The 71,441-nt window shown below is 41.5% G+C and overlaps 1 protein-coding gene and 2 long non-coding RNA genes across 4 annotated transcripts in view; 1 reads left to right on the plus strand and 2 right to left on the minus strand.

Moving 5' to 3' along the window:
* LOC115009717 (peroxisome proliferator-activated receptor alpha-like) overlaps nucleotides 1-6,244 on the minus strand; it is a 23,356-nt gene extending 17,112 nt beyond the window's left edge. The window contains 1 exon segment of the mRNA XM_029433912.1: nucleotides 6,091-6,244. The gene's annotated coding sequence lies outside the window, so the exon portion shown is untranslated.
* Nucleotides 6,245-11,804: 5,560 nt separating this feature from the next.
* Nucleotides 11,805-49,802, minus strand: LOC115009568 (uncharacterized). 2 transcript variants are annotated; one of them, XR_003832381.1, is made up of 6 exons: nucleotides 49,334-49,802; nucleotides 43,023-43,088; nucleotides 26,482-26,546; nucleotides 19,811-19,895; nucleotides 13,421-13,489; nucleotides 11,805-12,611 (listed from the first exon to the last, which is right to left on the minus strand). It is a non-coding gene; the product is annotated as an uncharacterized LOC115009568 (long non-coding RNA). The 2 variants fall into 2 exon arrangements; XR_003832380.1 differs by lacking the exons at nucleotides 43,023-43,088; nucleotides 49,334-49,802 and having other exon boundaries at nucleotides 26,482-26,810.
* Nucleotides 29,199-36,071, plus strand: LOC115009567 (uncharacterized). The gene is made up of 2 exons (XR_003832379.1): nucleotides 29,199-29,539; nucleotides 33,457-36,071. It is a non-coding gene; the product is annotated as an uncharacterized LOC115009567 (long non-coding RNA).
* Nucleotides 49,803-71,441: the final 21,639 nt, after the last annotated feature.

Genomic DNA, 71,441 nt, shown 5'->3' on the forward strand with positions numbered 1-71,441 from the left:
CGGTGACCACCTGACCTGTGTGTGTGTGTGTGTGTGTGTGTGTGTGTGTGTGTGTGTGTGTGTGTGTGTGTGTGTGTGTGTGTATATGTGTGTGTGTGTGTGTGTGTATATGTGTGTGTGTTTGAGCGAGTTAAAGGTTTCCAAATGCTTACATTTCTTTAGATTCTTCTAAAATATGATTATTTTTGACCAGCTGCCATTATCTCAAAATGTTTTGTGTTTCATGAGGCTACAAAGCATTTTATACTATACATATTACATACATATTGCTTTCCAATTAAAAGTTGAAAACTGAAGGGCAATGAGGTTGCATGCTGAAGCATTGAGCAATACATTTATGGGGCAAAATGTTTTTCAAAGCATATCATTTACAGTAAATCTAATAGGCCATTGACTATAGTCTGTTTTTTTTCTGCTGTGAGTCTGATGTGTCAGCAACAGTGAGGTCATATGGAGAAATGACGAAACTGCTGTGTAACCTTGACCTGCAGTATAGCCACAGCAACTGAACACCCCAGTGTGTTAGGTATATTTACAGCTGAATAAATAGCAGGCTCGACCCTCACTGTTTCCAGCTGCTAAAATCACCAATGGCTGACAACACTGTCCTTAAGCAACACCTCCTTTCAGTGCCAAACGCTGGCTCCTGGGTGCCACTTATTTCCAAATTAGTGATAAAGATCAGGCAGGCCACCATTACAAAACCTCCCTGCAGTACATCCAAACTGTAAATTTCAGAATGGGGAAACAGTTGCAATCTTTTCCAGCTACATTTAACACTTGACATATATATAGGGCTAGGGTAACCAGACAACAAGCGGAACTGGCTAACATTAAACTGGTCCAACAACACTATAAAGTGTCTTTATGAGTCACCTGTATATCCTGTCCAAATGACCTGAAGTTGACCTGTTTTATGATCTATGTCATCATTGCTGTTTCTTGTGTTTAACACATTTAACTGATTTTCCTCCCATTGCATACGCATGTACTGATGGCGGAACTGTACAATATTGCACAAACACATGAGAAAGTTACAGTATTAAGCATTGGATATGCATGTGGATATGGCTCTGTCTATTCTAGAGTGTCATTTTGGTGCTCAGAAGTTTCTAGGCTTGAATACGGAGACAGGCAAGTTTGAATAGTATGTACAAGTGGGCTCAACACATCGGTACAGACAGAAATAAAAATATTACACATGAGCATCCCAATTTACATATCACACAGCTAGTTCCCAAGAGAAGGGAATGTTCAAGGGGGTCTGTACTGTTCTACCAATTGCTCTGTCCGCTGAGGCTCTGCCAAGAAATATATAACATTTGACATTCTGTGGCTTAATATAGGAGGACAGTACATGTGCTACAACATTAAAGGGACTATTTAAATTATTAGCATGATGCTAGATGATGAAGGAATAATAAATCTGATAGTATAGTTTCAGACTGAAATGAGGATTCAATTCAACTTTGCTGGCTCCAATACATTTGGGTTTTGGACTGTTGGGTGGTCAAACCAAGCGATTTAAAGATGTAATCTGGCGATTTGTGATGGCCATTTTTCTCTATTTTCTAAAATGTTACAGAGTAAAGAATTGATCATAAAAATCAGATGAATCAACAATGGAAATAATCACTACCAGCATTTCAACTTTACCAAGTCATCAGAAAGGGGGCAATCTTTAACCTTCTCCCATGCCACCTTTATCTTTGCCCAAGAAACGATCCTTGCGCTGAGGCGTGCTCAAGAACTTTCCAAGTGAGTTTCACCAAATCACCAAATCTGAGATGAGAAGAGCATGATGCTGGAAGCAGTTCTCTCTGCTCAGACAGCTGTGTGTATCTTATTACATTTTCCAGCATGACACTGGAGTCCTGAGTTTCCCCTTTCTGGCTGCCAAACCAGCCTACGTGTTGCCGGGGTGGCATGCAGCACACAGGTCTGGTGACAAAACAACACTAATTTGCTACAGTAGAGGGACCACTGAGCACGACAAAACCTCAAAATGTTATGTTGGCTTCCAACATGCGGCAAGTGAGCAGATACTGCAATCAGCAAATGTTGAAAACAATGTCGGTATTCCAAGGGCTTATTCATTAATATCCTACTTACTCTCCGCCATCACCTCATACAACATGACCAATATACTAAAAATACTTGTGTAAGCTACACAGCTGGCAGCAGAATGGTTATGTTGCTTCTCGTAGCAACCTTATTCCAAAACTTCTTTGCCCTGTCATGCTAAAAAACACTGTTCATTTCCATGGAAGTGTCAAAGACCTCTGTTACATAACAATCAGATGAGGTTAAAACCGATAAAGGCATTTCTGTCTGAGATTATGAGTAGAGCAGAAAGAGAGTGTGCTTCGTCTGTAATATGATTAGAATGGGAGAGTAGATAAGAACAGGGATAGGTTATCGATGAGGATTTCTTTCGGCCGAGGCTCACAAGGATGAGGATCAGACCACATTACTTCAAGTTGACAAGAAAGTAAATACATATTTCAACAATTAGAGGAGCAGGATGTTGAAGAGATGTGACCCTCACATGAGCAGGCCGGAGACACAGGATTGGAAGAGACAAAAAAAGGTTGTAGTGAGAAAGATATTTCTCTAATAGACCAGTCAAATCCTCCTGTCTAACCCCCTTATGATTCAACATACAAATTCAGCTTACATACAGCCTCCCTCCACAGCCAATCTTCTGTCCAGAGCTGCTTACTGTAAGTCTGGCAGGAGGTCCTCAATCCTATTCAACCCAGAGGGACTTTACCTTAAGGAAGGATCAAAGGGGAATAGACCTGGCTCAGATGAAGGTCGAAGCTTGGCGATAGAGGACACAAGTTGCAAAACAAACAGACCATAAGAGTTACGACAATCAGCCACGCTTGGATTGAAAATAGCCCCGTGTAAAAACTGTGTTGCTGTGGGTGTGTTACTACAGGTACCAACAAAGAAGGTGAAATTTGATCCAGGAAGTCCAGTTTAAAATAACAGATTCATGAGTTTGAAGGGATATCAGACGCCAAACCACTGCTCAGCTGGGGGATTTGGAACTCTGGAAAGTCATCACAGTGGGAAACATTTCAACTCGACTGTGAAGTAAACACTAGGATTACACTGTTCCCGATACAAAGTCATCAACTACTATGAGTGTGTGTTTGCATATATTTGATTGATAACTCCTGGATGTTGTTGCATTGCATTACGGCACAGGTTGATCCAACGTCTATTTCTTTTTTTAGGAGCAACCCGATGACCCCCATTGTGCCAATTCAGTGGTGTCAATGACGTGGGTGAGGAGTGAGGAAACGCCACCCGTCAACACCTTTCAGATGTCTGATTGTTTTTTTTCCGCTTTTCCTTAAAGTGCTCCCCCGTTTTTCCCATTGAAATGATCATTGCATCTTGTCTCACCGTGCTGTGTGTACTGGAACGCGTTTCAGTCCGCCTTTGAGTGTAGCCATCTGGAACAGCTATCAACACATTTGCGTTAAGACGTGCTGGGCAAACGCTTGGTAAAACCTGTTGAATCCTATTTCTTTGGGGTTTCTCTGACAGATGAAAAATGCCAGAATCGCCCTTAAACCTTGAAGATCTGATAACAATGCAGTGGTACCATTGATCCTTGCCAGTGAGGTGGAAGAGGCTTCTGTAATTACATGTCCTTAAAACTATTTTTAATGCACACATAACACATGCTGGATATTAGGGTGTAGGGGAGTTACTTGTCTTACACATGCTCTTAAAGCGATGCCCAATGCTAACATTTTTCCAGGGACTTCTAAAATAGGTCAGTGGAACTTCATTCTTGTTGCTAAACATACTTATTATACATCTCTTTGTGGACCCACAACAAAGACAAATGATGAAATCTTAAGACTTGTGCACTTGAGGACAGAACCCGAAAGTCCGGTTTGAGGAGTTGAGAGGGGAAAACTCTAAGCTTGTTTCTGCATCTAAAGGTCTATCTATCACTCCAGGCTGTCAATGCAACCCGGCACAAACTGATTACAGGTCTCAGGTTCCTGGAGACAAAACCAACAGAGTGCAGGAGCACATTTGGACAGAAACTAACTACGGAAAAAAAACAATGGGAGGGAAATTTCCCTTAAGGCTGACTCAAAGGGGCACAATTTCTTGTTTGAGCACGGGCAGATGGTTTGCTGCTGAAGACAATTTGCATGCATTGTGCATGAGGGATAAGGGTATCTTAAATGCATTGTGTCCTTCTGATTGCAATAGTGAAGTTTGAGGATGAATTGCAAACACTGAAAGTCCACACCTTTAGAAAAGAGTCTGATTGTCCTGATGCGGTAACCCCACCCGCCTGGCGGTTATTTGCCATTACTATTTGATCAAAGATTGGTATGAAGATTTTGATATTATCTCTCGGACATTTTTTAGCCGGTGAAGTGATTTATTCTTCAGTCTAAAGGGCGACGAATACTCAACGTTTTCAATTTGCTTTACTGGATCAACACAAATAACAAACACTGTCACTCTGAGGTTGCGTCAAACATGACGTGATTAATAATGGATTTTTAACCACGCTCTCCAGAATGATAAGGTGGTTCTGAGTGAAGACCTTTGATCCCAAGGTAAATGCCACATCAATATGGAGACTGGCTCCAAGGGTTAGCAAATACAAGGCGGGGGGGCTGCAGAATGGAGCATCTGTCTTCAGATCACCTCCAAAGTCTCACTTTTAGGATGTCAGCAAAGAGCTAAAGCAAAAAAAATGATTCTCTTCTAACCATGCGCATTTAAAAAACATAAACAAACCTTCAACATCATTCAGGAGTCACTGTGGTATACAGTCCGTCCCAATGTCATCTTACAATCAAACAAAGTTAGATTTCGGTGCACAGTCAAAGGGTTTTAAGTTTAGAAACCCTTATGGAAACATTTGAGCCCATTGTTGGCGTTTTAACCTAAAACATAAGCAAGGCACAGGTACAAGAGTAAACAAGAGAACTGTGTAGAGCTCTGAACTTAACTCAGCAGTAATCACACAGTCAACAACTACAGATTCATTTTCGATTTGAATTGATGAATAATTATGCTACTGAGTTCTTGTGACTATGTTCTGTTAGCTATGAATGTTCACACAAGGAGACGAGTCACTGAGACGGAAAGAGAGAGAGAGAGAGAGAGAGAGAGAGAGAAAGAGAGAGAAAGATGTTTCAGGGTTATTTTAGCAATTACTTTACAGCACCTGCAGCTACATATTAACCTCTACTTCACCCATTCGTTCATTTGACACTTCACAGTAAAGCGTTTGTGCTGCAAAAGCCGGTCATAAGCTATCATATAAATCTATGATTTCAAGGTAATATATCAAGCCCGTCCTGGAAGTCTGGTTCAAATCCAGCCGGGGACATGTTGCATGACATCCCTGTCTGTCTGTCATTGCCTGTCTCCTGTCTCCTGTTCTTAATATGTAATACCACATTTTAAAGTAGAAAACAGGTCCCAAACTCCATATCTAATACGAAGCTCCTTGACAAACTTTGGAAACAATATTTACACTTAAGAAGCCATATGCAGGTGTTACGCAGGTGCTTCTAGCAATTAGAGCACCATGTTTGCATTGCTTCAGGCCAGGGTCAAATCTTGACATCCACTGTGCTTAATTTATTACACAGAATTGACCTTTTGACATTAATGTCTCTCAAACATGCTGACCAGAGGCCTCCATGATAAACACGCCACATGTTCTTCATAACTGCATAGAGTAACAAGGTGCACCAACAAGCCAGTAAATAGCCTTTGTGTTGAGTGCGTGGCTTACTAATGAATAGAGATGTTGCCTATAAATGAGCAAGCACCACTTTTGCTGCGCAGGCGTGAAAACTGAAATCTTGGAAACCTGCCTCTCTACAATAACAATAGTCCTACAATCACAGGAAGAATGTATCAATGTAATCCAGTTTCCTGTAAACAATTGTGTGCGGGGTTTAAGCTGCAAACTGGAAAACATGCGCTGCAAACATCTCTTTGCATGCAACTAAAGTCCCTTACAGATAGTCTCTCTGCTGCTGCAGGCTGGTGCAATTCTTGAATAAAATGCCAAATGAAGACATCTACCTTACAATAGACAGCCCAATCCGAAACCGACATATCTTCGGGAAACTTGCTGGGTTGAGAAGCGGTCGGTGCAGGACCGAGAGAGGATCGAGGAGGGAAAAAATAGTCCCCAACCCCGACCACGTCCTTGTTTATTTCCCAGCAGCGCTGCCGCTGTCAAAAATCCCCCACCATGTCCATACAAAGCAGATCCATGGAGCGCACACCCGCAGGAAGTGATGTCATGACTGACAGCTGGAGGAGAGAGGGCGCACACCCCTTGACACACCTATAGTTTCAGCCAATGGAGAGATCGCAGTAGTTTCCTTTGAGACGTACGCCCCCTAACCATGGTGACAGCAAGAGGGACCGGGGGAAAATAACTCTTCCTCTAAACGTGCGCGACACACGTTCAATGCAAAAACAGATGCCAAGCAAATATAACACAGAGATGCACTGGCTGCAAAAAAAAAAGAGGGTGAGAGTGTAGGACTGATAATCGAGTACAGTGTGATATTCGGATGCACTGGTGCTGTACTGAGAGAAAACAGGCTGGCAACATACCCGTGACACTGTCCTGATTTAACCCTCCGCGGGTCCCCCAAGTGTTTCCAATGAAGCTCTAATGAAATATAGTTCTGATCACGCAACATGTTTCCAAAGTATAAACTTAAAAACAGTAAATAATGCATACAGGCTGATGATATACATGAGACTAGTTGGCTGATCACTGATAATATTTTAAAAATAAATAATTAGAAGGATACTTCTGTAAAATGACAGTAGGTTGATTGAAACACCATTTAAAGAAAGTAGTAATGGATATGTCTAGCTTAAGGATCATTTGCATGGAAGGAATTTGAATCCCACTCTCAATAACATGTAGGGGATGATACACACATATGCATAAACAGCTGCACAAAGCTAAACAAAGATGAACAATATATCACTTTTAAGGACAGGCAAGTGGGTGCAATTTTGGAGAGGTGGAAGATGTATTAAGATCATTTACTTAAAGCTTCGGTGTATTTTTTAATCATATTTGTTGAAATACACTTTACATCCCGACAGCAATCAATAAATCAAATCAGATTTTTACTTAAGTACAAAGTACATTTCACAGTAGTATATAAAATATCAAAAGTAAAACAACTGCAGACTACAAGACTCCAGACCTCTGTCAGTGTCACGTTACTATATTATATTAAGTCCGACTGGAATTTCTGCTGATGAACAACCATCAACAATTCATTTAATAAAGATCCCATTCATGTGTTTAAACAAATAGAAAAATGCTTCTAACTTGTACTTCAGTACATTTACTGCTTCGCTCTCATTGAGAAATACAGTATCTTTGAACATGTGGCTGAGCGCAAGATGTTTACCTTTACTCTGATAAGTCCATATGTGCAATTGAGGCTTCAAATTTCTACATCAAACTTCTGTCTTTTTGCACTTTGGACCAAGATTGGCTTCCAAACTGGCGGAGATGTCACACAGTCCTGCGGGTACGCATAAATCTTAAACTGAGATTTAAAGTGAGCACTTCAGCTGATGAATGTGAACAATCCTTCTAGTGTCAAACTCTGCCGTGGATCATCCTGTGTTTTTGATTTCCTTGTCATGTTAAAACTATAGAACATTTTTGTCGATCATTCCCCTCAAATCTGAGCGTAAGCAACAATTAGAAGCATTTATGATTCTTGTATCCGCTCACCTGTAAAGCACATAGAATTTCTGAAGTGAATGAATTGTGCTTTATAAAAAAAACATGCCTTGCCTTGGCAGGATGGTATCGTTTATGGGACGTTGACCAGCACATGGTCCTGCTAATTGTGCACGAGCAAAACCTATGTAATTATCAGGAGAATCACACGGCATCTGGAGAAAACATTGCGTCCTACAATGACAGGAGGCCAACTTGTGAGAGCTTCGAGTCAAACTGTTGCAATAAACTGCCCATTAATGAAGCAGCTCTGTTTTCTCCGCTCATGCCAGATGCTGAGTGTGCGACCCCGTTTGCAGATTGCATCTCTCTGCTCTCTCGTTTCCTCATCCAGTTCCCTGTCCCAGCTCCCCCATCACATTCTGTCCACGTCTCTGGCACAGCAATGTGGGCGTCACTCAACTGCTTGGCACAAGGCCTGGAAGCAGATACTGGATGTTCTGTATTTTCTTTATTTATTTATCCTTTATTTAGCCAGGAAGGTCCCATTGATCTCGTCTTCTCTGTATGAGTCCACCACAGAGGACCTCTAACAACCTCCAGGCACACTCAGCACTTATGTGCATGGTGGTGGAAGAAGTATTCAGTTCCCTTTCTTAAGTAGAAGAAGAAATAACACAATTTAAATGTTTTAGCGTTGCCTTATCTGAAGCGTCATGTTGGTTGAGGTGAAGCTGATTCAAATAATTGACTGTTGGATCTTATAGATATTTTATAAGCTTGTCATCTGTTTTGCATCTTAAATCTTAACTTACAAAGTAATCATTAAGTAGAGCTTTCAAACCAACTAGGTGGAGTACAGTACAACACATCCTGAAGTTTTAAATGTTTTACATTTACACTTTAGTAGCATTTTAGTGTTGTGGTCAGTGTGGGGATTCTTTTTTAAACTAAGCAGCTGCTGTAGCTTAACCAAACAATCTGAAGTAAAGTCACTTACTTGCTTTCTCTGGAGCATATCGCACCATTTTCATTAGCGGATGGAGCGGACTTAAAACACTTGGGGTAATAAACCTTATAACAATGCATCGTATTTATAGGCTGATCATATGTTTTGTATCTAAAATGTTACTCTGCAGAGTAACTAGTAACGGCAAATGTCAAAACTAATCAGGGAGGACAGTACAGTCTTATACAATTATGAGAACCTCAAAACTTTAGGCCTACTTAATTACAGTGTTTGAGTAAAAGTACTTCTTCATATACTCAACCAGAGCTAGTTGTAACTGCTACTCGAGCATCAGGGTGAAACAAAAGTCCCAGCTGTACATTAACTATAAAATCAGTCAATGCAAGATCTTGTCCAAATAGATCAATCTCAAACGTGTGAGATGTGAGTTCCTCATCATGATTTCTCCATGTGAGGAGGACGTGGAGAAACATTAGACTCAGAAGCTACGGCTCGTTGCAACACGACTCAAGCGTCCGCAGTAATGGGCTACAGTCAAGACTTTCTGTCTGGACAACAGCTGGTTTCCCAATAAATAGGAGACTCAGAATGCTTTCCACATCGAGATGATATAATGACAACTGTCCCATTGGCTCGCAACATGTCTGTGTTGTGAGCCAATGGGACAGTTGTCATTATATTATCTAGACAGACGTCCCTGAACTGAACCAGGCAGGAATAAAACAGACTGTGAAAGAGCAAAAACCTAATGAAGTTATTTATGGTTATGACTCAGCATAATCCTTAGAATGACATCTTAATGGAAGACTTACTGACTTACTACAACTGACATTGTATTTCCAACCAAAAGTAATTCTTCATGATGTTTTGAGTCACATATGAGTTTGTTGCTTTTTTTTTTTTTTTTATAGAATAAGTTTGAGTCGTTTGGGGAACTTTCATGAACTTTGCTTGACAGGGGTTAATATGATGACCCACTGAAGGACAGTAAGTGGGTCAATGTTGAGATTTTAACAGCAGCCAGATCTCTGCTGCCACCTGCTGCCCACAAACTGCAGATGGAGGTTACACCTGCAGTTTTAATACACACTACATCTTTAGATTTTCATTCAAGAAGCAGCCTAATGGCACTGTAGGCACACACTAGATGTTTGATCAGTTCATTAATATAGATTCTGCCTCGTCCAGTCTGTTTTATATTTATACAACTAAATCATAAATGGCTTAATAACACCTTCTGTCCTTGTTCAAGTCATTTTTAAGTAGAAATACCAAAAACAAATCCGTTTCAGGTTGTCATATGTAAGAATTCACTACTTTTAATGTTCTTTAATTATAGTAAATTGAACATCAACATACATATGATGACAGGTTATTGTGATGGGTATTGTTCTCTGGTGTTTTATAGAACAATATCATAATAGTCTAATTAAAATGTAAAGAAAGGGAATGACACTATTAGGTATATAAGGCGCAAAGAGCATCCACTAGGTGGCGCTTTTGCCACATCTATAAGTGAGTGAGGCCTGGTTATTGCTGTTATTTAAGCTTATCTTGGTGATTAACTATATTGAAATGGTTTGTTTCTATGTGGACAAAATACTGCAAAAGAGACAAATGATTTCATTTCCTTGCCCTACATTTCAGACTGATAACACATTGTATAATCAGCGTGGCACAGATTATTGTGACTGAATCTATTTAGATACAGGCTTAGCTTTTTTTTTTCTTCATTTCAGCAAATGCACTCAGCTCAGAGGTTTATTTGAGGGTCTGCCCACAGAGCTTTAAATCCTATCCACTTACATTCAATCAATAACACTATTCAATTTATACAGCTATGACATCATATGAAGGCTGTGAGTGTTATTCTTGTCGAATTCCTGGCATCTTTGGATATAACAACAGTATATTATTGAATTCTGACTCATGTGTTTCAGACGGGAGTCTCAAAAGCTTTTCATTATTTCTGTTTCTCATGGGAAAAGAATATCCCAAGGTGGATGTCAAAGCTTTTTGCAATGTTATCGGCGAAGCGGGGAGAAGATGAAGCATGGAGCTCAGCCTTTAGAGATGCAACCCCAGAGACAGGATGCACACAGAGCCATTGTCTCATCAGGCTTAGTATTCAGCTCACTTTGCTCTATCACCAGGGCCAAGGCTCAAATCAATTCAATATGGTGGGTGGTGGGTACGCAGTGGGTGCAGCCCACATACAAATACATCCAACACCGGTCGAGTCACATAGGATAAAGTACAGTGGTAGATTTTGTTTCCCACGCTGCGATGTTACCGCTCAGGGCTGTGCTGCTGCCGTGATGACATAATCCTTCTCTCTGTGTCGGAGACGTTTGATGAATGTGTAAGTACCTCAGATGGTTTGGTATCTGATATGTGTGAAACCATGACACGCACAGTGAAACCCAGGCTGTTCAATAGAGTACAATGGAATAATTATGTTTCTGCACATGCCTATTTATAACCAAATGCATATCAATAAAAATGTACCTGTGTCACAAAGTTGATCCCAGTTAGAGTGAAGATGCAGGAGCGAGCCAGGGCTCTCATTGTGAATGACGACCCTCAAGTCTGACCTTGATATGAGATTCAGGCCTGCAGCCTCATACAGTGAGGCATGCACGATGCCCAGGTTGGCCTGATAACGGCTGGCACTCACCTTGTCTGTGTGTGTGTGTGTGTGTGTGTGTGTGTGTGTGTGTGTGTGTGTGTGTGTGTGTATTTATGTGAGGCTAAAATACTGTAACCATCATCTGTTGCCATATGAATCATGCTGTTGCGCAGGAGGTGAGATTGTGCCATCGATATCTTTCCATCTGCTCTGGCTGCTGGCTGATCCCAAGGAAGGGCAGGATGGAGGCAGACAAGTCAGGGATATTACAGAGATATTTCCAAACATTTCTCAACCATTAAACACAATGATAAACATGTCTGGTTATGTTCTAGTAGACTGGATATATATATATATATATATATATATATATATATATATATATATATATACACACATGATTGCAATTGAAACTAACAGGATGTGAGAACAAGTATAAGAACTGAAATAAACGGGCAAAGACAAACTGATTTATGATATTATTCTTTATTAAAGTTTGAAGCAGAAAAAAACGAATCAAACACAAATCCCACAGTGAACAGGCTTTACCTGCAGGTCCTCTCTGTTGCTGTGATTGGCTGTGGATGTGTACGTTCCAGGTAAGAAGTGGACTGGTGGCTCAGGGTCAGGTTTGTAGATCAGGGTCAAGTTTTTCTGATGCTGGGAGCAAGACGCCCCCTCTGCAGTCTGTATAGTGATGTATTGCTGCCCTTCAGGGAAGGAAGTAGGTTGTATAGTTATCTCCTTATTGGGCAAAATCATTACCCTGAAACCACACAACCTACTACCTCACCCTGTTCGAACATCAGAGAGGTCGTACAGGTTGGCAAGCTTTGGTGCGACTTCGAGGTGGAGTGACATATAAACGCTGTGCATAAAAACACCCTTGTACATTTGACTTACATTAATTCACATATAAAGCAACTTACATTTACAGACAATAAAACAAAGTCGAGTTTTCATTTCTTAAACAGTAACATTGCAAGAGAGCTTTGACAAAGTAGAAGAGCAGGTTTGTGCATAAAGAAATGATTTTTAATGGAGTTTATTTGGCACACAAACAACCAGCAAAACACTTCTGACAAAACATGTTTTATTGACCACAAAGTCTTCAAGTGAAAACAATGAGAAAACAGTGTAACGCAGCCACAACCCTAAATGACTCACCGCTATCAAAGGCTGTAAAGGTTCTTAGCAGTCAGTGGGTAAACACGCACATTCCAGCGTTGATCCAGATCCAAAAGCTCCAACAACGGCATGTGATGAGATTACAGCCACTTCAGGAAAGACAGTAAGTTGTATAGTTATCTGACAGGAAGGGCATGACCCTAAAACTATACAACCTACTACCTCACCCCAAAGGACAGTCTTTAAAAACAAAGTCATTTCATGTCCCCCCCCCCCCCAATTCATGCAGGTAATCTGCTTCGACACACCTCGATGAATGCAAAACAGCGGTTATGATTCACTGAAACACAAATACACATGCCGCGCCTCCTCCGGGACGCCTCACCGGTGTGACCGGAATCTGTGTGTTCAGAACACAATGTGACGTCTGGGTCACCCGGTTCATGGCTCGAGCTTAGGGTGGGGGTGGAGGGGGGGGGGGGGGGGGATTCAAATGATCCAACAAGGTGCATATATACATATACATGTGCATATTGTATGGTAAAGATATTTTCTATATTCAAATGTGACCAGCAAAGAACTTGGAGGGTACTGCGACATACAAAAGAAGGATTTCACGGAAAATCTTTTAACCTCAAAAGTGTTCCATTCATTAAATATTGTCCATTTTCAAATATGCAGAGTCAGCAGTTTCCACTCTACAGCATTGCTTGTCGAAATAGGTCAAGAAATGATTATAGATCGAAAATACATTTCAGGCCCCCCCCCACCTCATTATCTATAATTGAAAGTTTTAACCTCTTCAACCAACATACACTGTTTGTGTGCTTCAGGGAGGAGAGCGTTAACAATAGTGACCAGTATTGACAGCGGGCGAGCTCAAGCTAGCTCATGTCCTCCTGGCCCACATGTGCGGATCAGAGAGTCACAGCTGCTTGCCGCTGTTAATATTTCTCACCTGCTCTGTAACACGCAGCAAATCCTTCCATCAGGGTTTCAGCAGCATGTCAGGTAGCCTTCGTTACTTCTGCAACAAAGCAAATGGAGAAATACATCAACACGATGAATCACAAACACTGCAGTGTTAGCCTGCCTGTTTAACTGTCACTCAATCTGCTTTATATAAAGCCATATGAGTGTAATCTTTGTCAGCACGTAGCTCTGTGGTAATATTATTCTGTGAAGGCACAAATGTACAGCACAGCATAATACAGAACGGTATGTCTTGAGCTAAGAGGCCCCATTGTGTCCGCTCATTGGTGAGTCTGAGGCTCTTTGCATTATTCAACACTGCTGTACTTACAACATAGCGCTGGATGAGCGGAGTGTAAGTATGCACAAGCACACACTCTTAAAGGGTAATAGACACACAGACGCTTTGCAGTAAAGCGACCTACAGTATGCAAACACACACACACACTGTACACATATACAGTAATGACAGAAAGAAAAGGGACTTAACTTACTTATACTACGTTTCATTTAAAGCTAACTATGTTCAATTAGAAAACAAAGAAACACATTTACTGTTGGAAAAAGCCAGAAGCATTACAAACCTTTTCATCATATTCAAACCAAAAGCAATGTTTAGGCTGCTACAAACTATAAATAAAAAGCGGTCTCCTCTGCGTAGAGCGTATCACCATTCCTTTCAGCCCTGCATAACGCTCAGCGGTGTGGGGTCCAGACAACATAAGGTAAGGTCAAGGAAGACACACTGTCCTCTCAGTCTGCTGACTAGACATACTTCAATCTAATATAGTAGATGAATCTGGGGCCCTGACCAACAGACTGCATGTCCGGGAAAGCTATTGCTTTCAAGTGAAGCCAGTTGCCATCATCCAGTGACAGGGAAATATTCACACACACACACACACCCACCCACACACACCCACACACACACGGACTGCAGAGGACCAATATGCGATGCAAGCACACATACACACATGTAGCCTTGTGCACACTTGTTTAGGGCTCTTCACACAGTTATGCAACACCTGCTTTATGAAGAGCTTGTCCACCTGGAAATGTAGCATTCTTAAAAGAGTGCAAGCTCAGCAAACACCCGTTCACGTGAAAGAACTGTAACTGATACGCTGCTTCGGCCTTCATTAGCTGTTGAGAAGGGCCAGAGTGCAAAGTCCCGCTTTCCACACCTCATCGTCTCGTAATGTCACACAGACACGTACTCACACTTTGGGATAAATGAACGCAGCAACAAATACAAACACACACACACACACACACACACACACACACACACACACACACACAAGGGCACAGTATCGAGCACACGTACACACTTTCACACACAAACATGGAAAAATACCCTTCAGAGGGAAAAGGGAAAAACATGATATTCATTTACCTCATCACATTTTCACACAGCGTTCACAGTGAAGGCACACACTGCTTAAAAGGCCACTTTAATTCAATCACACTTCACTCTAAGTGCTACAGTGCCTATCAATCAATACTGAAGCTGCGTTTCAGTGCAGTGATAGTACGATGGAGTGCCGTAACCTTGTAAACCGATCTTTGGGGTTCTGGTGGTTTGTGGTCAACCGACGCGGCGAGTAATTTGGAAAAAGAAGCCGGACATTTACACAATATGCATCTTCATTAATATCTTCTATCAATTTCTACTCATCCACCCACGCTATACGCAATATGCTATATGCAATTTGTTGGCTGGAGGCAGTCCGTGCATGTACTGTATACCTACTGTGTGTGTGTGTGTGTGTGTGTGCGTGTGTGCGTGTGTGCGTGTGTGTGTGTGTGTGTGTGCGTGTGTGCGTGTGTGCGTGTGTGTGTGTGTGTGTGTGTGTGTGTGTGTGTGTGTGCGTGTGCGTGTGCGTGTGGACTGGCGACAGTCTGTACATGTACTGTTTGTATGCACTATGTTATTTTGTATTTTCTTAACAATTTCTTAACTTATCTTATTTTATATCTCTTTTGTGAGAGAGTCCTGGCCAAATAATGTCATCGTGCACATCAACTGAACTTCTTGGCAAGTGCAGGACATATAAATAGGACTACGTATCAAGCCTCTCTGTAACTGTCTGTAGTGAACAGACTTAAGAATTCTAGTCTTGTTCAGTTTTTCCATCATGAAACATTTACTGACGAAGACAAAATGTAGTCTATTTTATTACTAGTAACAAAACCCATGTTTTATATTGGCACTAATATGGAAACAATTCAAATGATATCTTGACACTTAACTTGGTGAGATTCGAGAAACGGCCTTCTTCTTCAGACTCTTCGTCAGATCGACCCTTCTCCTCAGCCTTTGTGGCTCCGCATTGTTATATAAGTACTTATGCGCATTAGTTCCCGTGTTTATAAATGTGTGGCTTCCCTTCTATCAGGGAAGTGGTCAGGAATACTTAGACGTCAGTGTGCATGTATTCCTCTCTAGTCTGTATACATCTATACGCGAGTCGTGGTACAGTACCAGTGAAGTGGTGTCTGGGCGTAGACAGGAGGAATTCAGATAGACACGATGGAGCACTTATAAAGGGAAGCGTAGCTTCTGTTCCCCCCCCCCCCCCCCCACAGCCCCCTCTGGGTAGTACAGCAAGCATGACCCATCTATTTATACCAGGGCCAGGGGGGAGACAGCGGGAGGAGGGGGAGGACAGGAGTGAGGAGAGGCTGCATGGGCAGGTCCTGTTACACATGCCAGGGGGGATGGCTGGGGCAAGCCACAGGGGGATTCTGCTCAAAGTCAGACAGGCTGACCTCCTCGTCACCTCTGCATGAGCTCGCAAACCTTGTTTGAGTGTGTGGAGAGTGAAAGACGAGGTTTATGAGTGTATGTGACGGTGTATGAATGTACAGTATGTGCCTATGGGCACGTCTGTGGAGCTACAGGTATGCATTAGTGCACGCCTGCTGTACGCACAGTCTTTGTGTTTACGGATAAACACATGCACACATGTGACGTAGTGTACTCACGCCATTGCGCATAATATGTGTGTCTGCCTGTCAGGCTGTGAGATGAACCGGCCCCAGTAATTTACCCCACGCCCCCCCCATCCACCCCTCCTTCCCCCAGCACAGCCATAAACATGCCAGGTGAAGAGAGCAGGATTAGGCGGAGTTAGCTGATCCCAGTGCAGCCCCCGGCCTCATCTTTAGAGGTAAAAAATGACCCCAATGATTGTAATGACAGGGCACGCAGCAGGGGTCTCCCAGACCACTCAGTCTAACTTTACCAGCTGCTTCTCATCTCTCACACACACAGTATACAGCTGGATACATACAGTATGTACAAAAGGGAAATGTATACACACTTGCATGCACGTGTGTACAAACACGTATTGTGATATTTAAATGTCTGCTCTTGTAAAGATACAAAGGCTCAGTCTCTGTGACTCCATGCTAATGGTCGCCAGTGGAACGGGCATTGCGATGTGGCTGCTGGTGACCTGTAGGGCCCCTGTCTATTAGGAGAAGTCTTTAGCCCTGACACGTCTGCATGTCCAGCTCTGCTCTGGCCTGCAGAGCCCCTTTCAGCTTGGACAGTGCCCCATCGAGCTGCATCTGTCGCCAGCTATATTTAGAGGGTGGGACAAATACCTTTCTCCTGGAATATGAACTTTCAGCTGACAGACAGAGGGCCAGAGTAGGCAGACAGGGATCTGTGCAGTTTGTAACCTTAAAGAACTCGTTACCCCCAGGCTACAGCTGGCAGTAGTCAGACTCAGTACAGTGGTGAGCAGTTACAGCTAAAAGCTAAGGCTGTAAATACAGCACAGTTAACCACAGTTAGCATCGAAGAGCTTGATTTGGCAGCAGTTATTACGGCCTGTGCCTATAGTTCCAGGACTGCTGCCAACACGAAGGAGAATATAGCAATGTTCTGATAAAGAGATTTAATACTTCACCCTATGTGAGTTATAAAAGAACAAATGTCTGTGGATTTGAATCCCTTTCAAATAGTCCTACATGTCTGCATATAAGCCTGTGTGTGTGTGTGTGTGTGTGTGTGTGTGTGTGTGTGTGTGTGTGTGGCAGTGCCAGCGAGGCAGCCAGTGTGTGATATGTGACCATGTTGCATGGCCATCTGCTCTATATAACCATAAACAAACGCAGGCAGACCAGCTTCACAGTATCATTTCCAAGAGGTCTAGGCCGGGTAAATGTATTCATGCTTTGGTCTCTGGGTAGATGCTGTGGAGATATGCCCTAGAAACAGACCATGGTTATGCAATAGCATTCATAATTCATTCCACGAATACAATATGGAGGCCATTCTGTCCCATATGCAAACACATGGTCAGATTAAGGACTGGGGAGCCAAAGGGGACAGAGCGCATTCTGAAGTCTTAGCAAAGCCATTGACTGTACGTCTGTCTCAATGAGAGCTTGCCTGTGACAGGCCTAAATAGGCCAGGTCTTAGTGCTGGAGGGACCGCTGCTGTATTTTGCAACTAGAGTCTAAATCAGTAACATGCCAAGAAAGATACAAACTGAAACAGTATCACTGTGAACAGCCATAAGCAGAATATAGTAGTACCCAGATATAGGCTGTGTGCTTTCAACATGTTCTGCCCCATTGACTACACGTTTTTCTGTACATGTACGACGGCCACATGTTGAAGTCTTCTACGTTCCTTAAAAGGAAAGCAGCAAATGTTTTAAGAGGTTGGCACAAGAAATACACTCAAATCATGCACAGTATGTGCCGCTGGTTAGGGTGCTTCCTTGAGCTAATGATAAAGTTAAGTGACATGAAATACTGTGAGATGTGGTGGGTATGGGAATAACTGCAACAGATGATTATTGGGTTGTTAAACTAAAAAAGGAAATACAGCGAAAATGACGTTATTATAGTTTTATTGAGTAAATTATTAAATTCTTAGGTCGCTCAAATGACCATAATGACAAAAGCAATTGCTAAAATGTCTGTCCTCTTCCACTCCAATCTTCAACATAAGCTAAAACGCTGCATGATCATTTGTGTCTTTGTCCGGTAAGTTTCTCACAGCAGACATTTTGATTGGTGCCACAGTGAGAGTGTCGATGAGAGAGCATGCACAACACCAGGATCCTGAAATCAAAGCAGCTAATTGCAATGAATTAGATTAGTTACACCTGTGTTGTTCCTACTGTGGCATATTCAAAATGTCCTCCGTTAAAAAAGGCCTCAAAAGCCGCAGCAGACACCTACTGAAAGCTCGATTTAGTACCCGTGCTCCTGGACTCAGACGAGAAGAGGATTTTAATAACATCTGCACACGTAATCAAAAGCCTGGCACATACAGCACACAGCTAGTTACTGTAGCTCAGAGCTGCAGGGTGGGGCCAGGGGTTACTGAGTGCATACGCCAGTGGGATTTGAAGCTACAGCTAACAGTGTTCTGTGCTTAGAGTGGAAACAGGTATATAAGTAGAGATTAAAGCGTTACTCGTGCACTCGGGATCTATAGTGCTAGAAGCGAGCAGGTTGTGTTTCTATGGGTGCCAGGCTGCTGGGGACTCTGGGTGACTGTGGAGGAGAGAGGGAGGACTGATGGAAGAGGGTCATGCAGCTGTGGGCCCTGCCAGCATATTCGCCCCAATGGAAAAGAACCGTTTATGGCATCCACCCAAGGTCAGCCCTTTGAGAAGAAGAGCTGGGAAGGCTCCAGAGGGGAGGCTGCTTGTTTGTATGCAGTCAGTCGGCAACAACTAAAAACCCCTCTCCAACAGAAAAAGACATATTAAGTGTTCTATCATTATACATTGGAGCACCTCTTTTCTCCAATTCCTGCCACTCCTCTTCTATTTATTTTAATTTCCTCCTCAACCCAGCATCCAGTTGCACCCACTTTTTCTCTCCCACTTTACTCTGTCCCTCTCATCCTGCTACCTGACTACTTTGGCAGCAATGCACAAAATGGCGGCGGGGAGCCGAGAGCTGGAAGGCAGAGAGTGGAAGCCATTTTCTAACAGATCCAGGCCCCTAGCACAGAAAGAGTCGGGACTTCCTATGCCTAGCGCGCGCTTGAGATTCACCCTGTTTTCCGTGCAAGTGCACTAAAGATTAGGTTTGCTTTTGTTTTTAAATCGAGTGCACTAACAAGCCATTGGGACCACTTGGCCTTTCATATCGGATATAGAAACAGCATACAGCCATTACGATTTAATCTAATGCATGCTCACATTATAATAAGTCTCAGGAAGAGAAAAGCAATAGACGTGGACTGAACAGTTCATGCCATGCATACAACAAACGAAACTTGCACGTCGTCTAATTACCGCTTTAATCTCGTTAAATGAAATGCAAGACGATACAACCGCATTACAATACATCATTAAATAAAAACATATTACATTTACAATGGATTATGGTACTTACAATGCTGCTGCGATCGCCAGTCTGTCTGGCCTTGTTGGCCAATTTCTTCTGTGCCTGTGGCTGAAGTCAAAACCCATCTCAGTGCCTACAAGGGGGAGAGAGAGAGAGAGAGAGAGAGAGAGAGAGAGAGAGAGAGAGAGAGAGAGAGAGAGAGAGAGAGAGAGAACAGACAAAGAGTGAGAGTTGTAGGGTTGAAGGGAGACACAATTTGCAGTGATAGAAACAGACAGAGAGGAAGAGAAAACAATAGAGAAGCAAGAGAAAGTGATCAGTTGGAGAGTCAGCAGCAGCAGCAGCAGCAGAAGCAGCAGCAGCAGCAGCAGCAGCAGCAGCAGCAGCAGCAGCAGCAGTAGAGGGCTGCCGGGGCTCCTCTCTGTAGCCTGTTTACTAATAAGTTTGCCCCACGGTCTTGCCTGGCCAAGGAAACTCATTAGTGGAACATGTAACACACCGCACCCTCTCTGCTGCTCTGTACACCGGCCAACTCTCACTGCCGCATGCTCACCCAACACCAACACACAAGCTCCACCGTGGTCTTGGCCTTGCCTAGTAGCACCCACTCGCTGCATACGTGCACACACTTTGGCATGCTGTATTACTGAAAGCCCACAGTGTCATGTGCGTGGGTGAAGAGCGTGTACTTGTGAGCATAATAGGTGATTTTTTCAGAACATGCAGCACAGTATGTTCATGTTCACACATAAGAGCACGTACAGACTGCGCGGCGTTAATTTACAAGGCAACTTTTGACACGAGCGTTTGCGTTATCCTGTGCATACGTAGGAGTGTGATGCCAGAGGTATTTGGTCATAATTAGTCAAAGCAAATAAAAAATAAAGAGGGCGATAGAGATAAAGAGACGTGAGGGTTGTCCTCTATCAGACCAAGGAGGACAGTGCCAATTTAAGGCCTCCGCTCAGTGTGGCGGCGGCTGCTGAAGGGTGATAATTCTGTACAAGTACGCTAATTGCAGTGCAGGACACGGCCTTGCTGGGGAAGGGTCTTTTATATATTGTTTCTAACGTTCGTAATTACAGTGCAGCGCCTTGGACCGCTGCCAGCACATGTTTATGGGCTCATGAGTAACCCAACTCCTCCAGCCCATGGAGGGAGATTCATGCCCGAGCGGTGCACTCACTGCACTCTGCGTGCGAGTGTGTGTGCGTATGTTGTTTGTGTGTATATGCATGTTGATGACTCATGTAGCCCGGACGAGTATGTGCGGAGAGGATAGACCACAGTAGATTAAGCATAAACCACACGGATGGCTACAAGGATTAAAAAAGAAACACAGATACATTTTTAAAAACTGATCTCTGTGACAAAATATTTGCTTTTGACGATTTGAAGTTTTGAAGCACTTTGTTAGATCAGGTGACTTGTGTAGTTGTTGGTCACTTTACCATTACATAGCAGTGTAAAGAAGGAATATATAAACATTACTGAATTACACAAATCACTACAACAGTTTTAAATATTGCAGTCAAATCAGTAAAAGAAAATGTAAGTAATAACATATCAAAGCACAAAGTATATTCAGCGTATATTCTCCGAACCTAAACGAGTAACACAACAACAGCTCGAGCCAGTGTCTTTGCTTTTATGACATAATTCATCTCAGCGTGAAAGAAAGTGATGAAGTGGAGGTGAGGCGAGGGAAGGGATTTACAGTATTTTGATAGTCTGAGAGTTGCAGGCGAGGCCTTTCAACACTTCCAACTCTACCTCCAAGTGGAACAATTTAGCTGATTCTGCAGTTTCTCTCAGTCTAAATTGCCTTGGCGACAGCAGAGGCCAAAAAGCTGGAGTAATATATGAGCATTGGAAAAAGAAAAGTTGAGTGGGTGCAGCTCAACGTTATCTGGAATATCGCTTTGCCTGGCAGGTACATAAAACAAGGATCTATCCCGACAACGTGCGCTGGGAGACACATATTGAACACATTGAGGGTTCAGAAACCACCCAAAAAAAAAAAAGTGGGTTTCATTTGAATGATTCTAAATATTAATCTGGTTGGATGAAATAAATCACTTCCCTTAATGAATAATGTTGATTAAAGGCTTACAAACACCCTGCCCTCAGCCAAAGGGTCCACGATGTAAAGGTGAAAGTTGCACAGGTCTCAATTCAGAACGTCTGGATGAAAAGAAGGGGAGGGAGGGGGGAGGAGGAAAATCGACATCATCTGTCACCCCCCGAAACTCTCCACCAGTCCAATATTATGTCATTATGACTGTGCTCACCGTCTCTGCGGAGTTGCTGCGGTTTTGTGGATAAATTACATGTGACACTCCCAGCTGACATCCTGATTAACACAGGGAGAATAAAATGGCCCCCAATTCTCAGTAGTCAACGGGGTAATGGACTAATGGCTTCCATGAATGGCGAGAGAAGCGAGGAAAAGCAGGTTTAGAGACTTTGTTGTGTATGTGCATAAGTGTGGTGTGTGTGTGTGTGTGTGTGTGTGTGTGTGTGTGTGTGTGTGTGTGTGTGAGTGCATCAGCATACTTGTCTGTAATTACTTTGCTTATTGAGCCTTGAACTTTGGGCTTTTGTGCAATCATTTTGGCACTTTTGGCACACACAAGAGCAGCTCCACAGTGTACAGTATATGCGTGTTTTGCGCGTGCGTATCCCAAGGGTCTCGGGCCTCTTTGTCCAGCCTCTCTCTTTTCTTTTCAGGCCTGGCCTACTTTCTGCTTTCTACTGTACTGTAGTGCTTATTCTGTATAAGTGCGCCATAACCTGTAGTGGCCACTGTAGATCCACTCATCTGCTCCCCCACATTCACCGTACAGGAAGCCTGGCCAGCTTCTACCACACAGACCCCGGTCTGACTACACTGCCGTACACCTCGAGGACATTTCAACAGCTTTTCCCACCGACTGACAACTGCTAAATAAAAGCCTGTAGCAGATGCTACTATGATTGACACAAGCACTACAAAATGTAAGCAATTGTCTCACAGTTATTTATCTCACACATGCATACATGCTTATAACAGGCCGAGTAGTACTGTATGTCAATTAAATAGAAGCGCTCAGACATGCAATGTAACTTATTACTTCTCGATTGTATTGTACGTAAAACAGCTCACTAACACTGTTTTAGTGCGAGGAATAAAAAGAGGCTTTATCCTTATGTGAGAACAAATATATTTACAAGTTGGCTCACATTCTCCGCTCCAATCTGGATTTCATATTAGCCAGGATGGATGAAATTCACAACATCACAGCAAGCTAATAAATGAAACAAAATCACATGATGCTAAATATCAATTCATCCAGTCAACAAATGAAGCGGTGCTTTGGTGGCTTAATGCTGCGTGTGTGTTGTGCCGGTGAGTGACTCACTTTCAGTGCGTGTTGCCCTCGTAAGAACACACTGAGCACTGGCACATGACCTCAACCACATACTCAACACTTCAAAAAGTATCTGGCAGAAATACTCAGATCTGGAGACACAAATTAGTCCTCACATTGCTGCTGCACCGCACTGACACATGACACGTTCAAACCTACTCAAGGAAAGTTATCTAGACATCAAAACCGTCTTTCATTACTATTTAGATTACACAATTAAACAATTATATTACACCCCTGAATTGTATCGTTCCAAGTGTTAATGTGTGAAATAAGATTTTTAACAGACGGCAATTTCCTTATCTACATCGATATATTTTTATAAGCTTATTACATTATTTAGAATAACAAATAATACAGTTTTGGAGCAATTGCGTTCATAAGAAAATATATAACTCAAGTATAAGATGCCTCAACACTAGTCTGAGAGCTTAACTAGATAAGTGTTAGGAAAAACTATGTACTGAGGATCGTCACTTTAAATTAATAAAATTAATACATTAAAATGTTTATTATGATCACTCATAATAATAATAATAATAATAATAATAATAATAATAATAATGATAATAAAATGAGATATTTGAAATATTTGTGGTGCTGCTATCAAAGATGAATAAAAAAACAGGCAATAATAAAATAATGTCAATATTATATAAAATGAATAGCGATTCACAAAAGATCACACACACACACACACACACACACACACACACACACACACACACACACACACACACACACACACACACACACACACACACACAGTGTATTCATGAACACAATGCTGTAAAATCATAAACATCTTACAGTTATTTAGTTTAATGGCGTCCGACTATATTTTCCTCTAATTAAACATATGCTCATTGAAAAAAGTACTTTTCTCTGCAAGTGTTCTCTCTTCTGAACTTTACGACAGAACTAGAATTCTTACACACTTTATTCTTTCGAGAAGAAATTACGGGAGTACAATATGTTTTACAACATTTAATATTTATCTCTCTAAATACAACATAATATTTTAATGTGAAACTCGAAGACGTCTAGATCAAATATAAATTAAAGCTCATTCGAGGTAAACCATAAACAAAAAGTAATTATTTTTTAAAGCCTGAATGACATATAACAATTACTCACAATTATTGAGAACACTGTAGAACAATAATCCTATGCAATTAATTTACAGAGTGCGCGCTTCGGCGTTTTTCACTTGATTCCTATAAGCACTAAAAAGTTCTGAGTTGTTCTGAGTTCAATTATTTTTTTGCATCTTTACAAAAAGCCTACAGCTGTTAGCAGTAACTAGTATATAATTGAGGATAAAACCGCAATTTAAATGCAATTTAATAAAACAAATCCAGAATTTCTCATTCAAGTTCAAGGCCACAGTAAAGTTCAAGTTGTTCTAGCTGTGGCCTGCAGTTTCCTCTCGCTCTGCTTTTGCAGTATATTTGTTAAACGCTGTATTAAAAAAATATATACATTTTTGTTTTGAGAATATATGAAATATATTGACTAGTAAAATATATTAAAAAGGCACTTTTCACTGTTGTACAGGCTTAATAGAATTAACACTTTGAACACACCCTTAGCAAACCTAAGAACACACACAAGGATATATATATATATATAATGTGTCCACTATTGTTAGACAGTATTAATATCTGACATCATGCGCAAAGAAAATTATCAAATTATACGTAAAAACGCGTGCGTTTGAGTGTGTGTTTGTAATTGTGTGTGTGTGTGTGTGTGTTATTGGCTCTGCTGTATTTGCTGTGTAGTAGCAGTAACGCTGGTGTTTGCTTCAGTGCACAGAATGCCTCATTGTGTGCTGTGCCAGGCTGTTGAATTGGTCAGGTATACTTTTACAGAGAGCGAAAATACTGCAAACCCTCATCACCCAGCCATCTGCCTCTCAACATGCAACCTTCCCCTGGACTCCTGCCATCCACTGCCAAAAAGGCCTTAGGGGTGGAGTAGTGTGATACTCTGCCAGTCAAAACCATGTGTCCACTGCTTGTTAAGCACAGCTTATATCCATATAAATGAACATAATCACACATGTATGGAAAAGCTGAACCTGCATCGTGAATCACCTGAAAGCTTTGAGTAATAACGGGTTGGCTTTGTCCTTTTATATAAACCCTGATAAGCTGAGAAACATCTGTGCAGACACACAAAAACCATGAACAATAAATTGCTAATCCGTCAGGTTTTTAAAGAAAAAGATATTCCTAGACAGTGATTATTATATATTTGGTTGCCCTTACAGGCAGTACTACATATTAAATGTTATAAATAGACCTGGGGATTGTTAATTGCCTTATAAAAGGTCTCATTCACTAATGCAACCTGGATTTTCCATTCATTTGATAAAGTTAACTACCAAGTATGGGACAAAGAGCCAAAGGAGACAAAGTAAATGAAGGTTTTGTCCAAAAGTAACTTATCTAACGTCAGGTTCATTAAATCGTAATGCTTGTGTAATTGTTTTACGACTGCATACACTGGTTTATTGCTTATTCAGGTTTGCCCTTTCTTCACGAGAGGATGTTTTCGTATGCATTAATATAATTACAAAAGCATTTGTGTGCACTTGTGACAAAATGCTGCAATGCAAAGCACAAGTCCTGTGAAATCCTGTGTTCAAAGAAGTAAGGTTATATAGAGCCACGAAGAAAAAGAAAAGAAAATCAGGAAGTGATGTGTGTAAAATGGCAAAGTGATGGACTACTTTATATTTATTCTTTGTTCTGTGTTTAGCAAATACTCGCCGCAAAGCTTTCAAATTCAAAGTTTTCTCGTCGAAATTTAACTCACAGTGGAGCTTTTGAGAACATTAAACATTAAAAAAGCGATCTGTGCACCACATACTTCTTGTCATACACAACATACTAAGCTCGGACCACATCACTCATATGAAATACCTCCACAACCGTGGCCTTCCGCTTATCCACTGATTACCACGGAGTAGGATTATCCTGCCAGCAATCAAAGTGCTATTAATGACTTTTGTTTTTTTACTGGGTTTTGTTCAGGGCTGGGAAAGTTATAGAAAAGCGTTCTCAAACTTAAAGTAACGGCTCGGTCGCTCTCAAATGTGCTGTTGTGTATGTTCCTAAACTACATGTAGGCTTTTACATTCATGTGTATAAATGCGCACTCATGTAAAAAGAAACTTTGTGCACAAATGTTTATTTGTACAAGTCGCCTGTTAAACATGGAAAGCCTTAGATGTAAACACACGGATAAACTTCCATCGAAAACCACGCGAGCATGCACATATTAATAACAGATATTACTCACCGGAGATGGTAAATGTCCAGTCGGGATGCAAAAGTCGGCAGCTCTTCCCGCTTTGATCCACATCTCTGTCAAGAAGAGGAGAATGCCATAAGCTCCCGTTTCGGTAGTTCTTTCTTATTTCCCCCCTCAGACTGCCCCCTTCACAGCCGTGCCTCAGCTCCAGCCTCATTCTCTCTTCCAGCCACAGTCTGAGCCCCAAGCTCAGGGCTGCACGGCTCGCCTGCCACCGGCTGGGTCTAGGCCTGGTGAGGCCTGAAACAATAGGAGGCCATGAGGCTGTCTGCAAGGCTCCAGCTAAGCCCGTCTGCTAGTTAACAAGTCTTTCAATGAGGAATGTTAGCAAACAGACAAACAGCATGTCTGATGCATGCAAATAGCACAACCGGTCCAGTCACAGCCTTGGCTGGGCACATGAATAATTCAGCAGTCTATATGCTGCTCTCCCACGTTACTCCCTCCCTCTTCCCGAATGAAATACCTTCACTAGAATAACTGTGGCAAAAGTATTCAAACCTCTGTTTTACCAGCAGCCTTAGTTGCACAAAAAATAATCAGTTTTAATACTTCATACAAACATGCAATAATAGCGCAAAGTGGCCATATATAGAGACACGACATGAAGGGCCACTTTGGACATTTCTATGCAGCAATTAAAATTTTCGCAATTACAATTTTTTTCTTCTGTTATTGCCTTTTAATGTCTTTTCTTTGCAGTTGGCACCTGTCCCAGAAAGAGATCCGGCTCAGCACACCACTCATTCTCCTGTTAGGAGAGCGAGTCGGTGTGAAAGAGAGGGAACAAGAGGGAGCGAGAGGCGGACACACACAGAGAGAGAGAGAGAGAGAGAGAGAGAGAGAGAGAGAGAGAGAGAGAGAGGACATGGGAAGGAAATAGAAGGAGAAACAGAGTAAAGACGAAAGAGGTGCGATACTTCACGCCAGTCGCTGAAGAAGGACAGGTCTTTAAAACACATATGTGTACCGCGCACAGATACCGGTCACATTCTCTGCTTGTCATCCACAGTGGTCATCCAGACAACGAGCCCACCCCGAGCAGGTTACCCGTCAGAAATGGCGCCCCGACAGTCCAGGTGGAACAAGGCCCATCACATGGCGAAACAACACCTTGACAAATTTCCATCCAAAAAAAAGAAAGAAACTGAATAAATACTACTAGAAACCCATCAGCGGAGAAAAATCTAAGAAGACGCTGTGCATTTTTAGAAAACAAAATACAAAAGAATGGAAGAAACAGCGGCAAAATCCAAAGTGATGCAAAAATCAATGCGCCAAAAGTGAGAAAAGGCCCCTAAAAACAACTTGTTGCCAGGTTTTGCAGAGCTGCTGTGCAGCTAGTTGGAGGCAGAGGGTTAAAATCCAGCTAGTAGTGAGAGAGAAAAAAAGCTCCGTCTATGGAAGGGCGGGCTGTGGGGAGGCCCTGACTGTAGAAATAGCAGCAGACTTTTTTCTTTTTTTTTTCCCTCGCAGAGCTTAAGTCTCCCCCTTGCGTGTGGCTGAAGCAGAAAGAGGGGAGCAAGCGAAACAGAGAGAGAAAAAGAAGAGAGAGAGAGAGGAAGAGAGGAGGAGACAGCGAGCGCACAGTGAAGGGGAGAAATGCTCGGCTGATGATGAAATAGGAGGTGCGCTGCAGCGCGCGAACCAGTCACTTTTGTCATCACATGTCCAACACGGCAAGGAACTGTATTTGCACCGGAGACAGGGGAGAAGGAGGGAGGAAGGGAGGGAGCATAAGATGGGTGGGAGACAGAGACACAGAAGGAAAGAGAGAGAGAGGGAGAGTGGGAGTGTGGAAAGCACTAAATGTGGGAGGGGTGGAGGAGGAAGAATGACACAGAAATCCACTCCTCCAGCAGTGCGCAGACGCAGTCCACACACTTACACGCCATACTGGGATACACTATACAGTACCTCAGCTACTATATCAACTCGTGAAAAGAAAAGCGAGGAAAAAAAAAAGAACACACAGTGTTTCAGAAAGGACTGCCCTGCTGGAGGATCTTTGAAATATGCAACACTTTTGAGAGCTGGTTGAATTATTAACCTTATCTCTTACTGTAGTGGAGCTCTAGGCTGCTGGAACAGTGTTGGAAGCACACTCTGAGTGCATTAACACTTTAACTTTAGCATGCCACGATGACTAGCATGAATGCACAGCACACACACACACACACACACACACACACACACACACACAGGAAAAAGATAAGCTTCCACTGTGTTTATTTCAGTAACATGTGGCTAGGAACGTCCTCTCTGCTCCGGCTCTGTCACAAAGCGAGCTGAACGCTGCAGCTGAACCCTTGCAGCTATTTTGGCACACAGTCAAAAGGCTGATAAGCATTTTTGGGTGAGACTTCGCTGCTTTTCCTCAAGGAAAAACAGCTGCCACTTGCCCGCTAAAATGCATTCAACAGTTCGGAGAAAAACCTCGAGAAACCCCCTCAGAGATGCTGATTTGTCTTGTTTGAAATAAAAGAGGGATACAACATAAAATAAGAACAATTTCATCCGAACCAATACTGTGCACTGAATTACAGCCAGAGAGATAACTAGAGGGAGAGAGACCCCAACAGCATGGCTGTTTCCACCATCTTAGATTGTATTGATTATTCTTTGCTGTAACGTCTGTCTCTCTCGCACACACACGCTAGCTCTCTTTTCTCTCCCTCTCTGTCCCTCCCTCCCTCCCTCTTTCTGCCTCTGTTCTGCCACCTTCTCTACTCCGCGATCAGCATTTGGCTTTTTCCATTTGTGGCAGATTACTGTAACGCTATTGTACGACAACTTCCTGCCTCTTTTTTGGCTCCGGTTCTAAAAAAAAAAACCTGCTAAAAGGAGAGCATCGTGGCTTCAACTTCCCCCCCCCCCTCCTCGGCCTTGAACTACAGGAGCTGTATAAGGAAAGAAAAGGAGGAAGGAGATATGTAAAGTGTGTCTGTTACTGAGGAACTATTTTGGTTGCATTTCTGCTTTATAAACTGCTGAGAATTAAAGAGGGGACGACATGCCTAGCAGAGACAATGAGAGAGAAGAAAAGGTGGGGGTTTAACTTTTTCTTACTTTTACACTGTGAAAACTTTGTGTTGGTTTTGGAGGGCACTGCATTATTAGTGAGGCTCAAGCTCACGCAGATCTGTCTAACATGGCTGCTACTGCTTCGGGCTGCACAGTTTCGCGAGGGCTGCTTTCATAGCACGGCCACCACCCTGTTCCTCGCCGGCTCTCTTCCTCGCACAGAGACTGGATTCTCCACAAAAAAAAAACTATTCTCCCCGCTGCACTTCTCTTTGCTCCACAGGTTTCCGTAAAAACACAGGTGGTTAAACTGCTAGCGTCATTTACACTAACTTAGCGCAGAGGAAAGGGCTGGACTGCAATGGATTTACTTTTCTCTGTTCTCCTTCCCTAAATGAGATACGAGCTCGGTTCAGGCATCCACATTGGCATGAGCTATAGAATCCTATTAGAAGGAGTGCAGCCGTACGTCACATCTTGCCATGCGTTTTAACCAATTGAGAAAGCCATGACTTCATTACGGCTTCGATTGTAAAGCTGTAATGTGCATATGTTCGGACCTTATTTGGGAATTTAGTGTGGATCTAGAGCAGAATATGTGAGGAGGTCCGAGCAGCTGTTTTTAGAGAGGCACACTTTGTGTATTTATGTTTAGTGTGCAATGCTGCACTTTGCCATGGCATAAAGTTCCTTTGAGGATAGAGTTTTGGTTTCGGGTCACCGGCCAGCTCTCATCACTTTGCTCGTCGACATTGCTCCTCAAATAATTAATCATCTTTTAATTTGACATAATTTACAATATTTTAGCAATATATATTTTTTTATGTTTGATTAAATAGATAACTTTTAACCTTTACTCTTTGGACTTCTTTTCTCTGCTACTCATATTTATTTTCATTAAATGATGCAATAGGATCATTTACAATGACACATGTAATTGCTCTTTGAGTCACAGAATGTTACGTAGAGAGAAGCAACCTGCGACCTCTGTGTGATACAGAATCAATCAGGCACATTTGAAATATGATGTGAAACAAAATGGCAGACGGCGCCATGTTATGGACTCTGCACGACATCATTTGACAAAAGAAACTTGCTCTCTGAACTGCAAAGCTTTGTAAAAAGCATCAGATGCCTTTTGAAATCTATAATGTTAAATATTCCTAAGTTTTGTATCTTATAAAAAGGCCATTAAAAAGCGTTTTTACACAGTGGAATAAATATGTTTAAAGTATATAAATTGAATATAAATACTGACTTCTGTAAAATATTAATTACATTTGTTATCCCAAAATGATCACGAGGGCCTTGAATGAACTCTCACACTGATTAAGCTCTTATATCGTATGAGTGCTGCGGTCTGCTGCTGTCAGGAGACACACTGAACACTTATTTAAGTGTTAGTCATGGGCAAACACTCTGTTACAGAAAGTTGAGATACGGAGGGGGGGGGGGGGACAGCACAGGGACACACTGTTCTTCTATACCTTTCTTTCTACGGCTACAGGAAACAGTGAGGAGCGCTGGAGGAATATGACATTGCGGTGGGCAAGGGGATCTGCAAAGACAAAACAATATTTGCACTTAGTCATTTGCAAACATCAAGGAGGCATTAGGGGGTTTGGAGTGGGGAGGGGGGGGGGGGGGGGTGGTTCTGTGCTCGGTCAGCAACCAGCGCTACAGCCACACGTGATAAAAAAAACACACATTCTAAATGGACTGATTCAACGGGATAAAAGCTAACCACAGACGTATCCCGACGCTACCAGGGAAGATTTTATACTCTCCAGGAGCAGGAGCAGACTCTATGAGGTGGTCTTGCTTAAGCCCCGCACGTGTCTAAACAACTTCTCTATTACACCCGAGACCTTTGAGGGCACTCCCCATCGAGCGGGGAACAAAGGCCGTGACCCCTAGGTCAAAAGCGTTACACGGGAGGCCAAGCGGGCCCATTGACTACTGCACTGCTGTTTGCTTTAAGAAGGTAAAGCTTACTAACACATTAACTAATGCCGATTAGGGGGTTATCCCTCGTGGGACCGAGGTCCCAGGGCAGCACATCACGTCTTATTAACACAACCTGAACTTTGACCCCCACCAGTCACCTCAGGCAGTCAACTGTGACCACCACTTTCTGCTCTCTGTTTGACACACACACACACACACACACACACACACACAGACAAGAAATTAAGAGTATCACAGCAAGGTGCAGCACAGCTTCATCATATAACTGCTCTCTGGATAAATATGAATAAATTACAGAATATAATCACTGTCCGGGAGGCATCAGCAGGCCGTGCATCGTCTGAAGAATAACCAGCGGAATATTTCCAATAAGTAGAACTCGCTAATCAAACATGATCGATCCAAGAACAATTGATTTCAAGGCCTCGGACAATAAAAAGCATGTGTTCCACCAAAAGTTTATAAAATGGGAGCAATAAAGTTCTCATCACAAAATGGTGGACGCAAGACATGCGCAGTATTGATGTTCCAGATGATCATATGATGAAAAGCTAAAGGAGGGACAATTTCTTCACAAACACACTGTGCCATGCTATTCAAACGTTACTTTTGCACGAGCAGAGAGGTGAAAGTAAAACGGCGTGCTGAGCTCATTTAACCCTTCTTGTCCAGAAAGAGCAAAAGCAATAATATCTTATATTGGAGACATAATTCACTCCCACCAGCGTCCAAATGATCAGATCATTTGTGATTGTCTCTCCTAAATTTAAGTGGCAGGGGAATATTAATTTAACGCAATCAGAAGAATATCAGGAGAAGTAGATTTGTGTGGGGAATGTAAGAATTTAATTAAATTACAAAGATGTTTTCAAAAGGTTGTCTTACCTTGTGAGACTTGAAAATATGCAATTTATTGATTTAATTTATTCTGGATATTTGAAATCAAAACATCTATGAATTACAAAATGAATACATTTAGTTAATCTTATAAAATATATATATTCATTTAGAATTTTCTATTGGGTGAAAAGGCTGATTAAGACAACATGCCGTCTGTTTGCTTTCGCAGTAAGTGAAGTCCTCATATATAATAAAAACAAACAGATTAAAGTCAATGCTAAATCATATTTTATTTGTAAATACAGAGTATATAATGGTGAAAGGAAATACGCAGAAATATGAAATATTAGCGTTGAATTAACATCTGAAAAACACACAATCTGTTGTTTCTTTATGTTACTTTTATTCTAATTGAATTAAATGAAGCTGTGTATTTTGTATTAGCAAATATTCAATAATATATGAAATGTGTGGGTTTAATATAAATATATATCCTTTATTTTTATTACTTTATTGAATTTAGTTTCTGCAAAGAGTAATGACACCGGAGCACATATGCAACACATGCTCTCCCCAAACATGTCGTAGAATAAAGCGATGATGTTGTGCTCCTTTAGAAGGATTGTGGGAATCTGTGCTCGACAATACGTTGTTTATATTGTCTTTATATGAATACTAAAGAAAAGAGGTTTCGGCCACAGCAAACTGTAAACACATGTTCAACTTTGAAAGATACCGAGTAAATAAAACGTTTGGAATCTGTCATACAAGCATTCTGATTGTGATTTCAATACAGCTTGTTATAATGCTTATAAATCTAATATTCTAATATATTATATTTTCCCCTAAATCTAATTATTTGGTGGCACATTTTAAAACTTTTCAAAAATCACATGATTGCTTGTAAATGCACGAATTGTTGCATTTGTTTCGTTTTGTTTTAGTGGAATTTAATTCAATTAAATTTGCTTCTTGAATCTTAAGTCATGGTATTAGCTGTTGCGTAACTTTAAATACATTTTCTAAAGAAACCACACTTGTAGAAAGGCCATGTGCTCTGCAGCTATTCATCTTAGCAAGACAATAAACGTGAGGACTTAAGGAATAAACTCACCTTGCTGTTTTTCACAGGATTTGGAAAGAAGAAGAAGAAGAAGAGGAGGAAAGAAGAAGAAGAAGAAGAAGAAGAAGAAGAAGAAGAAGAAGAAGAAGAGGAGGAAAAGAAGCACACAGAGAGAAAGAGCAAGGGAGAGTTTCTCCTGGGAAATTATGGACCTATTCGATATCAGACCTCAGAGTGGACGACCTATCCGAAGAGGGACGCGCCCTAACTGTAACTAACAACTACTTCTGGCAGCGCTTCAACAGCCAAACATATTGTCCTGGATCAGGGCAGCTTTCGTATGGCAGCATCCAACTAGGGCAGCTTAGGCAAGACATTCGCATCAAACTACAGCACCAATAATGGCATTAAAATGCAGTAAATAATTAATTTTTATGAGATACAGATCAAGCTGTAACCTTTGATGGAGATTTTGCTAATCAAACTTTGATAAGACGACAGAAAAAAACAAATTAAACTAAGATTTCTACAGTTTGAAGCACAAAAAGGGGGACAATCCTGACAGATCTTATTTTAGTACAGCTAAATATTATCCTCGCTATTATTATGTATTACATAAATGTTTACACTCTTACCAAAATGAACCCCTGATACAACAGGGTGCTGATTTATTTTTAAAATACATTTTCAGTTAACCCTATCTGACAAAACCATATTATAGCACAACAATGTTTTACATTAACCTGTGACGTTGAGATTTACTTTATATATAGAATGATTTGATATTAAAACATACAAAAGCTTTCTTCACATTAAATCAAAGAACTCATTTAAATAGAGTTACTATCTATTAAATGTAATGTTATTATGGTCATCTCGAGAGATATTTCAATGTAGTAAAAACTTTGTATCATTTAAGCAACATAATAATAAGTATTAAGTGGTGTTACCCAAACTGCACTGTAAAAACACTGATCTAAAAATCATGTTAACAGAGCTGTCGGGACAAATCCTCACAAGTCAATGACGCGCAATAATAACAAAAACAAATTCTCCTTTTCTGTCTACTTGACTAGCCTTTGCCGGCTTCTACATACCTGAACTCTCCCTTTGCTGTCTTCCCCTGAGAGCTGCTAATACCTACTTTAAACAGCCTTGGCCATTTTGTTTTCTTCTTCCTCAACACTAAGCTCGGAGAGCACAGGCCTGGCATTTCAGGGGCCACGTCACAACGCCTGTGTCTGCGCTGCAGGGCTGCAAGGAGTCCAACAGCCACGGCATACGCACTCAGCGATTCCCTGGCTCAACAAACACTTTCAGCACTGTTTTGTTTTCTCAGACACTCTCTCTAGCATCCTTGCCCTATTGAGAAGAGCAAAACATGCACCGAATATGCTTTATATATATATATTTCATAAACGTGCTGTCCTCCAGGTGTCTTCTCCAACACAGAGCCACTGAGCCTTCAGCTTCACAGCTATTCCTCTCGTCTGATTACCGCAGTAAAGTTATCTCAGTCGCAAAATAGATATAGATACTAATCCAATTCCATATTCAGCAATGCCATTTAATGGAGGTTGATAACCGCTTCTAACTTCCTGCACAGTAAAACTAAATCTGTGGCATCCTTTAAAAAGGGAACAGAGTACTGATATTAATATGAAAGTGTCAAGAATAAAAACACTGATTAGGTCGATTCCACCGGGCTGATAGACTGTAATTGATGTGCATCATTTTATTAGCAGAAGGATATTTAGCTACAACAGCATGGCTCCTTCAAATCCAGTAAAATATTATTTCTAAGGGGAAAGCCATGACTCCAAACTGCTTTTTTTTTATTGTATTTAAAGCGACACAGTACATTTAAAAATGTACATTTGCACATGTGCTTCTTTAATTATAGTTATTACTTTTGCTGTGTGTGGTTTTCCATATTTTACAGCATGCAGGCATTGGAAGTAGTGGTCATCTGAGGACATATTGTAAAGAATCATTACTGTAAATATTTCTTTTTGAGAAGCTAGTGTCTTCAAGCGGACAGAAAAGTTCATATGGATACAGTAACTTGTTCTACTACTCTGTATTATGTTTGTGCTCTTTCAGAGTAGGGCTGAATAATTTATCGAAATGTTATCGAAATCACAATATGCACTAGTGCAATATCAAAATTGCAGGAGGTGCATTATTTGGTATTTTTACACATATTTTGCTATAACATTCTGAATTAAATATTGTGGTGCAACAGAGAAGTCTCACAGAAACAACAGATGCTCGCAAAAATATCACAAGTCAAAGAAAACGAGAATAATGATGCAAAACATTATCATTCCCTCCAATAGCATGACTCATATCTCAATTGCAATATCAGGGAAAATAATCAGATATGCTTTTCAAATTGTTCAGCCCTACACCACAGGAGCAATTATAGACACTGAGGAACGTGGTCATCTGAGGACACGTTCTACAAAGGGGGTTGTGTCTGTAGATGTGAAGTTGTTTGGTCTCTGTACTTCATGCGGAAGTTTTTCTCAACAGTTTAGTTGTTTGCTGGTAACATAAAATGAATATGCCGTATAATTTATCTAAATATTATCAAGTTATCTGTTAATGTGAAATAACTCTTTCCCTGGAAATGTTTTATGTTGCCCGTTTTTCCATATAAAATCATTAGAGTTGCATGTCATGTGAAGTGTGTGTGTGTGTGTGTGTGTGTGTGTGTGTGTGTGTGTGTGTGTGTGTGTGTGTGTGCCTTGTTCCTCATGATTATGGCTTGACACATAAAAGAAGTTACAGGGTAAACATTAGTCTTCAGTTAATCGTTGCTAAATTCGTCTTCAGTGTCCTTGTGTGTAAATGATATCCACTCCTTATGCTAAATTGTGCTGACTACAGGGTGCGTAATACTTCTCTGCTCTGCCCATCATAATCATCATCATCATCATCATCATCATGGTAAAGGTGTGGACAGCGCGCGGGGGGGGGGGGGGGGACTGCGAAATGACAGCCGCTGACCTCTCACACCAGCTTAGAGAGGCAGAGGGTCATGCAGAGGACATGGCGGTGGAGGGAGAAGTCAATCTTATCCTTCCGTTCTGCTACAGTCCTGTGTGCAGCGACAGCAAGATGAGCTACAGGGCTTTCCAAAATCCACACTCGTTTGGCTGGGAGCAAGGCATCAGGGCCGTGTGTATTTCAAAGGAAACGCTGAGGAAAGCGTTTTTTCGTGGCAGCAACCGTGCACTTGACAATGCGTATTCGCCTGCTTCTATGTCTTTCCTCCGTCCCCACCCTTACTCAATATCCCTCAACACCAATATCCGTCATCTTTAGTAGCCAAAGTGGCATGCAGCCCATTTGTCTCACGAGGGTGGAGAAATCTACCTCATCTCATCTTGATATGGCTCTCATGCGTACGTACGATTTTTTTGTAATTATCGCTACGCATTAGGAATACCTCCAGCTCTGCTGAGCAGTGTAGGGCCGAGAGGTTAAAAGCCAGGAGGCACCGAAATGAGAGGGAGAGAAAAGCATCAGCTCTCGTACTGCTGTCAATTGAGCCTGTGCCTCTGTAATGGGGATAACCTGGCACAGAACCAACCACTAATGCCCCTTAAATGTCAGAGACTGCAGCAGAAAGAAAAAAACGAGAGCACATTCATATTTCAGTACGGCAGATGCTATAACGCGTAGATGCCTCACACTGAGTGCACACAAGGACACCAGGAGAGAGGAAAGGAAAAGGCAGACATGAAAGAGGGGAAATGAAAAAGGACTTTGCAGCAGTGATGGAAGCAGCCCCATCTGATGGTTGTCTCTATTCGGCAAAGTCGAGAGTTGATCTGTCTCACTCATACTTTCTCTCTCTCTACGCAGACGGAACTCTAGCGTGGTGGGGGTCGGGGGACGGGGTTGAGTCTGGTGTTGGGGGTGGGGTTGGATTGCTGGAGAGAGTGATCTTTTTTTCCAGCGGGGTGAAAGGCGGACGGTCATGTGTGCAGAGCTCATGACAAAAGGCCCTTTTATGTGCAGCGTATGCAGATAGAGGAGGCTCCTTTGTGCACAGATGGAGATCCCATGCCTGGGTCTGCCTGCGGCAGAGAGGGAAGGGAGGGAGGAGAGGAGAGAAGAGTGTTGGTGAAGGGAAGGGAGGGGTGTATCTGGCACTGAGTGCCATCAGTGTGTCTGGTGGGGGGAGGGGGCTCGGAAAAGGAGAACCAAGCCGTCCTGGTCCTGCAAGGTTCAAACATTAGGGAGAAGGGCCTGCTAAGAGGATATCAAATGTGGTAACCATAGTGGGATCAGAGAGAAGGCAGCATCTACTGTCTTACAAGAGGACCAGGGTCAAACATTATTTACAAATAATCTCAAGTGTTAGTTTTAACCAGCCTGGGAAAGCATGGTGTGCCATATATAGTGCCAGAGAGTTTATAAAATGACCGGAAATCATGTCAAACTCATCTGATACTAACTAAGGATTATTGGGTTAGAGAAGCTTAACCTACTTTTTTAATGCCAACTATCACATGCTTCCAACAGGTTAAACAAACAGCACTTAACCACCCTTTGTGCTTCTGACCAGCCAAAAATGGTAGTGCATGTAGTCCAAGTTGAAAACATGACATCCAAATGTCAAGTTCAGCTTCACATTCATTCCCTAATAGATGACTGTGCCACTGTCTGCTAAATTATTATCTGCTTTGACCCTTGTGCAGTCTCTGTTATGCCTGTAATCTATCATTCTCTGGATTAGATTGTCAACTAAATGTTGAAAGTGTCTCTCCTATCCTCGTGCCACCTCTCCCCTGAGAGACCAGGTGACTCCTACTGACATCCCGTCTGCTGAGAAGACGTCACATCCTTTAAGCGGCCTCCTTCTACTGACCAGGACATCTTAACACTACAGCCAGACAGTTTCCTATCCTGCCAGAGCACCGAGTCATATGGTCCTTTTCACCAGCGGACAGATGGACAACAACCCCCACACTGACAGTCACGTAACCCTGTAACACACAAGGCTGAAGGTGCTGGTACACTTGCTCTGAGCTGAGAGTTGTTAACGTTCAAATGTAAAGTGGATGACATTAGATGTGCAGAGTTTGCTTGTGGAGATGTGCCTGGGGAAGCATTAACACTAGCATGCTTGATAGCTAATGAGTTAATATTAGCTAGCTAATAGGGGTGCATGTTTCATCACCATACAATATCGTATCGATACGACATTTGCAATCACAATACGATTTGGATTTGATTAAATTCAGATCGGTATGAGATCACATGCACATTTACCACAATCTGTCACATTTGCATAAACTCACATTTCCTCGTCTCCCTTAGGCTACTCTTCTTGTTGCACAAGTCCAACATCCCTGCATACAATTCATACAGAAATTAATTTAGAATTTGATTAAACAAAGATTGGCAGGCATAGGCTACATTTCAGGCCTTGAGTGTGTCACAAATCATCAATTCTGATCTATCAGTCTCCATGTATTAAGTCCACAACAGTGGGCCTATATAAAAAGGGTTGTGCTGATGTTAATTAGCTACCAATATGCTGCCAACAAGTGTTAGCCCTCTAGCTAACTAACAATAGATACTAGATGTTAGGTGTGTTTATTATGCCTGTCAACAAAGTTTAAAAACAAAAACCCAGATAGTTATTACATCATTTCCAGTTAACATTAATGAACATTCTAGATGTGAACGTTTAATAAAATGACTGCTAATGTAAAAAGGTTGTTAATAGTTTACCATCAGAAAATTAACTTAGTTTGGCAGGGCTTAGCCAAACTGTCAAAACAACCATAATGCCGCGTTGTAGCCTGTAAGAACCAAGGGCAGCCAGTCCCAATAAAGGAGCTAACGCAAGCTAACTGTATGCTAACATTAGCTGACCAGCGGGAACCGTTGCATGGCGTTGAGTCATGAGTAATTGAGACAAAACACCGTTGAATAATGGACTTACATTCAACAGGTGGTCAGACAGTTTTCCAAAGAGACTCCCACCTTGCTCTGTTTTGCCAGTTAATTATGTAAATAAGCATTTTTGCTAACCCGTTAGCCACAACATGTTAGCCATAACAACATAACACTACAAGCTAAATTCTCATTGCTGGGAGTTTGTTTTCAGGTGTTTCTGAAATCAGTAAATGCAACTTCTAGTGGTATCAAACAATGATAGTTACATTTGTATCAAGCAAGGTTTGAATAATTGTATCTATAAAGCGCTTGATGAAGTTTCTATATTTGAACTGCAGGTGTTAGTTAGACCATAATAAATTCTAATAAGATACAGAAAATAAAGTTTTAAAATATATAATGTTATTTATTAGATTTTTCAGCTTACATGTTTTAAGTATTTTAAAGTAATTATTGATTTAGCTATTATAGTCAAGTCTGATCTATTAAGTAGTGTTGAGACTTAATTCAGTCTAACAACCTGAGACTTGCTTACCCTTCTCTCCTCTATCTGATCCTCTGTTGCTACCCTAGATGCCAACAAAGGTATTTCTGCCCCTAATCAACAGACATGGAGAGGGAGAGAGAGCGAGACGGTTGTCTGTAACAGAAAGTAAGGCAACAGGACCTACATTCACAACAATATACAGTAGTATTTTCTAATATTGATTTGTATCCTTTTGAGCCAAACAGGGCTTTCAAATCTTTTATTAAACTATCTTCTCCATGTGGCCGTTATCTCATGACTTAAGGGCATTTACTAAGTAAAATCAATATATGATGATGTATTAGATCAGACTATTTCTCACAGAAAGCAGATAGATAGGGCTAATATATTATACTCCAGTAAATCAAGCCTTCAGGAAGATTTTGAGAAAATAGAGTCAAAGTGTGGGTGAAATAAACAAAGATGAGGGATTGATGAGGAAAACTCTCTTTGGCATGTTTGATATCCGCTTGTCTCAATTGACCTGTAAAATCTTCGAGACTGGAACAAATGCAAAGAGCGCTGACTTACTCGCACTAAAAAAAAAAATCCTGAAGGCTTTTCAAATGAACTCACTCTCACAATGGTGGGGTGCCCAGAGCGGGGTGAATATACGGTCTGGGCTCTGAATGGCACAATGTGTGAGAGCCAAACAGGGAGCTGTGAAGTGAAGGCTCAGGACCCTCCAGGCCGCCTGCCTCGGCTGCTTCTGCAGAACAAAGCTGACCACCATCGCTACAGTCCTCTGCTCGCCAATGACTGGCTTCACTACAGGTCTGAGCTCAAAAAAACGAAATTCTGAATGGAAATCTAAATAAGAAAATACTAATACTAATGAATTTAACATAAAAAACAACTAATGTGCACATAGTTAAAAACACACAACCCACTTATAATTTGAAAAGTGTAAATATAAAAAAGGTGTTTAATTTAAAACAGGAAAATAACAAGTGAGAGTTCTACAAAGTGTCTTTTAGATATAACATATATAAATATGGATTTATTATATTTTATCTATACTGTGCATTGCACCCGTCATCATCGCGCAGTGAAAATACATTTTTTTTAACTACCGTAGAACACAATAACGGCTTAATCAAATCACATAATCTTGTAAATAATTATAACTCCAATAAAACTATTGGTATTTTTTAAGCATTAGTGTTATTTAACAACCAATTTACACTACTTCAGTCACGAGTACTTATCCAACTCTTATTCTCTAGAGCTAACACTTGCAGGTTATTTCAGTAAATTGGTCTTTTGATAATAACAGCTCGGTGAACAAACTTACTAATGCAAAATCATTTTAAAGATCAATGCTATAACATATTTACACGTTTAAAAACTCTGTAATTTATACTGCAAAAGTGATCAAATCACCAACTTTTTAAATTCTAAATGTGGCCAAACTTAACTGTAGTTCCAAAAAAAAGGATCTGATTCATTGACGTACTGTACGTTTAAACAGCACCTCACTGTACAGCCCCAGTTCCATTTCCATGACTGAGGAATGTTTAGGTAATATCTCTTTAAGAGAAGGCTGAGCCTACAGCTGTGAGAGCTCCCTGCTTTGTTGCTCCTCTTATTTCTACTTTCAAACTTCATTTTCAGCCCGTGCAAAGATTTTCAGAGCCGCTCTCTGGACGTTGGCAGGCAATCACACCAGCAGCCAAACTTCCCAGCATGCCTTGTGGCGGGGCTGGCTTTGTTCACAAAGTTAACTGTGAAGTTGCTCTGCTCGACATGAGATACAGTACAGAGCCTGCTGTACTCTTACCCATGCATTAATACATGAGAAACATAATATGCTGTCAGAAGAATGACGTTTTCTCATGCATACTGTATCTTCAGCTCAATTTGGCACTGTCTTTCATTATATACTAATATGGAACATTCTTTCAAGAACCTTTTACAACTTGTAATGCATGACTATAAATTGAAAGCTGCGGTTGAAAACCCCACTAACCTTTAAACAGTGCTTATTACTGACATATTATAATGTTTTATATCAAATTTTTTCTTTCATCATCTCTCCAAATACTTGAATTAAACTACTGGAATTGAAGACATCTCTTCAATCCCACTGCCCTCAGTTCATTTTCTGTAACAGATGCATCATCAAAGCTACTTAATAGCCCAAAATGGGACCTATTTTCTTTGATGTACAACTAAAATTACATTTAATCCTAACGCCATGGAAACAGTTACAACTCTTTGCTCCGAAGTGGATTGTGCATCTCCACTGGATGACATGCAAGGGACAGTACAGGCTGCCTGCAGCATCTGGTGGACACCTGTAAGACTGCAAGTCACTGGAGTGGATAAGGGAGGCCTTTGTGATTGTGCTAAGTCACCATAAAACTGGGCCAGAGTATACTGACCCTCAGTGCTCCAACTAGCCTTCAGCACGGCGGCCGGGGGGCATTTAATCTGAGCGTTCGATCACAGAATCAAAAGCAACATAAATAACAATGAACAGTCAGCGAATGGCAATAAAAATATCAACACCAATCTGGTCAGCCAGACAAAACTAGGTTCATGGGGGGTGGGAAGGAAATCAAGTTCTGTCAACATTTTCAGATGTTTTCAAGGTCACTGACAAAGAAGGAACAAGTCAGAATGACCGGTGCACTTGAAGTAGTTACAATGCAATCTGCAACATCCTGGAATAAAGGAACAAAGGGGAAGATGCTGACTGCTTCTGTGTGTTACTCGGGGTCTTAAAAACGTTTGCACATCTCTCACATGTGTAAAGCTATAGGCGTATTGTTATTATGTAATGTAAAACATATGTGTGGACACAATTAAATCAACACCTGTGAAATAAAATACAGTCAGAATGCAAATCTGTGCAATAAATTCTAATTCTATAATGTTCAATTTGTAGTAACACATGTTTAACTTAAGGCCATAGTTTGTTTGGTTTTGACCAAACAAACTATGCATGATATTGTAATGTTATATTATTATTATTATTATTATTATTATTATTATTATTATTATTATTATTATTATTATTACAATATAGTGCCTCTGTTATTTTGTCCACAGTGTGGTCACTCAGTTATGCAATCATTAAAACACCTCACACACACCACTAAGTGGAAAAGCTCTCTGACACACTCTTGCATCTAGTATGTATTACATGATGTTACATTTCACAGATGTTCGGGTTATTGTATTCACCTTCTGTGTGTATAAAGTCCTCACTGAGACTGTTTCAGGGCCTTTGTTTTCTCTTCATTCATGGATCTGTTGGGTAAACACAAAGAAACAACATTGTCAGTATGTGTGGAAAAATGTCAAATGTGTCTGGTGACAAAACCTTAAGCCCTCGGAGACAAAGAAAATGGTTCCAACATGTGTTTTAGCTCAAGCACTTCAGACCTGTAGGCTATCCAGTGCACGCTGTTAGCCCTTTCATTTATGAGAGCTAATCACTACAAGTGAACCAGATCACAAAGGGACAGTCACTGACACCAGAGCAATTACGTTGTACAGGTATAATCCCTTACACAGCACTTAGGACAGTTTTAAAGGCCACTGCGGAGCCCCTTTAACTGTTAGGGTGCAGTTTAGTCCATTTTACAGCCACTGGGGCACATGGCGGATTGTTAAAACCAGGGAAAGTAATCCCTGGAGTCAGGCTACTAAACGTGCTCGGTCCCTGTAACCATGGCAGCAGACAGGTAGTGTCTGGGTCACAGTGCAAACATGGCCGGGCTTAAGCACTGGCCATCGGTTAATAAAAAACTAGCGTGGCGTGAACACACGCACTCACACACACACATATGTACATACGGGCAAACGCACAAACGTGAATACACAGACATGCACATAAACGCTCACACACTTGCACAGGTACGGGTGAAAGTTGACCTGACAACTGATGCAACCACAGAGCGGTACTGGGTTTCAGTTAATCAACAGTGGGACTGGATATTTAAGATGGCTAAGACACCATCACCACATGCAACACAATGAGTCACAGTGACAAGGGAAGAGTAAAAGGGCATAGAACATTTTTAAATGGCAAAAATGTAAAACAGTAATATGAATGGAAAGAAATTATTTTAGCCTTGGACATATTGGACATACAAATTAATAATCCATTTATTTGTCCGTCACCAGAGGAGTAGATGGAGGAGGAGTGACTTTTCATCCACAGGATGGTCTTTGCCACCAGACCAGACTCTCTGCGCATTTTCTGTTTTTAGAAATATTATGGTAAATCTTAAAAAAAAAAGAAGAAGCAATATTTCAGAGAACACATGCTGCTATCCCAGGCCCCAAACCGCGGGTATGTGAAGAAAAAAAAAAGCGAATAAATAATGACACACTGGCTACGAGAAGAATCGTCCAGTTTGCGTATTCCTCTTCACAGAAAGCCCAAACGATGGTCTGGTCTATGTTGCCCTTTTGGAAGAAACACATGATCTCCCCTGGCCCTTTCTCCATTTACCAGCTCTCCCTCTCTCTTTTCAGTTGCTATGAGACACTGCAGCTGTAGCCAAGGCTTCCACAATTCATTACTGGAGGAACAAAAGCCAAAAGCACTGGACAAAACAGGGCAGACCAACTCAAACCAGCTCCCACTTAACACACACATCACACCTCTGAGTGCTCTGCTGACATACAAATGGCCAATTCAAGACCTCTTCTTTTTCTTTATTTTACAATGCCAGGGGGGGAGATGAGGAAAACGCTCAAGCTACACAGTAAGAAGTCAACAGTTTGAAGATTTGGCACACTTAGCAATCAGTTAATGTTACTACATTCTTCATAAGGACACAAAAAAGAAAGTTCAATATGTCTTTTATGGTTTAGCACGCAGCTTTTTAAGGATTGTGTGCCAAAGACTGAGTAATCTACAATGCACCCTGAGTGCAACATCACCTGTCTCTGGCTGTCCACCAGCTCTGCCTCGCCAAATCATGAAAAATCTATTTTCCCTCTAACCAATCAGATCCCAATCTCTGGCTGTTCTCATGCAAAGAAAGAAAGGGGAAAGCCAATGAGAAATGGCCCTCCTTTTTCCCCTCGTATCCTACACACACACACACACACACACACACACGACAATCACCGCCTGAGAAATGCCAACGGACGGGCAATCAGTCATTGTAATTAGGCTGGCTGCCATTACCGAGCCTTCATAATTCAGGCTGGAGCTGTAGGACATAGGTAGTGAGAGCCCAGCTGCCGGTTGTCACAGCCCACCCCTGGCTCACTCAAACCTCAACACAGGCCATTCCCTCTCCCCTCTCCCCTCTCCTTCTGATGGGGGGGCAGCAGAATTATAAGGGGGTTGCTGGCTGACTGCAAAATTAACGTCCCCCCGTCCCCCCCCCGTCCCCCCACGCCAGCTCCCTCCCTTCCTCCTTGTCTACATCCCAAAACCGCTTCCACTCACACTTTCTTTTCACTGCACTGCAGAGTTTTGTTCTTCAAACTGCAGGAGCGCGAGAGCAAGATACCTTGTGCTGAGAAAATGGCTTTTAAAAAGACGAAGGGTCTTAATCTAAACATATAAAAAAGGCCTCTATAAAAAGTGGGCAAGGCTCATTTTCCCTGAACAATTTTATTTGAAGGAGCGAAGCCTTCAGAGAGGTATTGTCCACATGGTTTCTAGGGCAGAGAACACTTGATTTACAGAACAGACATGGCTCGCTCTTTTCTTTTTGGAATTCACAGCTAAACAGGAAGCTATGGCAGTATTCTGCAGAGATTTTATTTTATTTGCTTAAAGGCCACGGCTGACTCAGAAACTGGCTTAGCCTGTTGTATAGGACCTGAAGTTTTCTTGGCAGTGAAATGAAGAACTGCAAGTTCAGCCAAAATAGACAATAAAGCAGAATGGAGAAACATGCCAAATTGCTGGGGCAATTCAGTCCAGAGGCTCATTTTTCCAAAATGATTCACACTGGAAAGAAAAGCATTTCCCTGTCCTGAGATGAACTTAGTGTGCTCTCGGTCAGCTTTTACAATGAAGTGATGGGGGAGGGAGGAAAACGTGTGCGCACACGTACACATGACCACACAGCCATCAGTGCAAATTCTTTGCTCACTGTGGAATTAGGTCATGCACATAAAAGCAGGAAACAAAAAGCACACACGTATATAAACAGGTGGGTGAGTGTCATTCTGCATGTACTGTACAGTAACAGCTAAGGAACAAACTGCTTTCTAGCATGTACTAAGTTTTCAGTGCAGCAGCAGTAGCACAGTTGAGGAATGAGGGAGGACTAAAGGCAAGTTTTGCATCAGTCAGCAGTGTCCAGAGGCTGGTTTATTGGCTTGTCAGTGTTCACCTTCTTCCCTCTGCATGATGATAGACAACAGTCCACTAAATACCTACAGCTGCAGCTATATATATATATATAAATACAAAAATACAACACAGCTTCAAAAAAGAGCTAATGCCTGCTTCTGTATGTCAGCACAACATGATATCTAAAGCTTGAGATGGAGGAGTGCGGCTCACTTTGTAAATATACACTCATTAAGCCTCACAGTAAAATGAGATCTTGCACTGAGCAAACATTAAGCGTCAGGTTACATAGAAAAGATAAAAGCCTTCTGTATGGTTTTGCTGGGAGATTGTATGCACTCATAACTACGCTGCTACTAATGACAATAAATATGTGTGCAGCTGCTTTGCGGTGCATCAGTGATGTGCAGCGGATATAATATTAGATCAAACGAATCGAGGACCGAAAATATCTAGTGCGTGGAAGTTTTCACATTGTTAGTTATTCTACTGTCACATTAAATCATCGGTTATCGTCAGACACGAGACCCTGCTTACTCAACAAATTATCCTCAAAGATTTTTAATAGCAGCTGCAATATAAATAATGATTCCCCCAAAGTCCCTCCTCCACACAGCTATTCACTGATGAGCTCTAAAAGCAATGCAGAACTGAAAAACAGAAACATTAGGAGACGCACACACATCTGGACAGAGGCATGGATGTGTGTGGACGACGGCGGGGAGAGTGAGAATAAGCAGGCCGCGCCATATATAACCTGTAATGTTGTTGCAGAAAACAAAATCTAGTAAATACATGAGGATCTGGAGAGGAGTCAGTCCAATCTCTTTAAGAATCATATAGTTCAAAAAAAGTGCATGACCAATATTCCAGACCAAGCGCGCAGGTTTGATTTGGAAAGTGGTGGAGGACACACGTTTTTATTACGACGTAACATTGCAGGACGTTCAGTCAGCCATCAGAGAATAATGAGTTGTAATGTTAACGAGAGTAACCCTAGGCTGTAGCCACACAGCGGTTGTTACAATACATTACATTTGATCCAGCTGTTTTGTTCAAAGCGACTTACAATAAGTGCAAACAATCACGAGGATACAACCCCGAACAGCAGGAATCTTGCAAGTGCATTAGCTTTAAATAGGTGAAATCATTTTAAGTGCAGAACAATAGCTTCAAATAAGCCAAATCCATGTAAGTGCTACATACAGAAATAAGTATATAAATATATATCATTATTTTATTTATAATTATTATTATTGCCCATTGTGCTGTCAAAACAGGTGGGTTTTCAGTCTGCGACAGGAAGGCGTGAAGCCTTTGTGCTGACCTGACATCAATGGGGAGCTCGTTCCACCATTTTGGAGCCAGGATAGCAAACAGGCGGGTTTTATTTGAGGGGAATCTGGATTCTACTCGCAGTGAGGGAGTCGCGACCCGATTGGCCGATGCAGAGCGAAGCGAACACGCTGGGGTGTCTGGTTTGAGCCTTGATGTAGGAAGGGGCTGATCACAGCACGGTAGGCCAGCACCAGAGTCTGGAAGCAGATTTTGGGCCACCACTGGTAGCCAATGAAGAGAGCGGAGGAGCGGTGTCGTGTGGCAGAACTTGGGTTAAAGGTCCGTTGGGCTGCTGCATCCTGGATGAGCTGTAGAGGTTGGATAGCACATGTAGACAGTCCAGCAAGGAGGGAGTTGCAGTCGTCAAGACGTGAGAGGACAAGAGCCTGGACCAGATCCTGTGTTGCACTCGGGGTCAGAAGGAGTGTATCGGCAGGAGCGGGCGGGCGCAGCGATGCTGGCATTAAAGGACGGTTGGTTAGTTGCAGTCCGAGTTGGAGAAACAACCGAGGTGCCGATGTTGATAGTACCCAAGTCATAAATAACATTAATAGCACTAATCACCCTATGGCCTTTACCTGCAAAATTCACTCCAGCTATCACAAGGACCAAAGCAAACAACATGAGGGATTGAACCCTTTGTAGAGCCGATATAAACTATATTTTCACTTAATTAAAACGCATATGCAATTAATATCATAAAGGTCCCCACCGTCCCTACTATAAATGACGCCCATGTTCCACACATGGAACAGCAAGTGAGATTGAAGCTTAACTGCAGAGCTGCTGAAACGTCTTTGAGCGAGGAATTTAATCTGTGCTAAGAGAATGCAGAAACAATTTATTATTATCAGTTCCAGTGTGTAGTTTTGGTACGAAAAAAAGGACTCTGACAAAAATCCCGAAGTCATCCTCAACTGAATTCAAAATGTCTGATATAAAAGATGTTGACGTGATGACATGTGAAATTTCCAGTCCATACACACTGTAGTCTGGACAGCGACAGGTCATTACAGTAAATTGCTGTGTATTTTTGTTTTGCCTCAAACAGGCTACACCTACAACAAAGAAAAAGAGGACAGTTTTCAAAAAGTAAACATTTTATTTCAACAGATTTTAAATGTAGAAGTTGTTATTGTACCCTCTGATCCACACTACGTAGATATTGCATCTTGTGGCACTTTAGTGTTATCCGAACACGCATTAAAGTTACTTTAATGTATACTGTGTGACAATTATTACCTCCCTCATCATAGTATTTTTCCATCTCTATTTCAAGTTTGAGAGAAACCAAACTAATACCCAAAGTGCTGCATGGATTTCATCCCTCTGTGCTTTAGTTGTTCATGTTTGCACTCACCAGCTGCACACGGAACATCAACACCGTTCAATGTGACAGAGTTAAACCAAAGATTATGCTTTTTCTCCTTCTCATGACAGTGAACCTGAAACCACATGACACCTGCCAACAAGAGGCACTGTCTAGGCCACAGATACAGGAAATAGACTAAAAATAGAAGAACCACAACAGCAATACACTTTACACTACAGCACCAGGGTCAAATACTTAAACTGCTATACAATTATAAAATCCCACATAAATTATCAGAATAAAAAATGGTTAGTAAAATAATCCAGATTGTTTTAGTTGTACGCAGAGGGGTTTTTTTGTAAAGTAAAAACAACGGTTAAGTCTCTAATGTGCACAAAGGACCCACTATAACTATTCTAAGAATAGTAATGCTTTTTCTATTGACAGATCCTGTTGCGGAAAACATATTTCGGCCAACACTAATAAAAAAAAAAAGAATAAAACAATTACTACTAATTACTAATAAGCCACAATATGTACATGTCGTAGAACAAAGAAAGGCTGCAGTGGACTCACCATAATAACGCACCATGTGCTTGTTGCTTGTCAGCTGCAAGTCTCCTCCTCGCGCGTCCACAGTGCAACAGGCGTGAGTTTAAACCGAGAAAAAGGGGCAAATGAAGTCACTTTCTCCGGCTGCAGCTGTTGCGTGATTTGGCGCTTCAAGGAAGAGGGCAGTTTAACAACTGTACGTATCACCGCCGCTCTTCATGTAGTCCTAATTCAAATAGCCTTAGAAAGTTATCCTCAATTGAGTTATAATCTACGAGGTGGTTTGACGACTGTCGTGAGGACAGGATTATACACAACCCCGGTGAAAGCTTTGCATCTGTTTTATCCGCTGCGCAGGCTGTCCTCAATACCTCCGCACGGCTGCATGGCGAATCTGACTCACTCTACTGTGCGTAAAGGCTAGACTGCGAGTTATTATCACAGCCAACAGGGGTTTTTTGAGTGGTAGAGTTTATGGGTAACAAAATATTTATTTGGCCTCGTTTCGTCTTTGATAATTGTTTCGTGTGGAGGATTTAAATCCAGCTTGTTTCTGCAGGCTAACAATGATGTGCAACGTTTGAGGTTCATATAGTGAAGTCATGGTGCCCACTCAGTGCGTGTCTTTTGACCTGGCCTACATTCTTGCTGCTGAAAGAATGACAGTTAATATTTGATGCCAAGTCTGATCAATACCAGTACATCTGCTCTAGTAAAGAAGATAGCTACTGACCTACAGGGCATCACATAGGAGCAGTATTCTCTATGAGGCATGAAGTTCACTTACTTTGTCATTAACATACTTGATCAGCATGACCCACTCCAAATGTTGGGTATTTCTGTTAAATAGGAGTGAACACAATTTTAGAAAATATTCATCTTGGCTGGTGAAGTAGGTTAACTGTATTGGTTAGAAAAATGGCAATTAAATAGTCATAAAGTTAAAGTTTTTAAACGAATGCACTGTTGTTACAACAGCTTCTCAAACTGCTGCTACTGCCCTGTGATCAATGCAACAAAACACTATTTATTTTGCTTTAAATCATTATACTTTCTAATTCCCACTGTATTTCACTAGTTGAATGCTCTATTTTGAATGTCAGAAATAAACTTTCTTTTCTTTTCAGATTTGGTAAATTATATCCCTAGTGCTTCTATTTTTAGGAATAAACACATTCCCATTCCTCAGCGGTCAAGCACCAAGCATTCTCAGTTCAGTGTGCACTTAAGCATCAAAGTCAGTCACTCTCCAATCATTCAAACGGAGCGGCCTCAGGGATGTTTTAATGGTGATTCGAGTTGCCACTCAGAATAACTCTCACTGTATTTTCTGTTGCACCTGTTCTAAAATATCCGACTTGACACACAGTAAACACACAGGCTGACGTTTCATCCGGGGGCCACAAGCAACTTTTTCCCCAGCAACACGCTTTGCTCTAAAGCTACTTAGGCCGCTTGGTAGCATCTATTAATACAAACACCTCTCGCATTAATGTGTTCCTGCGACGCCTCGCTGAAATGTATGATCGTTTTGATCCCGAGCAACACGACCCTGTTGACCCCATACTGCATAGAGACAAGGGTAATGAGATTAGCCGTGCATGTGTGTGAGTCGTTTGTGACGTATCCTCTCCAGATTGTGCGTGCACAGCTTTCAGGCTCTGCAGTTCAAGTGACAAAATCATGGCAGTTAGGAGACTGTTTCCACAAAGAACTTCCTGCCTCTTTGTGACATGTGGTAAGGCTTATTTTAATGCACTGGGACAAACGGTTCCGTTTTTATGTCATGCTCTTATCCCCAGGGATTTCTTGTGGTTTTCCAAATGTGGAAGTTTTCGAAGCTTTGCCTCTCGTACACTGTGCAATTGAACGTCAATTTAAAAATAACAGGTAAAGAAAGAATCTCTTATTCTTTGCAGACACTCATGTGTGTGTGACTTTTCAATCGTCTGGTATCAAACTAAATTCATGGATGTGTGTTTGCAATTCAAAATAACTTACAAAGAAATATCTTACCAGCATTTAAGAGTGTTTAAAGTTTAAAATCTATTGATCTCTTGAAACAATGAGTCCTGGAGATCTCGTGAGGTGATCGGCAGGCCTGTTGTTGGACCTCAGAGCAGTTGTTGGTTAGAGTTAATGTATGGACCGCTGAAAACGTCTCTGGAAGCACCACAGGGGTTTTTGCCCTCTACACCGTCTGGCGCTCCAGACGCAGACGCAAGGACAAAGACACAACTATGATTCTCCAAGTGAAATCAAATCACTTCTGTCGACTTGATGTTAAACTGTCAGGAGAGACTTCTGCTCAGCCTCAATACTTTGATTAATTACATGCTGACCACTGGATCATAGCAGTCGTACCAGATTCAGCTGTATTTAGCTTTGTGTCATAAAGTGGCTCTGGGAAGTGAAGTCATCGTATTTACATGCAAAATGTTATGTATTGTGACATTTTTAATTTATTTATATTGTGCACACAATGCACAAATTAATAATACATTTGAAATAATGCAAGATTTGTTTTTTTTTGCCCTCCCCCAGGACAGCTGCTCTTGATTTCCACCCACTTCAAGTTAAAAAGCTAAATTCAGATTTTTGATTCAAAGTCAGTCCAACAACAACAGCGACAGACCCTGAATGCATACATCCGCACCCTGTTTCTATACTTTGCTTCACACAATGAATCTATTATGTGTCTTGATCAAGAGTCCAGACACAACATGCTTGCAAATGCAAAACCACTTGATATTTAGATTAAGGATTACGACTTAGTTGTCGTATTGCTTCTCCTAGAATTCAATGGAGTTTACCGTCATCCATAAGCATGTGAATTCCAGCTTTGGGGTAAAGCGATGAGGTCCTCTGTGGCAGTGGTGAGGCATTTTGCTTGAATGCTCCTTGACCTCAGACTGTCTGGAGGCTCTTTGCACACTAAGCCATGCTTATTTGTAAACAGAATGCTTTGCTGATGTTCTCCCCGCTCAGCCTCTGAATAAGGCCACCTTGCACAAAGAGACCATTCTCAATAGAGTTTGGACCCCATTTCTGCTTTCTATACTTTATATTTGTAGTGGAGGCCTTCCTTTGCTTTGGATCGAGAAAATAGGACCATCTTTGCATAAAGCATGCATTAATCAGTACATTGAGCGCTGTGCATTGTGAGTGAGTGACTTGAAGGTAATGCTTGATGTCAGTTGTTTTTCATAGTGGCCAGACCACCAACCTCACTGACAATACACCCCCCCCTTAAGTACCGCATGAAATAAAAGAAGATTGTAAACCAAAACTGGCACCCGGACCTCAAACTCTTGGCTGTCACTAACTTTCTCACATTCTCCCTTGCGCTGGTCTGTTACCTTCCAGAGCTACCTCTTTAGGAAAACATGTTCATTAAAATCCCAGCAGGAGTCCCTGCGTGGGCTTCACCCTGTCATTGACAGATGCATGAATGACTCAATATGCGTCTGGATTTGTAACCTGCGAGGGCTTAAGAAAAGGCCCGGGAGACAATCGCAACAGAGGCAAAGCTGCAGACCCTTCAGTCCAAACAAAATCTCATTGTTCCTGTTTTCCACAGTTAGGGGGTCCTCGCCCCTCCTCCCCCCCACCCCACAACACTCCAAGAACCTCAGTCCGCCGTCCCGCCCCAGTCTCCGTATTCCACCAGCTCTGAGTGCTGTTAGTGGGGCCCGTAATTAAACAGGGCCGCCTCTCAGTTTCTGCAGCTCCATGGGGGGAGTCCCTCCATGAAATGCACTCTTCATTCTGAGTCCAGACGGCAGCTGATGAGGGATTATCTGCTGGCAGAGGCATGGCATACTCCCCACTATAATCTTCAATTAGTTCAGTTCACAGTGATGTGTTGGGTGGACCTGCCACTACCTTTCCCACGGCTTCTTCATAAACACCACACCAACGTATTGAAAACATCACTTTGGTGTTTCCCACAAAGGGTGTCGGACTGGAAGACATTACCTTTAAATGCCATCATTTTATTTTGGCAAAAATAAATCCCACGCGCACTAGTTGTAAGTTTAAACTTAATACTATATCATACATATAACATATGTTATACACGATCATAATGGAAGTTCTCTCAATCACCAAACCAAACATTATTTCTTTTTTGTAATGTTGGAACTTTGCATCCAAAATTACAAAACATGTGACACCAAAACACATTAAAACACCAGGAAATGAGTTTTGTCCTGAAGCATGAGCGTACTGCGTCAGAAATACATTTTCTTCTGCTGCCATTTATCACAAGCTTGTCATGGACCAACATGTGGATGCAAATCTTGCGAGCTGTAACGTGATGAGACAGAAAAGTGTGTTTTATACCAGTTGCTTTTGAGAGAGACAAAAAAAACAAAACTGAGGAAAAAGGCCGGATAAGAACACCCGAGCTGATAACGTTCGTAATGGGTGCACCTAAAGAACCCTGGATATATCTAATCATGAACAACAAGAAAAAGCACATCGCTGGCCTTCCAATCTCAGCTAATGTGGTTCGAGTTACTTTTCAGCAGCTACCTCAGACTCTCTGAGGTAAAGCTATAACAGGCATGCTTTACAGTCATCAGCACTCTAAGTCTTGGTTCATTTACAGTTTGAACAACTGAGAATTCAGAAGGTGTGTCTCAGATTACAAAAAAAACCAAAAACCCATTAATTACTTTGGCTGAAAGATTTTTCCAAAAGCTCAGATTGGAGTTTTAAAACACAGTTGAGCGACTTGAGGAAACACAATACTTACATATCTTAAGGGCGGAACCTTTAGCTGTTTAAATGCACCGCTAATACATTATATTTCAACAGCATGCAAGTTGAACCGCATCTAATGCATACACTAATTTGAAACAAATTAGGAATCATATTTTATTAGAATTATATTACATTTCAGATGCAAAAATTAAATTATAGTGCTATTTCCCTTCTTAATCAGCTGGTAAAAAATGTTATCCACTCATGTTCACTCAGCCCAGGCCGATATGTGTTACTATCTTAATACTGCAAGAATTCCACAATACCCATAACTCCAGAAACATTTCCATTTTAATAATGTATCTTTCACCAGGCATCTCGAGTTCTGAGAGCAGGCATGTTGAAGGGAAACTGGGTCTGTATTAAATGAACAGAAGTGTTTGGAGAGGAACACAATATTTTCTTGAACCAGTTCTCAGCGCTTTAACATTGCTTGATGTTATGTTGGGAAGTACTTATACTTAATGTCACTCATAAAGGTCTAATGCCAAGAGGCTGTTAAACTGTGATGACATATTGGTGCCTTTTGGTACATAAAGATAATATGATAGGGATCAATAACTCCATCTTGTCAGTGCGGAGGTTATCTGATCCGCTCATCAAGCGGCAAAGTGACAGACAGATAGGTTGGACAAGGAGTTTGTAAAATGAGCCCCTCAGCACTTTTTCCTCTCTTGATAATCAGCTTGTTTTCCACGAGAAGTCACCAACAAAATGCCTGGGAAACATGGAAATCATCTCACAGATTAAAAGACAAATGCCAAGCACTTGGAAAATGGAGGCTCAGTTTAACCAGCATCATCTCAAAATCGGAACACTTACAGCACAACATAAAATAAATATTTGTTGTTTAACTTCAGCCTTGTATAAACCGTATTTTACTATTATTATTATTATTATTATTATTATTATTATTATCATTATTATTATCATCATTATCATTATTATTATTATTATTATTATTATCATTATTATTATTATTACTATCATTATTATTATTATTATTAATATTATTAATATTATTATTATCATAATCATTATCATTATTATTGTTATTATTGTTATTATTATTGTTATTATTATTGTTATTATTGTTATTATTGTTATTATTATTGTTATTATTATTGTTATTAATGTTATTATTGTTATTATTATTGTTATTATTATTATTATTATTATTATCATTATTATTGTTATTATTGTTATTATTATTATCATTATCATTATCATTATTATTATTGTTATTATTATTGTTATTATTATTATTATTATTATTATTATCATTATCATTATCATTATTATTATTATTGTTATTATTATTATTATTGTTATTATTGTTATTATTGTTATTGTTATTATTATTATTATCATTATCATTATCATTATCATTATTATTATTGTTATTATTATTGTTATTATTATTATTATTATTATTATTATTATTATTATTATTATTATTATTATTATCATCATTATTATTATTTTATTATTCTAACATGAGAAATTACACTGACACAGAATTTTCTAAAATACTTGTAAGGCTTTACACAAAATTAAAACTCATGGAATGATTTTTTCTTTTCTTTTCTTTTTTACAATATTTGGACATAATTGCATTTAATATTTCCTCCATGCTACAGTAGTTTGTTTGTCAAAGATGAATTGACATGAATGGAGTCAGTGGGTACTGCTGGGTAATTTAATCTATAACAAACAAAATCTTGAGTGCAATTTGGTTAATACCGACTTTGTGATCATTTCAGTGAACATTGGGTACTTATGTGAATTGATAGAGTATTTATGTTGTGCATCTTCACTTGCAGCGGCAAATCATCTCAAATATACTTATTAGAAATCATGCATGAAAAAGCACATATACTAGTTGCCATGTTCTCTCCACACCAATGCAGGTGATACCGTTGGTGTACCAACATAAAGGTAAGTTTTAACTAAAATGTGCACTTCTTTTCTTTGACAAAAATTCCTCCAATAACTCAGGCAAAGATCCCACACACAGGGTCAAATGTAGTCATGACAAAACAAAATAGAGCACAACTAATAACCGTATTTAAAAGCTCCAGTGCAAACCATTCAACTGGTGGTTTATTCTAAGGTGCAGAGCAGGTCATGTTACATTATTATAGGAGGCGTAAAAACCGCAGCAACACCCGTAGGGTGAGTCACATTCATGTGCAGAAGGGTCATCTCAGGTAAAGCGATCACGTGAGCTCCCCTGGCACCTTCAGGTTTGGCACTTTGTCCCATTATTGTTGGGAAAAGCTGGCCCATGTGCTGCGTTCTGCATTCAAGAAAGTCAGCCTGACACGGACACAAGGCCAGAAATACTGTTACACAAACAAGTCATGGGACTCCCCTCAATTCACCTGTGACCTGCTTTTTAAGGACACGTCTGAAAGGATAAGCTCACATGCTGCCAAGTGTTTTTGTAGATGTGTGTATATGGGTCTTGTTTGTTTTCCTTGGGAGCGCGGTGATAGGCTTAGATAGGCGGGCAGACATGCCTTAACAAGATGTGGGGCAGGCCTTGATAACACACTCAGATGAGCAGTCTATCTTTGGTCATGGGACTCCATGAACTCGCTCACCCCAGCCAGTGCAAATGAAAAACAGGCTGCAGATTCATGTATCAAAGAATAGCAGGGATTTAGATTTGCTATATTCTTACAAATACATGCAGCAATAATACAATTGTGGCTCATGCACGTGCACATTTGTGTTTTGCATTCACTAATGCATTCATTACTTTTGCATATATTTCTCCGTGCGGTGTGTTTGCATGTATCAGTGCACAAGTGGTCTTTGCATGTGGTATCTAATGTTTACCTCATGTGGCCTGGCCCTGTCGTTTGTCGGGCATTACCGCATCTAATCTCCGTCAGTGCTCTTGGATAGTCTCCATTCGAGGGTTCAATCCCTCCAGCTGACCCAGAGGATCTTTGCCATTTTCAGACTGTCTGTTGGGCCATCCCCACAGCCCTGCTGCAGGTTCTCTTACTCAACACGGCATGTGTTATTCATCACATGTTGTCATGAGCTGTCAAAAGCAGCCGTGACAAACGTTGCTTTACTGTTTATGAAACGATCGCGTTGGCCTCACACTTTAAACCACTATTATCATCCACAGTTTGCTTTCCGTGCACTTGTAAAAATCTGTTTTCTTGGCATGCGGTGCGGTAATTCAGAGGCGGGAGGACCTTTTTATTTGGGAAGTCAATGAAATACAACATTCTTCACTACATGCCAGTGCTGTGGATAAAAAGATAAGCAAACAACAGGAAATACATTAGTGTAATTAATGGTCAGACTTGTGGATGTATCACAGACCAACATACCCTTTTCCCGTACAGTAAGTGGACTTACAGCATGAAGCAATCAACGCTGGTCACTGCACAATACGATTACTGTATATCTCTTACACCCCCCTACTGCTCCCAGAGATGACAAACATGCATTGTCCTTGTCCAGGGCTGGAACAATCCCTTCCTTTGTGATGGAAATCTCCAGGGTCAGGCAAGGTCAAGGATCTTTAAGAACTGGAGGACTGTAAAAAGAAAAGAACACATGCGTGGAAAGGAAATTAGGACTTATAAGCAAGAAGCTTTTGCAGTGTATTTGACTGTAGAACCCAGTTGAAATCAAGCCTCCTACTTGTGTACCTCTGTTTTGTTTTTGCATATAAAATGCTCACAAGTCTGCTGAGCCTGTTCAGACAAAGCCTCCCCTCTGTCACAGAGCTGTGCTGAAGATATTTCGGCTGCTGCATGGAGACAGTTTTGTCCCTCCCTGCGTCACTCCTTCTTTCCCTTCACCCCTCCTTCTCCACACAGGCTGAATCAGCACACTGGACCCCCCCCCCCCCCCCCCAAGTGTCGCTTCGCAATGGCATCACCACAAATGTGCTTTGGTGAGCCGGCCCATGCATCACCGACAGAGAGCTGTCTCCCCCAATAACAGAGCCAGAAGGGGCCGTGTGGGCGGGAAATGAATTTGAAACAGCCGAGATGGCTCAAGTGAAGTGAAAGAATCACGACTAGAAAAAAAAAAAATGTTTTGCTCAACTGAGATTTAAGGGGAAACAGGCATAATAAATCAAAAAGAGCTCATGGAGCTTCTCTGTAATGTTGTTTTGGCTCTTGTTCTCATTTTAACATTTAAAACACATCTGTATTCACTTTTGCTGTGTAAAGACCACAGAGTATTTGTCATGATGAAAGACATGGCCAAGGAGTAAATTCTAATCCTGCGTGATAACTAAACATGAAGCAAAGGAAGGAGATCAGTGTAAATTGGCACACATGCGAATATTACTCGCTAAACTTCTATCTGACCCGTATGATTAGAAGGGAGCTTGAGCAGGGGCGTTTACATGTGCAGTGAGTGGCAGAGTGGAGCAGTTTATGGCTCTGGGGTCCGCGCTGTTAAAATATGCGAATTGGTCTGGACGCAGCTAAGATTGATTGAATACGGATAGAAAATCTGGTGCACACTCAGTATAATTTAATGGGTCGTTGGATCTTGATTTCTATCTTTCTCGAAATCTTTGAAGCGTTAGGGGGTAAAGATAATCTCATTAGTAGCAGCATATATTCTGGTACTTTTCATCAGGATGCCTGCTGACACATGCAAAAAATAACAGATGGAGAAATCCTTTGTAAACGTCTACAATTAGAGAGTAGTAAATACAATCTAGTGAAAGCAAATATCTGCTTTAATGGATCATTCCAGTCTACTGCAACTTGGATTGTATTTTTGTAGATTTGGCCATCATTTCGATCAGCGAGAACTTGGTACTCATCAACCGATTTGCAGAGATCTGGGAACGTGGCGACATTGCTACTGTGAAGTGTGAAGTGTGAAGTGTGAAGTGTGAAGTTCAGTGGGGCAAGAAATACAAGCGGTCAGATGATCAGACGAGTCGCAAACAAGCCAACAGTATAACCTTTATTTGAAGGTATATATATATATATATATATATATATATATATATATATATATATATATAATGTAATGTTCCCTCACTGCACAGGACAACTGCACAACTACAGTTCCAATTTGTGATGCATATATGTTTTTAATTCATTTAAACAGCAATAATGTTACTGGGTTGAATCCTTAATGACTAAGACCGGTCATATATATGTTTGTACTTTTGTCAATAAATAAAAAAAGATAAAGAACAGTAATGTGTTAGTCCAACTCTCAATACTTTCTGACTTCCCTATCCTGCCTGTTGCACTCAGACCTAAACCCATTTCCTCCTACTGAAACATCATTTGTAAAACAACATCATGAAATGTGAAATATCATCATATTTAAGATGGTTTAAATAGTAGTGCACCAGTGAGTATGTACTGCAGCAGGATCATGTATGTGGGAGAGACAATGCCCATGTTGTGAACAATGACATGTTTTTAATTATATAACAAATGACAGCTGTAAAGCAGCACAGAATAAGATACATCAGACTAAACAGGCAATGCTAGTGAAAGGATCAATTATTCTTCTCAAAGGAAATAGTTGTCATTAACAGTGGCCTGGTGAAATTTGACCGGGGAAAGAAAACACTCTTTGTCTCACAAGGTTGAGCTAATGTTCCTCAGGAGGAGTGTGGTGACCAACGGGCTGAGGGTTTGCTGATGAGCTCCCTAAACTAATGCAGGTCACGGATACAAAGTACGCTGCTTTGCCAGGTTTATAATGTTTCGCCCACGCAATCATGGACATGAATGACATTTCCTCACGGGGGAATAATCAGATCGCTCAGTGCATTTGTGATTATTATTCAGTTTGTGTAATAAGTAGCGCACACCACTTTATATTCCAGATCTTTAGCGTCAATCCGTGCACTATGAGAGGAGACAGTTTTGACGATTGTTCCGGTCGAGATCAGCCTGAGATTGTACGATTAAAGAGAGCATTTACATATGTTTTATGTTTAGGTGCTTTGTGTAACATGTTAAAACAGAACCCTGGCGCTGTAATGCACTTTAACTTGGAGCGGTGGGCACAATGTCTATCTTTGATCAGGCTCTTTTTGAACCTTAATAGGGAGTACTGTTACTGTACAGTGATACGCCTGGTGGGACCGGGAGCGTGGGGTGTCTGAGCCAGACACCGTTTCAATCACACAGCAAGGCAGGAATTGGAGGAGATGTATTCCTCTGAATTTAAAAAGTGGTGTGCAATCAAGAGTCAAGAGGCCCCCCCCCCCCCTTTACACACACACACACACACACACACACACACACAATCCATTTGGCAATCTAATCCACTGTAGTGTTGGCTGTAGTCAGGAAGTGCTAATGAAGTTATTAATGATATTCATGTGTGCAGTGGCGTGCAAGCAAGGAATGGGCCTCCATTGGCCAGCTGGTAGATCAGTCGCAACTTTAGATAATGGTGATTAATAAAGTGGGGAAGAAAGGAGAGAGAGAGAGAGAGAGAGAGAGAGAGAGAGAGAGAGAGAGAGAGAGAGAGAGAGAGAGAGAATGACTTTCACTTTGAGCTTTGTCAAGTATAAAATGAGCAGAGAGATACTACCGACAAACACATGACACGGGCCGAGAGTGACATAAAATGGCCACTTCAACAATAAGGGAGACGATTAAGAGATTATCGGTAAATCTCCTGAAACACGCTTTGATCGCACAAGATGGCTGTTTAACACTTTTAATTATTTCCTTTTGTCTGAATGAGTAAAAGCCATGATCCACGTGACATGTTGAACAAGAGCCATCAATGCAGTAACACACGTTCTTACAGAGGATGACTAACAGATACACAATTCTGTTCACCTGATCACAGACTGGTCTTGTCCACAGTGTTCCGCTATCACAGCAATATAATAAGTCACTCCTGCAAAGATGGCAGCAATTAAGATGGCGGAGGAACCGGGGGGACAGTCAGACCCACGGCTCCACGCGGGCCGGATCCACTGGCTCCATTACTAGGGGCTGTTGAAAGCAAGGACCTCCTTCCAACTGCTGCCTCAATGCTTGTCCAACAACTCCCTCTGCTGGGTGCAGCGGGGGCAGAGTCGAGCTCCAGCTCAGTTTAATCTGACTTCTAAAAGCTTTTATGCATGGAAAGAGTGTAAACACACCATTAGCTACTCTTTCTAGCATGCTTTTCCAGTGTTCAAGTCTAAGTGTATGGTAAAATAATTAGCTAAAAATCTACATCTAATATTCTAAACTAATCTGTTCATGCGTTTCCTGTGCACGTTTTTACTTGCTAGTCGACTGAGGGAGACGGAAAGCAGACTGACTCAAAATGGCACAAGTTAGCGGTGTAGCATTTTGTGCTGCATCCTTTGTCTCCATCTACTGGACGGACTCAACTGTCACTTTGTTTTCCTACTTTATTCCAGTGTCTTTCAACAGGCAGCTAGTGATGTTCATAAAAGGCATCAAAATGAGGATAATTTACAGTAACAAGACACAAAAACGGAGAGTTTTTGTGACGCTTTAGGTTTTGTTGATAATATTTAGGAATATGTGAAAATAGAAAAAGTCATTTGTACGTTGTTCGTACAGTTCACATCACAAATGAAAGGTTTTTTGAGCAGAATGTTTTACAAATGTGTATGTATATATATATAAATACAGATTATAATGTACGAAGCTCTTGGACATATTGCTTGACTCTATGATACCACACACAGATGGACAGTGATTCCCACAGACATCATCATTCCGATGGCTTCCTGGTGACAGCGGTCAAATCTGAATTTCATACCAGAGTGCCAGGATCCAACCACCCATTACCACCAATATATCCCTCAATAAAATGTATTTAATCGCTTGGCTATGAATGATTTATCTGTCCGAGCAGAATGCGGCGCCAGCACTGTGCACGTTTGGGAGCAATTATTCTGTTCAAGCTAAATGAAGATAAAGGAAAGACAAATTTACTGCCCTCATGCACCATTGGTCGCATAAGAAGAATTGCATTGTCCACGTTTGCTATCTGCCACTTTCTGTGAGCTTCCAGTGCATCTGCCAGCAAGCGCTTTCTACAAATTCCACTAGGTTCCAGTAAGTGGTGTCAGACAGCGTTCCTGGGCTTTAACGGGAAATCTGTCTTTGGGGTGCAAGATTATAACCTCTGCAAACCGCTGGTCAATGGAAAAGTCCTAATCCACTCATAGGCCAACCACTCCCCAGTGTAATATTGGCTCCAGGAGATATGGAGGTGGCCGATTTGACCAAAAACAAATAAATTCAGTAAAGAATAAAATAAATACTCAGAAGAACAGCATGAGGAACATTTCGGTCTCTGTTTTCTTATAGTCACTTTTGCTTTTGTTACGGCTGAATTTGGAGAATAGAAAATGCTGCTATGAAGACGTGGGCCCCCTTTGTCCCACGCTGCAAACTCATAGATACTGAAACGATTACACATTGCGATGTGATGTGATGTGAATTCTTTAGAATCGTTGCTAACATCTTCCACACAGATGCCTTCGACATTACTCTGCCATCCCACACTTGCAGCAGCCTCTCATCAGAAGCTGATAATGACTTTTACTCTTGCACTTGTGGCCTTATTGTTATACGGCAGTCCAAACAAAGGAGACGTTTTTTTTTATTCTCTGAAAGAATGCATGTCGTAAAAGAAAGTGTTGCACCGCAGCAAAATAAAACCAAATGGGAAGCCTTTCATGTCTCTGCAGCTTCGGTTTACAACGGGGTTTACGCTACGACTGAAAATATCATTGTCATGCTGGCGGCGGCTGAGGTAATGGCTCCGGCCTCAGAGAGGAGGATGGCTCCCCTTCTGTGTCCGCCAGCCGCTGTTGTCATCTTCGCCCGAGATCCCGACACCAGACAGAACGAGGAACCGAAGACGATGTGGAGAAGAAGTGCAGACAAGGAAGACGAAGAGGAAGAAAGGAGAATCCCCTCAGAGCCAAGTCCAATGGAACGCTGAAGCGCCCTTTGACCTCCGCTGTCAAACAACCCAGAATGCTCTCTGTTCTCATTTCCATTGGAGTTGATCCTGCCGGCAGGGAGCTTTGGGTTTGGCAACAGGGGCTGTCACTCTTCTGTCTCCACGGAAATGTCTTCTTCCTCTACGCGCCAAGGGGGAAGCTTGAGGGCAGACACTCAGACCGACAGACAGACAAACCGCAGGCAGCCCAGCTCTCTGGAGTTGAAATAGCAGTCACTTCTTACAGGAAGTCGCTGCTCACTGGGATGCTTCACTGCTCAGACACAACAAAGTGGGCTTCTACAGACCAAAACACACAGGAAGAAAAAGTGTGGGGTTAAGCGGAGGACAGGAGCAGGACGAGAGTTGAAATAGAGTGTGTGTTGACTGTGTGGGATTCGTGTCCTTGAAGACGCTTGGAAAGAGAGGAAGTTGAAACAAATGGCCTCAGATAGTTTATTTATAAAGGAGTTCATTTCTACTTTGTAAGGAAACAGGTTCGCACAAGTCTCTGTGCATTCTGGTTGCCCTTTGCAACACATGTATGGGTTTGCAAACTGACAGGCGGTAAGCTGTCAGTGTCTTTACACCAGCGTCACCAGGACGACGTCTCCTACATTTATTGTTTCTAACAATTTAAGCGATTCTGACTGTGACCCATTCTGACCCAGGACAATTTAACTGTCTCTCTCGCATTTCCTCTCCTGCGGCTGTCTTCTTATACACTGTCCGGCCTCTGGGCACTACAAGAACCTCCCTGACCAAATTTAGATGTCAGATTACTGTTGTGGAGTCAAACAGGCAAACAAGCAGTGTGTGTGGCTGTGTAACGGATCCATCCAAACATTCCTTTGTGTATGTGAGGCCCCTGCAAGGTTCAGAGTGTAGCTGACACAACAAAGGGAACCTGTGTTTGTCAAGCAGCCCGAAGCCAGGCCCAACCCGAGGCTGCCAGAGCAGCCCGGGACACGCTGAACCCACCTGAGGCTGGATGTCCAGCTCATGGACACGGCGCAGACATACATACAGATAACAAAGTCATTCATATGATAGGGAGAGATTACGGGCTTTAATTTGCTTTCTGATTAGGATCTTGTGACATATTTAGAGTTATCTCTCTTGTGTTGTTCGTCTGTAACTCCTCGTCACTGCAGGGAAAAATACATTTAAGAAGCTTTAATCTTCTTGTTGATATTTTACCACTTAATGCTGAAACTGTGAGTCGGGAAGCAGACAAGTGCTCATCAGTCATCGGTGTGTCATCGTAAAGAATAAAAGGTCCTCTTTGTTTTCTATCGCTAAATATTAACTTGGGGACCCTGCATTATTTTGTTTGGTGATATATAGTGACAGAATATTTCAGATTTAAGTTATTGAGATGAAGAAGAAAGGCCTTTATCATGAAGTGGTTTCTTTCTTTCTTCTTCTGCTACTCGGTTACTTGAAATGTTGGATATTAAGAAACAATGTTACCTGAAATGTAGACGTAAATATAAGTTCATAATTGATGATTAAGATCTTGACCTTGAAAGTAGATTGACTAAAATAAATCTTACTCAAGGTTCACTTACCTTTGTGTTTAATGACTCAGTTTCACAAACGCTACTTTATCATCTGCTGCACCTACATACGACATACGACTCTACCTCCAACACAACTGCAATCTCATGTACAGCCGACAGCTGCACAACAACTGCAGCCACGACTGACTTGACTCATACGCAACACTAGCTAGCTCAAACCAAAGCATCTCACATATCACCTGTTAACATGTGACCGAACACCTTCTACACCTTGGTGATGACTCTATCTGCTAAGGAAGACTGTGAGGTGTAATTGAAAGCTCTGGAAAAAAAGCTACTAAGTCGAAATTCAAGATTTCTCCAAACTTCATAATTGCTTTGCTAAATTTAAATGCAAAGAAAAGAAAATCATTCTCAAGTTATATAGCGTAATTGGTAAAGTTGCAACAAAACGTTCCAGCTATTTTTCATGTGCTTTAAACATGCAGGGAGAAATATAACCATTGCGTTACACGAAGCCTTGGCTCCAGCCGTGATGAGATTTGAAGGATGATTGGTCGAGCTAATTGCTCCCTTATATCAACAGCAAATCTAGCTTGAATATCAACAGTCTGAATAGGGCAGCACTGTGAGGAAACATTTCTGTGCCATTTCTTCATACCGCAGTCTATCAGGCCGGTATTATTAGGCCTCACTTTACAGCTGCCAAGCCATCAGCGAGCAGGAGTGAACGCCACAGATGGCCTTTACATATTACATGCGCAGTGTTTGATGTCAGGATGGTATATGAAAAGACACTGACAGTGCCAAAACAAGGAAAACCACATTCTTATATCCAAACATATCAGGCCATTGGTATAGAAACCTCAATTTGCCAAGCGAAATGCTGAAGATAAACAGCATGGATGGATTGAGGGGAATGGCATACGCAGACACGGAGCCGATCGAGAATAGCCAAACTCTCAGAACAAAAAAATTAAAGTTGACATTTAGCTGATGCACTCACCCAGAGTGATTTATGTTGGGGTCATCGGCGGAAAAATGAAATTCTGAGAAAATTAAAAGCGAGTAATAAGAGGGCCTGCTCTTTTATTTATCTGATCTTACTTAACAAATATTAATTGCACATGTATGATGTGATGTAAAACAATAAAAGATATTGCTCTTTTGAAGATGAGTCTGGAGTTCATTTATATCCAAATGTGTTTAAGTTTTACTGCCATTGTTAAGGAAATGAAACAGTGCACGCCTAATATCTCTGTGACCCTGACCCGGAATGCATTATGAATTTGCCGGACGAGAAAACACAGGGCGAAATGTATCGGGTGCATTTCTGAGATTCTAGTTGATTTCTCAATGAACTTGGCCTCTGTTTTCCCCAGCGCAACCTGAGGCCAAGCCTTCCCGGGTTTGTGTGTGTGTGTGTGTGTGTGTGTGTGTGTGTGTGTGTGTCTTTACAAAAGCCAGCTTCATAGAAGGGCTTGAATGGCGACGAGATGGAAACGAAACGCTGTTTGAGCTAGGTGCAGTGCAAACACAGACAGTGCACGGGTCATTGTGTGAGACAGAGAGGAGAACGAAGGACCCACTCACACTGCAAACACTCCCAGCTGTTCAGAGCCAGGTTTGCTTGTGTGTGTGTGTGTGTGTGTGTGTGTGTGTGTGTGTGTGTGTGTGTGTGTGTGTGCGTGTGCACGTATCCATGCACTTGTGCCCGTCCAAAACTGAGGTCAGATACAAATATGGGGCCACACCTTATGTCAATGCTCTCTGTTTAACTTTCGCAGGTATGTAAACTCCAACGCCAAAGCACGCATTTGATGTATCCGCAAAGTTTACCCGAAAGGGGAGGAAAGTTAATACTTAATTCAGTTTTGCAACGTTATCTCGTCCATATTCCCGCCTATTGAGGCAAAACATGCATTCGCTTATAGCTCTCAGCCAATGAGACCAATACATGCGCTGGAGTCAATGATGCAAGATGGTTATTTAAAGAACTATAGGCCATGTTGGAGCGCTAAGAGTCCTCTGAATGTCATAAAATTAACCTCTAACTTACTGTTATGTGTCATTTCTGCTTTATTGATGCCTGTGTTTTTGTTTTTTTTATAGTCAAGCTGCCATTTTGAAAACAAAGCAGCAATTATCCATCTGAATTGTTGCTTGTGGACACAGGGAACATGTCATGATATCAATATTTCAGATGAAATCCCGTCCAAAGTGCCAAATTCACGGGGTCTCTTTCTGTTCTCAGACCTTTTTCTCATATCCTCGGGCTTATTAGAGGCCAACAGAGAGTATTACTCGTGTTCGCTCCACTGCACATAATGTCTGGGGCCTTTACTACAGACACAAGCCATATGTCTGTCAGATTTTATTGTGAATGTAAATGCCTGGGTTCCATTCTCTGACCAAGGAGACTGAATGTGGTTTACATAGTTTTTATTGTAACATCAGTCTTTTTTTGTTGTTGTTTTTTCTGGTGTATGGAATTAATGTTTAGTGCATTTAGTGATCCGTGTCCTCTGCTTTGTTTCTCCTCTTCCATTAAGTCCAAATGAGCTGTATCCATAATGATTTAGAAACAGTAGTAATGTACCCTTAATGCACTACACCTTCTACCACATGCCCCTAAAACACAATACAAATGCCCCTTTCTCTTTCCAACCAACAACACCATCTGTAAACTGTGACACAGTGGTCTCCTAGCCATCTGATTTCAATTCAAGCGCCTGCATACAAAACATTCTTCAGAGCAGTCAGGCCAGTGAAGAAAAATGAAATGCTCGCACCAATACAGGGATTTAGAGGATGTACGGCGTGCGGCTGTACGATACCTTGTGTTTTACATAGTCTCAGTCTGAATGTGGGCACAGACACTGATAATATTATGATCTCTGGAAATATTATAACTTCAGTCCAATCCCCCGGCATGAACTCACAATTCTATTGTTTCTGACATTTGAGAAGCTCAAACGATGAACCAAAACATACTTTAGAAAAAATCATAAATTCAACAATGAATTACATACAATTGATGAATTAGCATGAATTGAAAGTGCGCAGACGTATTTTCCAATTGCACTTTATTGTGCTTCCGGCTTATTGGCAAATATTAGCTCGTAAAAATCAAAAGTGTTTGAGCAGAAGACAGAAAGTCGAAGAAAAAACCACCAATTATGTTGTCTTGTGTGGCAAATATTGCTGATGGTGGCACTAGGGTCTATTCTAGCATAATTTCTTCCTGCTGAACTATCACATTCAGTAATTACTAAGTGTATATTATATTACTTCTGTGAAACACACCAACTACAGTCACACTCGTGTACTTATGAGCCAGGTCTAGACACATGGCACAGTAGCAACAAATCCTAATCTCAGTCATTCTCAGGCCTCTCCAACTTGAAACTGGAGTCTTTTCTTTCCTCTAAACCATTTCATTCATTTTACTGAGTGTGCTCTTGAACAGAGGCTACGGCTCTGGCGTGGTGTCCCAGACTGTCAGATTTGGGTAAATTGATCCTGCCTCCCCTGTTCTGTCTCGGAGCCGTGGCCTGATCAGGAAAACACCCGTGACAGTTTGGCCAGCGGCCTTGCTAAGAAGTGAGCCTTATTTAAAATAGCAACATTGCAAATTAGTGTTTGAAGGTTTTAACATGAGAAAAAACACTGCTCTCCCTTTTTGAGTTTTAGTTCAAACGTTATGCAAGCTCCGCGAGTGGTATCGGACACTGGTGAGGCCAACCCTCACAAAAACCTGCTTTCCATCGGGAGGGCATGGCGCAGCACTTCAGCCTGAGCTAATCAGCCAGTAAGAAGCAGGATACATGCGGACCCAGCCTGGCAGATCTACACACACACACACACACATGCACACAAATGGAGCAACCAAGGACCTGATATATCAGTGTGCACTGGTGAGGGAATTAATCAGACCACTCCCTGCTTCTCTATCCACAGCTGTGACCGAACAGAAGAGAGGAAGAGGTCAAACCGATTGGTCAAGATGGGAGGACTGTTAGAGTTGGTTTAACCTCTGACCTCCCGGTGAGATGTACGAGGAGACATCTGACATCCAGGTCTAAAAGGTCACTTTCTCTCAGCATACCTCTGTGAATGGTCTTCCTCTGCGGCTGCTTCCTCTCACTGTGTCATGTTCTCTCTGTAAAATCTGAGCTCGACTAATTGACGGAAGTGTTAAGCTCAAGAGGAATAGAGAGTTACAGGGAGATGGCCGACGGAGATGGAGAGGGGGACTTTGCGAGTGCATAATAGCCGTTTCCCCCCTCTTGCCTGGGGCCCAGTGTAGATGTGGTGGACCCAGCCCCAGACGCCACTCCATGGTTTGGCACGCTCTGCATTTCAGCCCTCTCACTGTTTCCAGCTGAACCAGCTCCCATGCAAACACATGGGCAACCGGTGGGTTTTCTTATTTAGATGTCGGTCAAGAGTACTTAATAATATTCAAAAAGACAGTGCGACATATCATCCCAGGCTTGCCAAAATATGATCCCCTTCTATTTTCCCCCCTTTCTTCCCAACATTTTCCCCTCTAAGGTTTGGGAAGAGTGCATGCAGATGAGAAGCAACAGATACACAATGGTGCAATCTCAAAAAGGTTTGGCTGACAGTTACTAAAGTAATAGAGCAGACTGAGAAGAGGGTAAATACGGAGCAAGGAGGACAGTGGCCGCCTTACAGGAGACTGCAAGAGGAAATATTTGAAATACAATGGCCTGTAAAGCAGCATAAAGCACAAGCAGTGATGTGGCGTATGACTGACTCAGATTGATATGTCCTCGCTGACCCAAATGCTCTCATCCCTGCCTCAGCTTTTTGAAGTTAAATAAACAGTGTGTCACAAGATCTTCCACATACCACCCAAGTGCGATGTGTGTGAGAGTCTCCCTGTGTGTCCGCAGTTCTTGTGTCTACGCTTTGATTTGTGAGTCTGTACGCATACTTACTGTATGTGTGGACGCAGAGAGACAGATAATGTGTGTTAGCGTGCACAGGCATGTGTGCGCCACCGACGAGCGAGCGTGGATGTGTGCGACACGTCTGTAATGACAATGGCGGGTGACAAATAACGCTGACGCACACTGTCCCCGGTCTTGATCCTGCTTTAATAAAAAAGTGTCAGCTCTTTGAACATTTTAATTAAACTAAACAGGGCCATCCCCACCCAGGCCTCGACGATGAGCTATGTACATTTGAAGACAAACAAGACCATCTGTTACGGGGTAGACATCAAATACATGTCTTTTTTATGTCACCCTGGGCCCGCATGTTGACTTTCATTATTTCTAAAAATCCATCTGGAATTTTGATGGGCATGTTTTGAAGGAAAAGGCCTTGAAACCACAATGCAGGGATGTCTTGAAACAAAGGTCTCTGCGGTTTTGTCTGTTTCTCGTGGTCAACAACAGCCCAGCTAGTCTCTCTGCTCAGATAGCTCATGTCTGTAATTTTAGTTTATGCCATCATTATTACAACACGTTAGCCGTCTTTCATACAGTTTCTTGGAAATATAGGGAATTGATGGTTCTTTAAAGAAATTGAACTAAGACCACATTCAGGGAGAAGGGAATGGGGGGGTTCCTTGGATGATTGACTAGCCGGGCAGAGGAAAAAGAATCTTTAATGAGTGTTGTTTTTTTGCAAAGAAAAATGAAATTTGAGTTGTGGCGATAAAAATCTAAATTCAGTTTACAAAAACACATTTATTATATTCCACAGTCAGCTATTATATTTTCAACTCACTACCTACAAATTTAGTGGAATTGATATAAAAAAAACAAACAGTGATAACTTGATGTTATTTTGATAAATTACACTTAAAGTCCCACTACTACACTTAAATATGAGACAATTGCACATAAACACTTATATAAAGTGCGTGACTTAAATTCAAATTGCTAATCTGATATAAATTCCATTTTATTATCTATTTCTGAAGCTGCCTATTACTTTAACTTCTCCGTAACACATTAAATTATACATTAGTGCATTCTTTTCTTAATTGAACATTTGATTTTAAACTGTTCAGCGCCCACTGTATTTCCTTTTTGATTTTGATCATGCAGGAGTTCCCCTACACAGTGAAGAGGTTCTGTATGTTTAACAAGAGCAGTTCAGCAGTGTCTTGTTGCCACCAGAGGGAGTTTTCTTAGCCAAAAAATAGCTCCCAAAGGAATTGACTCTGTATTCAGAACATCTGTTCAAAATTCACATCCCCCTGACTCAAGCCCCAGCCATCTTTATGTTTTGTTTATGTTGTTTTGTTCATGCATTGCACTGTTAATCAAAGTGACTGACAGAACCTCACTGACACATATATATCATGACGCCAGTTCATTATTATTAGTCATTATTAGTCATGCAATTGTCATTTTTATTCATGCATCTGGGCTCTGGAAAGCTATTCTTTGTCTGCTTGACTTTATGGGTCTTACTGTTGTGGTGGAGCCCAACCGGGGGAGCCCACACTGGTGGGGCAATGCCCAATGTTGCAAACGACAAACACCAGCCTAGCCTGGGCCACAGGCCTATAAAAGGCCATTTCACTTCGTTCCTTTTAGTTTTCTGTACAACAACTACACGTGTTGAGCTCAGACTAGAAGCCCGTCCCATTCCCTGCATATCCATGCTGGAGGAGGAGGAGGCGTGTAGCCCTTTTGTTACCTGTATTAGAGTACCTGGCTGTTGCAAGTTAGTAACATGGGCTGCGTTTAAGATGTCTTCAGAGAATAGGAACAGCGAGCGATGTACAACGGCTTTAAACAAGACAAAATCCACAGGGTCGGCAGGGCACTGCAGTAAGTGCAACTAGTTTTTTTTTTTCTTCTACCTGCATGGCGCAGCAAATGGGAATCGTTAATTAGGCTCTA

This window comes from Cottoperca gobio, chromosome 6 (assembly GCF_900634415.1).
Source record: "Cottoperca gobio chromosome 6, fCotGob3.1, whole genome shotgun sequence".
Lineage (NCBI taxonomy): Eukaryota > Metazoa > Chordata > Actinopteri > Perciformes > Bovichtidae > Cottoperca > Cottoperca gobio.